We start from the raw sequence: 63902 nt of genomic DNA on the forward strand, positions 1-63902 counted from the left end.
CAAAAATTAAGTTTTTATTATTTATGGTAGGAAATTTACAAAATATATTTTTGGAACATGATCTTCTCTTAATATCGTAATGATTTTTGGCATAATAGAAAAATCTATAATTTTGACACATACAATGTATTTTTTGGCTATTGCTACAAATATAACCCAGAGACGACTGCTTTTGTGCTCCAGGGTCACATATTTTAAAAAGGTTTAAGTTGTATTACAGCCCCCCTCCCCCAAGTGTTTACCTTCTTCAGTTGAGAATTTATTTAATCTCTGAAGCAAGAGCACACAGAATGTGTATGCTGTGCATTTAAGTGCTTAATCACAAAGTACACGTAAGAATACTTTTAAAAGACTATTTTACTTTATGGGTAATTTAAAAAGATATACGCAATCTGAATGAGTTTAGTTTCAGATACTAAATAGCACTTGTTTTTGCACTTAATTGCAATTAAAATTAAAATGTATTATAGTTTGAAATACATTAAAGTGTTACTGATCATTTATCAAAAATTGCTATTGAAGGAATAGAAAATGTGCAAAAAATTAACTCACCCTTATGGCATATAAAATGTAAATGATATAAATTAATTTGCAAGTTTTGAGAATAATAATATTAAGATTAAACATTATTATAATTATTATTTTATACATGTTATTCCTATGCTTTGAGACTGTACACATGTGCGCGTAGATCGGGGACTTTTACTTTGAAACTATGACGCGAACAAAAGGAGGAGTCTAAATCCGGAAGTAAACAGTTCTTTTTAGAAGCTGATCATTTTAAAAATCGAGAGATGTTAGAAAATGTTTAATCTCACGTCTGCGTCTCTCTAACGCAACAGTCACACAGACAGAACACTCTTCTCTCCTCACAAGTGTAAACTCAAGAGAAGCCTGCAGCGCTTCTGAACCAAGATGAACAGCGAGATCCTCGGTCTGAGCGAGAGGCTGCTGTGCTCATGTATTCTTGAGTCTCTTGACGTGGCGCGAGGGGGCGGAGTCGGACACGTGATCGGCTCAGAATCATAGACAGTAAAATAAATGCATTTTTTCAATGTGCACATTGAATTTTGCTACATTCATTGCAGGACACTGAATGAAAATGCAATCGTAAGTGTCTTGACTGTGAGTGTTGATGCAATTAAGAAAAATAGCATTTGAATGATAATTTTGCCACAGTTTTTGCTTGAACATGTTAGACATATCTAATCAGAATGTACTGACAAGAATTCATGGTGAACTAAAATATGCTTTAATTTAATTTCTGTTGAAACTTGTTTGTCACAAATTTAAATATATTCATAATAACATTTTAAAAATGTATAGTTGAATACAGTTAAAATTATAATCGAGTAGTTAACATTTGCTTAAGTTTTTTAGTAGGGCTGTGCAACAAAATCAAATGTAATTTTCATGCGCATATTGTAAGTAAAGGCACTCCACTAGTATATCTCCTGCACGTGCGTTCAGATCAGGATTGCCAGGTTTTCAAAACAAAACCAGAGATGTTCCGATACCCTTTTTCTCTTCCCAATACCGATTCCGATGCCTGGTCTCAGGGTATCGGCCGATACCGAGTACTGATCCGATACCTGGTCTCAGGGTATCGGCCGAGTACTGATCCGATACCTGGGTGTGTATCTGTATATACAGCTGTTTATACTACTAGCCTTGTGTTAATTGCTAGAATAATTTTATGGTGTGCTTCAGACTTATCCCTTAATAAAACATGAACAAATACATGGTGAACTACTGTATTCATTACAGTATTTTTATTATCTGACATGAATTTGACAGTAATATTATTTATTTTTTTTTAAGCAAAAAATAACTTCAAATGCAGCCAAAAATCTAACAACGCAAACTAAAAATGGTATTTTAGTTTTACAATATAACTGTTTAAAAAAACTGCAACAAATAAGTCTAGGAATATAAAAAAATATATATTAATCAGATAATCTCTTTACAACAAAACAAGTAAAAAAAAACAAGCAAGAATTTGCAGGAGTAATATTCAAATAGTATTTTGCATTCAATTAAATAGTATAGTATATGATAGATGATATAAATCCTGATATAACTTTTAAACCATTTGACAATGGATTAAAAAGTAAATGTGTAAAAGAAACATACTTTACACAACAAGGTATTTTTCACTAATAAATAATATTTAATTTTAAAAAAAGTAAATGCTGTAACCAACAGGGTCCCGGTCAGCGGTGCCATTAATGCAGGCTTCGCTGCGAGCTTCATTACAGAGATCATTAAGATGTATCCAGGTATGCTTATTCTCTTTAAACTGCTAACATGTTACAGATGAGTGATCTATACAAAACTTATTTCTGAAATCTGTATGCAAGAAAAACTGCAGTCCTCTTAACTATAAGCTGCAACATTTGTATAAAGGAATTAAAAATATACCATTTAGCAGTAGCCAACATTATGACATTTACACAACATCTTTGCTGGGGAAAAAATGCATGCCACATCTCACTAAAGTCACAAAAATGCATCATCCATGTGATGACTTATCACTTTTGGAGTAAATGCATTTATTTACAAAGTTAGTATTTGACATACAATTATCTTATTTTATTACATTATTTTATTTCTGCTTGTCTAGTGACGGGAAAAAAGCATACATGCTTACATTAAGCTAAAATGCAATGCTGGGCATTATGAGTCAAAGTTCTCACACAAAGCCTATTCAGTAAATGATAAAAAAATATTCAAAATTTTTCAGCTGTTTTCTGTGCTGTTTCATCGTTTTTAATGTAACAATGCAATGTTATATTAAGTAGTATTATTTTCTTAAATCCTTTTCTTGCATCTTTACTGGTTGACACTAATTATTTGTGTTGAAAAACGTTCCCTTAGCATATATATAAAAAAAGTTGTGGTGAAAATTTGCAATCCTAGATGCCCTGTATTGCAATTTTGCCTATTTTTTTTTACATTTACCCTAAATTTACCCTGGTTTCCAAAAGACATGGTAAAGGGTGAAGAAATAATTGAATGCTTTGATCTCTGAAGGTAAAGCATGCTGAATATTTTCTGTTCTGAATGTGCATTTCTCAGTTCATACAGTAATACTCCATCATGTATTTCCTCTTGCATAAGCTGTCTCTAGAGACCTGGGAAGAGTTTTGGAGTCTTTTTGTTTGTGCCGCTCTCTGCTGGCTCCCACATACTGTATCCCTCCCACCTTTTTCTGCACTGCAGAGGAATCCCCAAACACTGCTACTAATATTGATTCTCTTGAGTGCGCTAGAGAGAGTAAGACTGGGGGGGTGCACTTATAATTTAGTCCATTGTTACTTAGCTCTGCTGCATCTTTTCAGAATGCCTGATGATAGTTTACTAAAATACATTCTTATTTGCTCCTCTTTTACTAGTAAATAGAAAGTAAATACTGTTTATCAAATCATTATCAAATCAAATGATATGCATAATGCTCAGGGATGCAACGGAATTAAAATTCAGGCTGACAGCAATAAGCTGATTGTTATTTTCATGTTATGGCAGATAACATTTTATGCTGTTAGTATTTTACATTAAATATTAAAAACTAAAAGCACTTACTTTAAATGTTGTGAATGTATGCATCACAGCATTATATGGTATTTCGTTGTTTGATTATTTGTGCTTTTACAGATTAAGCATTAGTTGCATATCTAAATCTAAATGCAAATATGAGCATGTATAAACATGCAACATCAGTCATTACCACTACAATCTAAAATATATATATATATATATATATTTTTTAAGGTTTTATTTAATTTTTTTGTGCTTTTAAAGATATTAACCATTAGATGCATATCTAAATTAAAATATGATCATGCATAAACATGCAACATCAGTCATTACCACAAAAATCTTTACAAAAACTGATAACTCTTATATTGTAAAGGATTTTAAATGTTTTTATTTTTATTAATTATTCGTTTTGAGGTTTTGTTATTACATCTTTAAAAGACTGATAAATCTTATATTGTACAGAATGAAAATATATATATTAGTTTTGAGGTTTTAAATTATTTGTGGTTTTAAAGATTGAGCATTAGATGCATATCTAAATGCATATTACTGTTGACATGAACTGTTATGGTACCCGCATGCATCCTTGTTATGTTTGTACTCGACTCTCTTTATGAACTGCAATAAAGTCTTACTATGATAAGCATGTCTTTAATGCATTAAAGGATTGAGATGATGTGCTCTTGTGCAGGTCGAGCTTCTGCGTCCCCGTCTCTAGACGTCCTCATTACGCTGCTCACACTGGGAGCCAATGGCTACAAGAAACTCTTGTCTGAGAGGAAGGTGAAAATATTTCTGAAACTCAAACATTTTCTTAACTTCTGTTTATGGCTGTGTGGTATCAGTGTTAATTTAGTATTATTTATAGACTTTTATAGTTTTTATTTATATTTTGCTTTCAGATTCAATTTATCTGGTATTTCTGATGTAATTATGGCAAAACTGGCTTTATATTAACACAAATATTTTTATTAAAAAAAATGGGACTGTTGTAATATAAAATTAATGAAATTCATTTTGTAACTCCAGAAGTTTCTAGAATAAAAAAAATAGTTCGAAAATGTATAGAAAAAAATGAAGTAAATTAGTTTTCAATGTACAGTTTTATATTGTGTGTGTGTGTGTGTGTGTGTGTGTGTGTGTGTGTGTGTGTGTGTGTGTGTGCGTGCACGTTTAGCATTTCAAGTAAGACTCCAGTACATGCAGGAAAACACCATTAGCCTTCATGTGATAAGACACTTACAGAGCTAATCGATTCACTACTAATGCATCCGGATTATTAATAATTTACATTATTATGTTCTCTGTGGGCAGAGTCAGTTTCTAACATGGTCTAACCAAAGGAGAATCAATTTCTGACTTTAACATTGTGAAAAAGACGTGCAATTTAGAATACTTTTAAAAAGAGTACTAGAGAAATAATGTATTTTAAAAGAATATACTTAAGTGTGAACTGAATGTAATACTTTGAGACAATTCATTTCAATTAAATGAAAATATATTATAATTTACATTTATATTAAATGCAATTAGCTGCTTTTTCGACCCATTTAAGTTGGTCATGTAAATACATCTTTATATGTGATTTTAAATGATTTCTGTTGTATTTAAAATATGGTTTAAGTACTGAATGTACTTAAAGGCATTTATGGTAAACTAAGATATATGTTAATATCTAAATATAAAAATAAATATAAGATATATTTGAAATTACACGTATGCAGTTGCAATGTTTTACGTTTAAAGTATATTAACTGTAATGTTGATTAAAACAATACAGTTAAAATTATAATCAAGGATTACTTAGTATTAAAATACTTTGTCAACATTTATTAGTATTTAAAATGTATTTACATTTTAAAGTAAAACTTTGAAAAGTGTACTTAAGTGTGTACTTAAGTGATGAAAGTGTCTCTCTTTAACTACATTTCAGTGGAATTTTATATCATTATAGCATTATAATAGTATAATATTACATCTGCACGTTTTATTTAAAAAAAAAAAAAAGTGTTGCTGTGTGGTTGTTTTTTTAACTGGCTGCTAGGATGAATTTCATTTGCATAATTTGAGCTGCTGCATAATACTAATTCTAATAATAATAATGAACCCTCAAGAACTCTGTGTTCTCATAGTGTAGATCTCAGACGTCTTACTAACAGCATCATAATAGGGGCCCATAACCTGAGGGCCTCCTACAGTTCATTTCTAATTGATCCCAACGGTGGACTCGGCTCATTCTGTGATGCAGTTATACTTAAGCGTCAGATGGGAAAGCAGGAGAAGGGTAGGGTGGCTGGAGAGGGAAGCAGGTGCTGGGTTTACTGTAGACCAGCAGACATAGAAGTGCAACATTAGCAGAAAACAGAATGTGTGACAGAAAAAGAAAAAAGCTATGAAGAGTGGAGAGCTATTTATAACTGTAGTTGTGAACGGTCTGCAGGAGCTGTATGGCCACCTGGCGCAGGAGATGAGCGCTGTAGCCGAGAGACACGGGGAGAGACTGCAGCATACGCCACACAAGCCAATAACACTGGGTGAGGAGTCATGTGAGCTAGAGTTCAATAACAGTTCATTAAACAAGGGTTTCATTAATACATTTTCTCTGTAAATAATGTTTCTAAAAATAGCTTTTGCATGTCACACGAGAGGTCAGGGTTAGGCTGGTGAGCATGAGCCTGTTATTCCCTGCTGGCAGGTCCTGTAACTACACCATCTGGCCAAGCACTCTAGTGACCACCGTATAAAAGTGGCCACGTGTTTTGACTGAATGTTTTTGTTTTCATGTGCAAGCAACATTTAAAATACATTAAATGTTTATTATTATTATTTTGAAACATTTTCAATGTGAAAAAGTGTTCCACTTAGGACTGTGAGCATTATTGTGGTGCCATCAGCCAATCATCCTTGTAAAAAAGAAGTGCACTTAATTGTATATAATGTGCGCTTGTAGTGTACTTTAAAACTTAAATATACATATATTAGAAACTACATTCAGAAAACAACATTAATGAAATAAAACGCCACTTAAGTGACTTAAAGAGAGACACTTTTAGGACTGTTACTTAACACAATTAAGTATGTTTTAAAAAAGTGCCCTTTGAAGTACATTTAAAATTATTGTTTTAATCTTTTGTTGTGTTTTAAAGAAGTACACTGATGTGTTGACTAACATACTAAATCACATGTACAAGTACTTGATTATAATTTTAACTTAAGTTTTATTACATTTAAAGTTAATTTATTTTGAATGTAATAAAATGCAACTTCATCATTACAAATGTATAATTACAAAATGCCATTAAACTTTTTTAGTTAATAATAAATGCTTGTACGCTTTGCAGTACACTTTACAGTACACTTTACAGTACAAATTATGAAATTGCATATAAAGATGTACTTAGGTCTTACTTAAGTGAGTCAAAAAAAAAAACAAAAAAAACTGAAGTTCAGCTAATTGCATTTAATATAAATGTAAACAATTTCTCGTTCCTGTTTGGGTCATTAATCTGGCAACCTGTTTGTGCTTCAAGTCTGAAGAGGATGGGCTGAGTGAAAAAAAACCCTCTCTAATATTTTGAATTTGGACTGCTATACCTAGTTCAACCACTCGGTGGCAATCATACGTAGAGCACCTTTTAAGTATTGTTTCTGTGATAAATACACTTTTTAAAACTAAAATCTGGATGGATCCAGGTGAGCTGCTCACCCCTCCACCGCCTGCTTCTGTTTCAATATTTGTTGACCTCTAATTTAACTTGAAAGCAAAAATGACAAAAAGATTAGTGGATGTGAACTCTTGTGAAGTCTCTTCAAGGTGTTCAAGTACAGAAGAAACTTTGACAACCAGAAAGTGACTACATACATAATTTTGTAATATAATACACAGCCTCACTAACTAACCTAACTTGTCGTTTACATTTTGTGATACAGAAATGTGCTTGCTATTCTTTAAGATAAACGACAGCTTACAATTTACTTCCTGTAAACTTTATACTAAATGACTGATTGAGGATGCTACATCCCAAAGCAACATTTTCTCTTCTCTTACAGGAATAGTTCAGCCAAAAATGAATATTTGCTGACAATATAGTCAATTCACCTTTATTTATATAGCGCTTTTAACAATACAGATTGTGTCAAATCAACTGAACAACATTAATTAGGAAACTGGTTTGTCAGTAATGTAAAATTTAATCTTTTTCAGTTAAAGGAGGTTCATCACTGAATTCAGTGATGTCATCATCCAGCTCAGTTCAGTTTAAATAGTATCTGTGCAATCATTTGCAGTAAAGTAAAGATGAGTTTCTTTCTTTATTAGAACAGATTTGGAGAAATGTAGCATTACATTACTTGGTTCCTCTGCAGTGAATGGGTGCCGTCAGAATGAGAGTCCAAACATCTAAAAAACATCACAACAATCACAATAATATACAGTATTATCGAAAAAGAGTCTGGATGGACTCCAGTCCATCAATTGACATCTCATGAAGCCAAAAGTAAAAAAAATTTTTTTAGTGGAGGAAGTAATATTCCAGACTTTTATAAACATCTTAATGATGGAAACTACTTAAAAGAAAACAGCTAATTTTTATTTTAGGGCGAACTATTCCTTTAATATTTTCCGCCGGACAGTAGTTGACCTGCTGTAATATTAATGAAAGCTTCTTTCTGCTGTCCGCTTTCATCATTTAAATGGGAGTCATTCTCATTCTCAAGGGTTTATCCTGTAGCATTATCCTCTTCACCTCCTTTTAGTCTGTCACAGACTGTGCACTCTGTCTGCAGTGAATAAATATGACAGAAGAATTTAAGACCGACCTAAGTGTCTGCAGTGAATTTAGAAAGAGCAAGGAAACTCTGCTGGAAAAGAACCGCTGTCTGTATCGGCAGACAATAGAGAGACTCTATTTGTCTTCAGTAATCTTTTAGAGGACCAGTTTAATTTATCATCGTTAGCTAGAAATGGATCATTGTAGTGGTAATATTAGGATGGCATAATTAATGCAGAACAGTGTTTATATTGTCCATATGACATCTAAACTCGGTTTGTATACTGGATTGGCTATGCATTCATCAAAAGTCTGCTGTATTATATTAAAGTAAAAAATATTACAAAGTGCACTTTTAAAAGTGTGCTAAAGTGCGTTAAGTCACTTAAGTGATCTTTTATTTTTATTAATATATTCTCTGCAAGCAGTCTTTCAAAAAAATCTACTTTTAAGACTGGATGTACGCTGTAAGTGCACATTCAGTACAATTAAGTGCACTTCTTTTTCACAAGACTTGTTCACTGGTGTATTATTTCCCTGCAGGGTCGTCCCGCTGGGTGTGGAGCAGACCGTGAGCAAACACACGTTTCGTGGCTTCATGTCGCATGCAGATGCCTATCCATGTCCGTACTTTAACGCAGCCTCTGCTATTAGAATAACAGAGATGATATAACTCTGTGCATCAAGAGACTCGATAAATGCCTCAAGAGCGTTAACAAGGAAACTCCTGCAGAGAAGAGTGAGTCAGGATCGCCAGCTGAAGATGACCAAACCTTGCCCTGATGCTCTGGGGGAAAGAGTTGGATACATAGGAATATTCTTTTCATAATTTGATCTTGTGGCAATAACCTCGCGTTTGAATGTTGATTTATCAGCATATGGCCACAAATGCATTCGTTTGTTTCCCCGATGCTCAATAAATGCTTTTTGACCCATGTTTGAAAGTATACCCTAACGGACAATACATACATTATTTTGTCATTTCAATTCATCTGGTTCTGCTGCGTTTTACACAGTCGTAGTTGAATAGACAATGCAGAGGGAATTCTCTGTTTTAAACAATATCAAAGGAAAATGAAAGAGTTTTTTTATTATTATTTCTGAATCAAAACAAATAAAATATTTGTATTCACTCAGATTGCAAATAAGGTACCAAATGTCTCTTTATGTACCAAACCCTGCAACGATACCTGCTATTTAATTTATACAGATTTTAATAAACACACTCTCATCTCAGGCACTTGGAGACAATCTAGTTCTAGTAATAACTGCCCTTAAGATTAATATAAAAATATTAAGCACCAAATTAATGTAGATAAACTTCAGTAAAACCTCATAAGGCTCCCATTAGATTCTTAAACTTTATTTATTATTATTTTATTTTTTAGAATGTGTTTCACTTTAAACCATATTGCACAAACATATAAATATTTAGAATTTTTATTTTTTTTAAATAGATTAAAAAAAATGATTTAGTTATTTTTCAGGACATATGTTTAACTTTACACATCAAATATTTCTTGTCCTTATTTCGGTCGAGCATATATTCTTTAATGTGTTTTTTTTTTTTTCATTTAAGCTGTGCAGTCCTCACAAAGTGATCTCTTTCAGAGGAGTGTGTAAAGTGCTAGCTCAGTAACACAATAGAGCAGCGTATGTAATAACATCTGCTGTGTGACGTAGCGGAGGAAGCTGTAGACTCTGTTTTTGTGTGAGAGGTGTTGAATCAGCTTTGCTCACACCTCACTGTAATGCATTTAGTGTGCAGTCCAGCAGTATTTCTGCTCATGATTTATGTGGAATCAGCCTCTGCTGTTCTCTGCAAACCTTCTGTCTCAGTCCTCCACCTTCACCGTCTCTCCTGCGCTCCACATCCAGCTGTTCAACAAGCTTTAGCTCTTCTCCTCTTACTGTTTCTCACTTTTGCTGACACAGCTTTTTCCAACCATTTAGGCTACACTTATAAATTTCCTCTCATCACCAATCACACTGTTCATTATTTCGCATCACCACAGATTAGCCTATGAATTAGGTAAACTAACATAAAAATAAACAAATATATTAATCACATATATTCACACCCTTCACACACACACACAAATCACATTGTTGTTGCCATTATTGACAAATCTGCATGCTGAATCTTCATTTTTGTTTCACATGCACTGTTTCAGATTGTATTATGTTCATCAGATTGGTTTGGTTATAGCCCTTTTTGAGTAAACAAATGAAAAACAGGCAACTAATAAAAATAAAAAAACAACAGCAACTGCAACTGTTTTAAAACCTCTAGAACCCATTGCAAATCTGTTTATCTCTAATCAAAAAGATAATTATAAAAGGCAGCTCCAGATGCTGTACTCTTCATGTTTTACTCAGTCATCAGTATCTGAGGATCGTGAATCATAGACTTATTACCTACTTTAACTTCAAGTGTTTTGAAAGCAATAATAGAGCAATCTGCTGATAATGGGACTTCCTTTCATGTTTGTGGTTTCTAAACAGTTACGGTAAGATAACACATTGTTTTAAATAGATGTTAGCATATTGACTTTTTAAAGAACAGCGAGACGGTCAAATTGCAGAAGAACCCAAAAGAAGAGTTTTGTGGCTTTGTCAACAAATAAACATATTTTAACGTATATTCTAAATCCCTGCATTTAGTAGAAGCTAATGAATAAAAATACAATATTTAATAGTTAAAATGTATATTTAATAATAAAAATGTAATTAATAGTTAAGAAACATTAGCTTAACAATTTAATTAAAATAACTAAGAGTGATTAATTTAGATTTTTTTTGTATATTGTAAAAATTATTTTTCAAAAATCTAAATAAACCAGATTACTGGAGAGTGTGTTTTACAAGAAAATGTTTCAAGATGTCACAGTGTTACTTTCCATTTATTTTCAATTATTTGTGAAATTTACTAGCAATTTGTAAAAATGAAATAAAGTAGCATTTTTCTAAAAATAAATCAGATATAATGTGTCACATTTCTGAAGAGTGAAAAAAAAAAGAATTTTAGAAATAAAACACAATTATTTAGCCCTGTAGTGGTTATATATATATTATAATATTAAAAGATATTGCAGTCCCAGTAAATGTAATCTTCACTGTTACATTTGTAGTTGTAACTAAATTTCTGGCTATATTTCTAGACTAAAAAAAAAAAAAAAAAAAAAAATAGAGTTAATTGTTTATGTGTGAAAGGTTATTGGCTTTTATTTTTTAATGAACCATAGCCTCAACATACTGTTTCAGCGGGAAATACACCAACACAGGAAAGAAACACTGCACTGTAAGTGATTTCATGTGGACTTTGATGACGCAAGAGTAAAAGTCTCTCCATTCTCTAAAATGGAAGATACATTTTCTTATTTCTATTAAAAAGATTGCACATATTTCAGGATCCCTGACTGAATTATCGCATTAATCATCTTCGAGGCTGTTCATCCAGCATCCACCGATGTTGGGCGCACTAATAAATAAATAAGTCGCGAGACCGAGACTGCTGATGTCAGGAGCTTCAGTGCTGCATTTACTGCTGCAGGGTGGACGGATTCACACATGCAACATGCAGACCGTCGTGATCATATCGGCGCTGGTGTTATGCCTGGCATCTTCAGGGAACGCGGGGAAAAAGGTGTTTAAATGCCCTTCCTCGTGCAGCTGCTCCAAGGAGTCTATTATCTGCGTCGGGTCTTCGTATGTCTTGCGATTCATTCCCAACGATGTCAGTTCACTGTGAGTCCACATACGCTTCTGTATTAGATCAGCTGTTAGCCTACACTGGTGTTTGAAGGTGGAAATATAGCATTACAGGACGACTGCTGCTCATAATCAGTCGTATAGCTGTCATCTTTCTATTGTAATGTATGCAACATGGTCTCGTTTTGTGTCAGGCTTGTGATGAATGTCTCATATGACTGGTGTTTTTCAGGAGTATTGTGAATGGGACCTTCTCTGAGATCAAGGAGGCGATGTTCTCACACATGCCATCTTTACAGTTACTGTAAGTTATGGCCATCTGGCTGAGCATATGTGTACGACATGATGTTGAGTCACTCTGGAAACTGATTCTGGTAAACTTAGCATTTGTTGAGAATTTGTACATTTATTTATTTATAAAAAATAAAATACAAAAAAGGACATGGCTCTGGGGTTTTCAGTCGTATTTGCTGTAAACTAAAATCTTTTGCTGAAGAAAACACTGTAAAACTGTGTAAATGTATAATTTTTATTAAAGGTTGTTTTCATAAATGTATGCAGTATTGCAAAAAACAAAAAAACAAACAAACAAAGAATAACATTATGCAGTCTACCAAATATATACAGATTCTACCAAAACTGTCCAGTTTGCACAGTTGACCCTATAAGTGTTGAATAACCTCAAAAACAGATCAATTAGTGGTCTAATGTTAGATTGGAGAATATTTTGGCCTGTACAATAATGCATTCACTTGAGTAGGAATCTTACTTGGCATATTGAACAATTAAACGTTTTGTCCTTAGTGATTTAGCTCTGGAATCCAGTGTACACCTCAGCTAAACAGTTGAAGGTGACAGATGTCAAATAGAAAGGCCTCTTTCACTCACCTCTAGCTATTTAATTAGTCAGGGAACTTTTGCTTCCAGATAGTGACGGTTTTCCTCCTCTTCACTCTTTGACACTGAGCACACAGTGACTCTGATGACTTCTCCCTGCTGTCATTGGTGTATTGCTGGATGTCAGCAATTTAATACACTGACATAAGAAATATGTGCCTGTCCTAGCACTCATCGACAGTGACAGGGCACTTTTTTATCTACTGTATGTGTATTGCACTGCAGTGTAAACACAGTCTGATTGTTATAATTACACTGACGATGATTGAATGATTGTGGATGTAAACTCTGACAGGTTGCTGAACTCCAATGCTCTCACTACAATACGGGACGATGCATTTTCTGGCCTTCCACACCTGGAGTACCTGTAAGTCTTTACTCTTTTAAAAAGGTATAATTCCATAGATAAATGGCAAATGTTGTGCTTTTGGTTAATTAAATTAAGGTCTTTTAAATAAGTCAAAAATCTCTCAGATCATCCAGGATGCAAATGTTTTAGTTTTTTCATAGGAACAGATTTGGAGAAAAAAGAGATTTGCATTGGTGATCACTGGCTCACCAGTGGATGCTCTGCAGTGAATGGGTGCCGTCAGAATGATTGTCCAAACAGCTGATAAAAACATCACAATAATCCACACCGCTCCATTCCATCATTTAACATATTTTGAAGTGAAAAGCTACGTGTTTGTAAGTAACAGAACCATCAAGACATTGCAAATGTCTTACTTCCGGCTAAAATATGAGTCCTCTATTCATAATATTACTTTCTCCTGTCTGAATCAGGAGAGAAATATAGAGATCAATAACCATTTAGAAAGCAAAAACGTCATCGTTATTATGGATTATGGATGGACTCATATTTACCAAAAGCAACGGTTTAACGTTAAAACACCTTAATAATGGATTTGTGTATTACAAAAACAGTTTTTGCTTCACAAGACGTTAACTGATGGACTGGAGTGGCATCTATTACTTGTGGCGTATTGTGATGTTTTTATCAGCTGTTTGGTCTCTCATTTTGACGGCACCCATTCACTTTAGAGGAACCATTGCTCAGCAAGTGATAAAATTATGCATTTCTCCAAATCTGATGAAGAAACAAACTAATCTACATCTTGGATGGTACATCTTTAAGTAAACTCTTTATGTAAGAGAAAAATAAAGCTTTGAATATTTACACATTGAACATTTGCACACATTTGAAGTTCTTTTGAATTTAAATGTTTTCTACATATTTAATAGAAATGACTGTATTTATTTTTCTTAATAATTCTTTCAATAGTTGCGTCCAATACTTTTCATGTCCACTGACCATCAGCATTTATTCACATTCTACTCTTCATTTTCTCTCCATTCTTCAGGTTTATAGAAAACAACAAGATTGAAACAACATCAAAATACTCTTTCAGAGGACTTAGGGATTTGACTCATCTGTACGTTTCTTTTAATCACATTAAATGAACATACGTCTGCCAATTTTTTGCACTTTTCTCTAAACTGTTGCTGTATTCCTCCCAGGTCTTTGGCAAACAACAACATTAAAGCTTTGCCCAGAGATCTATTCACTGATCTGGACTCACTGATAGAGCTGTGAGTCTGAGCTTCTGTAAATGCTTACTTAGCAATAACTGTATTATAGTATAGTGCATTGAATATGAGATGATAATGTCTTTTTAAACCTACAGAAATGTACAGTATATAATAAGATCAATGCTTATTGATGTTTTCATCTATATTTTGTTGCAGAGACCTGAGGGGCAATGTGTTTGAGTGTGACTGCCGAGCGAAGTGGCTGATGATGTGGTTAAAGAGCACAAACGCCACTGTATCAGACGTCCTCTGCGCCGGTCCCGAGGAGATGAAGGGGAAACGGCTCAATGACATGACGAGCTTACATAACGAATGCGTCTCTACAGGTATGTGAAAGAGCATGTGCATGGTTCCTAGTGTGATTGGATGATTTTTCAGACTATAAACCCAATTCAGTGGATTGTGTTTGTTATTTATAGCTATTTACCAGTACATTGAGATTCCGTGGTAAAAATAAATCTTGAAGTCGACTTGAAATTAATTCAACATATCTGTTTTCTAAATACATGTTATAGATCATATTGTGAACATTTAACGTGTGCAAATGTTTGACCTTTTTATTCTATAACTGGATGTTCTAGTGAAATGACTTCTCTCTGGTGACTCTCCAATCATTTAGTGTGCTTAAATTCTCTCCTGCAAGCTCACGCTCATCTGCCCCAATTTTGAGCGCATCATCCACATCTGAAAATCCAATTAAATACAGATGCATAGAACCAAGTCCTGCACTATATCTTTTTTCTGTATGGAACTAAAAGGAAGAAAGGATCTGTTATTAGTCCCTCTTAAAAATAAATGGCTGTTGCAGCAATGCCATAGAAGAACCATTTTTTAGCTCCTCAAAGAATCTTTCATTGAACAATTGTTTGTCTGAAGAACATTTTAATATTCTAAAGAACCCTTTTCCACTACAAAAGCACACTTTGTTGAATGAAAAAGTTATATAGATGTTAAAAGTTCTTCATTGAACCATTGATGCCAATGGAAACCTTTATTTTTTAGTGTAATTCCATTTCATTGAAGTTTTAAAGGCCATGTGGTGTGTTCAAGCACAGTTTTTGGTCCAGCCAATTCAAGGCGTCAACACTTTTAGTTTTTGTACACACTAGTACATTGAAGTCAGCTTGGTGTGTCCCAGTCTTAATAGACAATGCATTGGGATGTATTCATCCAACAGGAGCATTTACAGCTTGGGAATATTTCACTTAGTTACTAAGATGCAATTTTACCATATGTTGTCCAGATTTCATCCCTCTCCACTCTGTGTCTACCGAGTCATTGTCTGTGGACACGTTCTCCCACAAGAACGACGTGTATGTGGCCATCGCTGCTCCCAACATAGAGAGCTGCATGGTGCTCCAATGGGACCACATCGAGATGAACTTCAGGAGTTACGACAACATCACAGGTATAATCATTGTAAAGCCATCATATGAAGGAGCGTATATGGCCAAATAAATCTCATGCATTGTGTTTTTTTTTAGGTCAGTCCATAGTTGGCTGCAAGTCTGTGATCATCCAGGACCAGGTGTTTGTCATCGTTGCTCAACTCTTTGGGGGTTCCCACATCTACAAGTTTGATGAAGACCAAAGCAAGTTCACAAAGTTCCAAGACATTGAGGTATCCACGATTTCCAAGCCGAATGACATTGAGGCATTTCAGATCGGCAACGACTGGTTCTTCATCATCGCTGACAGCTCGAAGGCTGGACTGTCTACTCTCTACAAATGGAATGACAAGGGCTTCTACTCCTACCAGTCGCTTCATGAATGGTTTCGTGATACAGATGCAGAGTTTGTGAATTTGGACGGTAAGGCCCATCTTATCCTAGCGAGCCGTTCCCAAGTACCGGTCATTTACCAGTGGAGCAGGAGCACTCAGAAGTTTGCCTTGCATGGGGAAATCCCAAATATGGAAGATGTAGTCGCTGTCAAGACCTTCAGGATCAAGGAGGATCTTTATCTGGCCATGACCCGATACATCGGCGACTCCAAAGTCTTGCATTGGACTGCAAAGGAGTTCTCAGAGGTCCAGGCCCTTCCTTCGAGAGGCTCCATGATCCTGCAGCCATTTTCCTTCAAAGAAAGGTACTACCTGGCTCTGGGAAGCGACTACACCTTCTCGCAGATCTATCTGTGGGATGCAGAAGAGAAGGTTTTTGAGCGTTTCAAGGAAGTCTACATCCAGTCTCCTCGCTCCTTCACTGTGGTCTCCACTGACCGGAGGGACTTCCTATTCGCATCCAGTTTTAAGGGCAGCACACAGATCTTTGAGCATATCATCATTGATCTCAGTCTTTGAGTGGTACAGTATAGATGACACAGTTGCAGTTAAAGCACGTCAGCAACCCTTCCTTTAGCAGTTGGGACGTTTTTCTGGGAAGGCAATTAGTGGGTTTTGAGATGAGGGAGGTCTGGGAAGCATAATCAGGTTACAGTAATAAGTATTACATCATGCATCTGTGTAGTTTTACATAGATCCTGGGAGGGTTTCGACAATTTTTGTTGTACTACTTCATATTATTATTGTTATATATATAACATTTCCTTAGCCCTGCTGAATCAGATGATATTTCTGCTGAAAGTACAGTGCATGAACTCTGGAAAAGAGTTGCAGTTGTCACCTGTAACTACTTAAATCACTCTTCATAATGATATATACTGTAACTCTGAGAGCCTTTCAAAACTCTGTAAGCAACAGCTGAAATTGTGCATGATGTGGCTGCAACAACATTGAGAATAAAAAAATACAGTTTTCAGAGCAGGCATGCAGATCAAATAGTGATACAGGTGACAAATGCAGTCCTATTATCTTTAGAGACATTTTTACCTAATTTTTCTATATTTATTTAAATCATGTCTCTCTTTTGGTCAGTGGACTAGGTTGTATTGTCAAGTAATTATTCAATTAAAATGAAACGCCTCTATCATCCTCGATTTATAAGGGCCTGTTCACAGTTTAAATCATCAAAACTTACATTTAAGTTGTGTGGTTTTTCGGCAGAAATGTGTGTTTATGTGATAATTCATTAAAATATTAAGACTTTTGTGAAAGGAAAAAATATATGCTTAAAAGGGATACTCCACCCCAAAATGAAAATGTAGTTATTAATCACTTGCCTCCATGTAGTTCCAAACCCACAAAAGCAGGCAGTGTACACTCCTCTGTGTTAGCCGAACCAAAATGTTACGTTTTCTATGTATATTTAAGTTGAAAGAAAGTTTTGAAAGAAAACAGCGCATTGTTGTGGCACGGCTGACTCAGAGGAGCGTACACTGCCTGCGTTCAGCACATATTCTCCAAAATTGCACTATGGTGATGTGGAGAGACAGAGGAGAAGAATTGTTGAATAAAGTCATTATTTTTATTTACTTGTGTACAAAAAGGATTTTTGTCGCTTCATAATGTTATGGTTGAACCACTGATGGCAGATGAACTATTCTGACAATGTCTTTCATAATTTTCTGGACCTTGACAGTGTATTTTACTTGGCAGTCACAAGCCTCCTGGTTTTCATCCAAAATATCTTAAAATGTGTTCTGAAGATGAACGAAGCTTTTACGGGGTTGGAATGACATGGGGGTAAGTGATTAATGACAAATTGTCATATTGGAGTGGAGTATCCCAATACAGGGACACTGTCAAAAGCACAAACCTTTAAAATTATGATATAGGCGCTGGTCATATAAATAGAATATCATCAAAAAGTTGATTTCACTTATTCCATTCAAAAAATGAAACTTGTATATTATATTAATTCATTACACACAGATTGATATATTTCAAATGTTTATTTCTTTTATTTTTGATGATTATAACTGACAACTGAGGAAAATCCCAAATTCAATATCTCAGAAAATTTGAATATTACTTAAGATCAATACAAAGAAAGGATTTTTAGAAATCTTGGCCAACTAAAAAGTATGAAAATGAAAAGTATCAGCATGTACAGCACTCAATACTTAGTTGGGGCTCATTTTGCCTGAATTACTGCAGCAATGCAGCGTGGCATGGAGTCGATCAGTCTGTGGCACTGCTCAGGTGTTATGAGAGCCCAGGTTTCTCTGATAGTGGCCTTCAGCTCTTCTGCATTCTTGGGTCTGGCATATCACATCTTCCTCTTCACAATACCCCATTGATTTTCTATGGGGTTAAGGTCAGGCGAGTTTGCTGGCCAATTAAGAACAGGGATACCATGGTCCTTAAACCAGGTACTGGTAGCTTTGGCACTGTGTACAGGTGCCAAGTCCTGTTGGAAAATGAAATCTGCTTCTCCATAAAGTTGGTCAGCAGCAGGAAGCATGAAGTGATGTAAAACTTCCTGGTATACGGCTGTGTTGACCTTTGACCTCAGAAAACACAGTGGATCTTTTGCAGTGACCTTTTGTTTCTTGCCCTCCTTGTGCAAGGTGTCAATGGTCATCTTTTGGACATCTGTCAAGTCAGCAGTCTTCCCCATGACTGTGTAGCCTACAGAACTAGACTGAGAGACCATTTAAAGGCCTGTGCAGGTGTTTTGAGTTAATTACTGTAGCTGATTAGAGTGTGGCACCAGGTGTCTTCTATAGTGAACCTTTTCACAATATTCTAATTTTCTAGATACTGAATTTGGGATTTTCCTTAGTTGTCAGTTAAATCATCAAAATTAAAAGAAATAATCTAAATATATCAGTCTGTAGGTAATTAATGAATATAATATACACGTTTCACTTTTTGAATGGAATTTGTGAAATAAATAAACTTTTTGATGATATTCTAATTATATGACCAGCACCTGTATGTCTGTTAATAAAGAAAGTGACTTGATCTTACACTCTCTGAAAAAAGGTACAAAAGCTGTCACTGGGGCAGTACCTTTTAAAAAGGTAAAATTTTGTACCTTTTAGGTACTAAAATCATGTACCTTTTTGGTACTAATATTGTGTACACTTTAGGTACTTATATGTATCTTTAAGGTACCAATATGGACTCTTTAGGTACAAAGGTGTGCTTTTTGAAAAGGTACCACCCCAGTGACAGCATTCATACCTTTTTCTGAGAGTGTACTCATTACAACTTCAAGAATGTTATAAACCGATTTTGGAGATACATTTTGCAATGAATGTAAAATGCCTTCTATTTTAAGTATAAGTGATGAATGTTAAATGTGTGACTTTGATTACAAGTGTGTTAAAATAAGAACCTAATTTCTATACTGTTTTGCAAGCTGGGATACAGAGAGCAGAACAACACAAGCCCAAATAATGACTGCAACTTGCAAAAGCATGATATTCAGCTATTAATATTCAATACCTTAATCTTATTTAAAAAAAAAATCAAAGAACAACTCTTGATCATGTAATGTCCTTATACCAGTTTTAGCTTAATCTGATATGCAAAATAGCATTTCAATTTTGTAAATTGTTTTTATTCTCATTTGTTGAATGTTAGACTTGGTTTTGAATACTAATGTAAATAAATGCTCATGAACACTGATCATTACACCTGGTTTTTAACAGTTTTGAAAGAATGGTTATGTAGCTATTGGAAAGGAGGAAGAAAGAAAGAAAGAAAGAAAGAAAAAACTAGGAAAGGGGGTGATTTTGATATTATCAAAGTTACAGTGAATAACATTACTAGGTAAAGATAAAGACAAGAAAACATTCATTTTGAGTCTGTACAGAATAAGCCTAGAACATTTTATGTGCAGTTACAATTTCATTACCTAGTTTTAGGATGCAGTTTAAACTAGGCTTACTGTAGCATTAGTTGTGTTTATCAGCCTACAGCACGTTGCCACCATTTTGGGGGTTTCCTATACACAAACTTTTCTCCTGAAGTAGGTGTAGGGTGGATGACGTGTAGAGTCGAGTGTCTATAAGAACTAGGAACACTCTAAGAACGGCTGGGTTATTTTTTAACCCAAAATGCTGGGTTGAGTCTGTTGGGTCATTTTGTTGGTTTATTTTATTTCTTTTTAAACACTTTTGGATAGTTTCAGTTTACCAGGAGTTGGGTTAAACCTGCTGGGTTGCGTCGCTGGGTTGTTTCAGGCCAGCGCTGGGTTATTTAACGCGCCTTGAAGATGTTTAAATCGCTCCCCAACTGTCATTTTGGAAGAACAATGGGGCAAAGCCACGGCTTTCAACTGTTTTAAGGTAAGTTTATTTCATGTTTTCATTAATAATTATTTTAAATTGTCAGAATTATAACTTTTTTGCGGCAACAATACTGTTAAACGTCTAGAGGCCAACATTATTTACGTTGAAACAGTTGAAACACTGGGAATAAGTGGAGGGAAAAGGGTAAAATCCATGAAATAAGAGAAAAATTATATTGTTGTGCTTTTGGGTGTCAGAATCGGAATGGAAATCATTTTATATACTGTTGTCAAAAACATTTGAAGCTGAACGCAAACATTTAAAGCTGGATGAAACCTGCTGTGATTACCCTACTTAAAGCATTAATTTGATTAAAACAATAAATCTATATAATATTCACATAAGGGACATATTGTACTAACCCTAATTTTATATTACAATTCTGACATTTTTCTTGCAAATTTAAGTTTTTATCTAGTTCGAACTTTATAACTTGACTCAACAATTGCGAGTTTGTGTCAGGTTTTAGTGAAACATGCCACTGCACACTGACACATGCCAATGGCATCTGTGCATCAGATGTCATGTCACATAATGTTAAAACTGCTGCTGGGATTCTGAGGAAAAAAGCCAGAAGTGTGGGATATAAACTCATGATTTTGAGCCGATTGGAAAAGAGAGAATGACGAGTTGATGTTTCTTATCAGAGGTGTGAGATATAATCTCGGAATCGCAAGAAAAAAGTCTGAATTTTGAAATATAAACTCAAAATTACATTTTTAATTCTTTTATTCCATGGCTTGCAAAGCCTGCTACCTCAAAACTGTCATTTTCTGCCACCCTATAGACTCCGCCCACAAAAAACGTCACCACTGTTTGCAAACACTAAAACTGGTCTATTATAATGAAGTAATAATACTTAGTGCCTGAATTACATGTCTCTACATATTAGAGAGTATTTTTTGTGATTGTTTTGTTATTTGAAATAATAATAACATTACAGAGCTTGAATGGCAGCGTAAATATTAATATATATATGGCATTCCAGAACCCAGTCCCAGAAGGACCAAATTTGGACTCCATTGCAATGTGTTGTTGATCCAGACTTATAGAGGCTGGGGCTTCACCTATAAGGAACTATGGAGTGATCCAAGAGCTTGATATAAAGGTGGAGAAAATGATCAATCAGTTATCTTCACAGTATGAAATGCATCTAATTTTTTCTCTTTTTTTTTGTGCTGTACGAGGGAAACAACTGACAGAAGGTTACAAAGTCTATAAAGAACATTTCTTTCAAAAGCATCCTTTCATTCATATTATTTTGTTTAAGGTGTATTATGGTATCATTGGTCAAAGTGCAGAGCAGTGTCATCAGAGCGCCATCAAGTGGTTAAAAATGGTTAAAAGAAACAAACAGCACAGACAGATACATTGAGAGAGTCATTGCTCAGAAACTTTGGCCAGTTGCCAAAGTGAAAGTGTTTCTCCTCATCTTGTGTCAATTCTAACAAACAATCTTCAGCACTTTAGAAATGCACAAGGAGAATTAATCATCCATCTGATACTAAAGATACTGAGTGTCATGATGCAGAAGATGTCTGAGCAGAAACTGAGTATTTACTCTTTTTCTTTTAAGTTATGCGTAAGTATATTGCCTTTAACGTGTCCTGATTATTCCAGACTGTTTGTAATGATGACCTATGGATTGTTTTCCTATGCCTACAGTACATACATGATTTAGCTCCTTAAGTTGTTAGATGGTGTGGATTGTCTTCAGTCCCAGAGACGATACTTATTAAAGCAGAGAACTGCAACATATTCATTTAGTATATTTGTTATCAGAGACTGGTGAACAATTAGAAAGCAGAATAGATCAGAAGACTTGACAATTGACATGACACGAACAGCATCAAAACTTATGGAATAAAATGTCGACCGATGAAGATGTAATAATAACAGTCAAGCTTTGGGCTGTTGATCGACTCCATCTATGTTTTGATTATCATTCTGAATCCAATTCATAGTCGTTTTTCAGCTTTTTGTTCAAAATGTTATTTCTTTATTTTTATGAAACTTACCCACATTAAAATGTTTTTAAAAAGAATGTATGAAGTTTACAAGCAGATACCCTTTTCTTTCTTTGAATGTTTTGTTTGTTCAGATATTCATGTAACAGAATATATTCAAACCTAAATAGTAGTATACTTAAAGTATGATGTAAAGTTCACTTAAAGAAAACTTATGAGTATACTTGCAGTATAAAACTACTAAACTAGTAGTTTACTGAGACTATACTTCAAAGAGTACAAAGATTTAATTAGTAAACTATTAGTATACCTACAGTCATGGCCAAAAATATTGGCACCCTGGGAAAATGTATCTGCATTGTTAATCCTTTTGATCTTTTAATAAAAAATGGAAGAAAAATCATCCGTCACATAAGAAAAACTGAAGAATATCTTTCTCATGTGCAGCAAAAGATAAACCTTTTGTGAAAGAAAAAGATCATCTATGCTTCAATACAGGGAAATTGTTAAAAGCACAAACCTTTAAAATCTGTTTATAAAGAAAGTGACTTATTCTTAGTCATTACGACTTCAAGAATGTGTTAAACTGATTTTAGAGATATATTGTGCAATGAATGTGTCATGATCCGGTCACTGAACTTCTGTTAATTCACCACCAGAGGTCATCATCCACAACAGAGACTCTCACACTACACAGTATACTCTGGACTACATTTCCCATGCTTCATTATCCCAATCACATTCCATGCATCTGAGACCAGTCACACAAAGCACAATCATCAGACATGCTTTTTAAGCATTGGATTTCCACTCACACACTGCTGCTGAGTATTGTTCTGCATATATCCCTCTCCTAGTGATAGCTGCGATACCAAGCCAGTCCATGTTTGTTTTCATAGCCTTGTTTCAGTTCCTGGTTTTCATAATCTTGTTTCAGTTTCTAGTTTCCATAGTTTAGTCTTTTTCCTGCCTTGCCCTGTTTCTCGTGTTTTGACCCTTTGCTCTGGATTCTGGATTACCCCTCTTGATTAGCCCTCTGGATATTGTTTTTACATCGAAGATCCACGCTTGCCCTAGGAATATTCTTTGTCTTGCCCTCTATACACCTGTTTGCCAGTGTTTGACCCATGCCTGTTACAACCATGTCTCTGTGTAATAAAAGCTTGCACATGGATCCGCACGTCTCACGACTCATCAGCCCTGTTACAGAATACTTAGCCACACAAGGATCCAGCAGCTGTTCAGGTGAACAATGACCAGTACGAGCACTACAAAAATACTTTTCGCCATTCAGCCATTCAGGGTCCGTGTTCATCACTCTGTTAGTTCCTGGACTATTCTTTGTTGACTGTTGGCTCTTTGTTTACTGTGGGTGTCACGGAGGAGGAACGTGACATTGCACTCATTTGTGAAATGGCGGCTGCACAAAAGCCCACTCACAAAATAGCAGTGAAATCAGAGCCTGGTCACAAAATGGCAGACACAACAACACACCGTCAATTCACCGTTGATCTTCCAGAGTCTCGTCAAGTCACTGTAAATCTTCCAGAATCTCATCACGTCTCAGCTGAACTTCTAGAGTCTCTTCACATCTTAGCTGAACTTCCAGAGGCTCATCACTTCACAACTGATCTTCCAGAGGCTCATCACGTCTTGTCTGTTGCACCCAGAGCCTGGAGGTCAGCTCTTCAGTATCCCAGACTGGCATCCAGCATGGAGGATCCACTGCTGCTGTCAGTGAGAGCAGCTGGTAACCCAAAACCAGCGCACTCAACCTTTCCTGTGCAGGAACTGATTGCCCAGTCTGAAGTGCTTCCCATGATGGGGATTGTTTTATGTTGTTTTATGTTGCACTTGGGCTGAAACTCTACTAGTGGTGGCGTCCACTATGATTTCTCCAGAAGTTGCAGCTAATGCTGCAGAACCTTCAATAGTCCACATTCGCCGTGGCACTGCCGTCTTCGTCTTCCTTCTTCTGTGGTACTGGTTTTCCTAGTCCGTGATTGGTCAACTTATGATAGATCAACAAATCGTCTCATTCAACTGCACATTGCATCACGAATTCAAACCAATAACTCAAAAACTTTTTAGACCTGTTTTAAAATGACTCTGCTCGGCTCGTAATTCCTCCGACATAATACCATAAAATCAATGCTTTCGCGCTGTTTTATCTATGTTTTGCAAATCTTTATTTTTTTTATTTTTTTTTTTGCAAAAAGCACATTTATTTTTCTCAATACTTTAATTTTCTTTTGCAAAACATTTTTTTGCATATATATGCAACATTATTTTGACTGTGTGACGTCACACTGACAGGCATCTGAGATCAGCTCGATTTGAGAAAGTGGAAATGATTTAACGAGATAAAAAAAAAAAAAAAAACACTGGGTCGATTTTTATCATTATAGGATGGCTCTGTACACACACTGCCAACACACATTTATGTTCAAACAACTTGTAAAAGTGCATGTCGCATCCAATGACACCTTTACGTTTTCTTTCCTGAACAGAGTTATTTGTTTGCTTTTAAATTATAAATACATTTAAAAATGTAAGTAAACCATGTGTTTTTAAATAAACTGATACAATTCGCAGATGTATTTTTTTCTTATTTGGAGAAAACTGGGATATTTGGATGACGTTTGTTGTTTGCACGTTATTGCCCCTGCACCTAGCTATAGAACACACTGGATTTTATAGATAGATTATGGCAATTTTTAAATATCAAGATGACTGGGTGATCAGCACATGATGGAGTAGACACACAAAGCATGACAAAATATGACGATGAACCCCCCCCCCCACACACATTTTAGTTTTTAGCAATATTAACAAAAAATAAATGCTATGTCCACCCTGTCTTGTGTATATCCACCATATCAAGGTGGACATTTTGGTCTTCAATTAGTGACTAGCTAAATTTTTATTCTGGATGTTAAAGATATTTGGCATATTTAAACTTAAATATTTTGATTTTTTTTTTTATTCTAATCAATTCCTGCATATTTTATGCCAACAGGGTGGACTTGTTAAGCATTGGCAAACCAAGTAAGCAAATTTATGCAAAGAAAATTTGGCAGTTGAAAAGTTACCAACTTACTCTCCTCAGCCGTTTAAATTCCCACCACTGAAGAAACAAAACAAATCTGTTGTCCTTATGTCACTAAACAGGATGGCCTTTTCTGAAAGGGGCGGGTTCCCCAATAAGACAGGGTGGACATGTTATGTGGAGGGGTTGGGATGAACTCAAGTGCAGACAGGATTTACTGAACACAGGATTTATTAGGCAAAAGGGGAAAACAAAACCCACGGGGGGGTGGGGGGGAAACAAGGACTAGGGTAGACACTAAATAACTCTACAAAACACAATAAACAAGGAAAACAAAGACTCTGAACACTAACTACTAACAAACACTCACGGTAGTACAACGACTTCTTTGAGGGGTTACAAGGACACGATATCTCAGGAAGCTGACAGGTAGGAACACATAAGTAGAACAGTATGAGGAAACAATGAACCGACAAAAGACAGAGCACACTAGGAGATCTAAATAGGGGAACTAATCAAGACACGACAGGTGGCACAGATAGGACAATCACGACAAGACTAGGATAACAAGGGGGGCGGGGCAAGGGAACGAGACAACACAAGCACATGGCCCAAAGACAAGGCCATGTGCTTGTACACAAAACACGGGTCTGTCATGATCCTGCCTCTAGACTAGAGAAAAGTCAGGACATGATGGCAGGACCATGACAGGACAACCATTCAAGGGAAATGGATTTTTTTTTTTTATTAAATACAAATATTGTTATTTATTACCAAATGATTAATACACTCAAACTGAGTAATCTCTTATTTAACAAAATATTAATAGAAAAAAAACAAACAAAAAAAAAAAACAAAAAAAAAAAATATATATATATATGATTTGACTATATTCTACTCTTATTCAAATTTAATGAGCAGTTCATGGGACATAATAACACACTTCCTCTTACACAAAACTAATATATACATGTATGTATCTAATGTAGCCAAGTGATGCAGCTTAGCCTAATACAACACACCCTTTCATAGTATTTTTTTTTTGTTTTGTTTTTGTTATGTTCAAGTTATGGCAAATGAGTTATTTATGTACAGGACACCCTACAGTGATAATGACTAATAGTTACCCACCACGGCTTTCAGAAAGAGCATGATTTTCATATTATAAGTGACATTGAATTATGCCATAATAAACATTACTGGGTAAAAAAAATAAAATAATTGGATTTAATTGGCTAGACATTTATTTTAAGTCAATACATAATTGCTACATTTTAATTGAACAATCTTATACTGTCACTTCATTTCAAGATGTTATTTAATTCACATTAAAAAAGGCATACTGTAGCATTGACTGTGTTTTGCAGCAAGTTGCCAAACAACATTCTTACATAATCATGTTTTCCTAGGGTGTGGAGTGGATGACGTGCACAATGTATAAGAACAGGAAGTTTTTTTATCGGATACAGCCTTCAATATCAACGAAGAAATCAGGTCAACCTCAACTAAATGGAAGGTTTTTGGTAATGAAATAGGTATGCTAATTATAACCTCTCTAACATGCTATTTGTAAAGTCATACTTTTTTAGAATTTAACCAGACTTGTTTAGCAATAGCAATTAGCTACATATGATTACCAATAATAACTTTACTTTTAATTTAAATGTATTACAAAGTCGCACAAACCATTTATCTTACACAGTCAAATTTACATTTGTGTAAATGTGACTGTGAAAAAAGACTCTGCATAACTTTCTTTTAGTCTTTATGAATGAGAATGTTGATACGGACTGAATGCGTCTGTGTAGCAGACGTGTTTAGACGCGCAGGTGAAACTTATTATTTCTCTTCTAAACATTGTGATACGCATTTTCATGGTAAAAAAAAGATGTGAAGACCTGTCATTAAATAAGGACCAGTCACCGAAAATATTAAGACTGGTCAGCCCATCTGTAAGTTTCATTTCTATGAAAACAAAAAGCCCACTTAAAAGTATAATATTACTACTACTTTGTTTTACTTATATCCTGTTATATTCAGGAGCTCAGGTTTTAAGGTTTTTATGGTTATGAATCTTTGTAATGTTTTACTTATTAAAATGATATAGCCTGTTTTAAATGTTTTAAAACTGATTTTGTCAAAACAATATCACACATTTTATTTTTATTGACAATATTGTATGGCATTTTAGTCTGATTAGAATTTACTGAAATTAATACATATGACATGATGGAGATATTGACTAAATTCAAAGGGTTAGATTTTCAATACTGACTAAAAAACTTGATGAAGATTAACCCTGTCTATTAACAATGTAAAGAAAGCAAGAAGGAAATAAGTAATAATGGTAAGTAAAACTATTTAACATCTCTTAACAGATGTTGAGTATTTGAAGATCCATGGCATTCCAGATCCAAGTAAAATTTCCGGTTCCAGTGCCAGTTCCAGCAGTACCAAGAAAAAATGATCCTCTAATACAATGCATCATAGACAACAAGTTAAAGAAACTTCGCAAATTAATAAGAAGCAGAGATATTAATGGACTGTACCCTTCTGAGGTCTGGAATGATGATGTTACACCATTAACTGCAGCAGTTTTATGCTTTAATGAAGTAATCTGCTCTTATCTACTTGAAGAGTCAGCTGATCCAAACAAACCCTCAACAAATGGACGAACACCTTTACATAATGCTGCATTTACAGCTGGGGTTCCACTGAGTATTGTGGAAAGATTACTTGCAGCAAAAGCTAACCCAGATGGATATGAATTGCAAATCTTTACTCCATTGCAATGTGCTATTGATCAAGACCGTGAAGACATTGTGAAAGCACTTATAGAGGCTGGAGCTTCACCTGAAATTAACTATGGGGTGAATCCAGAGCTTGATAAAAAGGTGGAGAAAATGATTTGTGGACTGTCTTCACAGGGTGAAGTGTTTGAGAAAGTATATATATCTTTCTCTTTTAATTGTGCTGTACGAAAGAAAAGTCAGGTGGAAGTTTATAGTATTTATAAGAAACATTTCTTTCAAGAGGATCCTTTTGTTCATTTGATTTATTTTGAGCTCTACTACAGTGTCATTGGTAAAGGTGCAGAGCAGTATCATCAGAGCGCCATCAAATGGTTAAAAGACACAAAGAGTGCAGACAGATACATTGAGGGAGTCATCAAACGATTCTCAAGAATCCCTCAGAAACACTGGACCATTGCACTTAACTGCTTAAATGCTGCTTTGCGTGTCAGTGAAAGCATTTCTCCTCAGGTATTCAGTGATCTTGTGTCAATTCTGACAAACAGTCTGCAGCACTTTGGAAATCCACAAGGAGAAAGAGTCAATCATCTGATTCTAAAGATTCTCAATGTCATGATGCAGAAGACGTTTGAGCAGAAACTGAGACTGAATCATTCTGTCTACGAGAAATTATGCAATAGTCTTCTGCCTCTCACATGTCCTGATTATTCAAGTCTGATTGGTATGTGGACATATAGTTTCTTTGCCAACATAAATGACATAGATCCTGAACTTGTAGCATCGTGTAAATTGTCATCAGTCCCAGAGAGGATTCTTAATGCTGCAGAGATAGAGGATGAAGCTGTGAGCAAAAAGCTACAAAAACTGAACATATCACTCAAACATCCTTCAGGAACAGGAGATGGTTTATGTGAAGAAAAGAGCAAGAAAAAAAAGAAGAAGAAAAAGGAAATCCAGAAAGAGTTGGGATCACAAGAATGTAAAGAGGAGCCACATCCAGATGCTGTAGTCACATCCATTGAGGAATCAAATTCAAGTGTGCAGCCGTTCACACAACCTGCTGAGAGTCCAAATATGTCAAGAAGGTGGCTTCAGACTAGCTGTCGTTGGGGGTATAAGCTTGAGAAACTAGCTAACATTGATCCTAGCAAAACATACAGACTGGGAAACCTTACTCTTGTGCTCAGTGATGAATTTCAGATTGCTAAGGGAAGTGATGGAACACAAGTTTTCCTTGGTTTGAGGGATGACGGCACTGAGGTGGCTGTGAAACGAATGATTAAGTCTAACTACCAAGCTCTCAGGAATGAGGAGGAATTTCTCCGACTTCCACAGCTTGAAAGTTCCTCCATCGTGAGATATGTGGACTTTGCTGAGGATACACATTTCGGATACCTTGTTCTTCAGCTTTGTGAGTACACACTGGAGGAATATATCCAAGATCGTTTACCAGATGACAGCACTGAGAGATCTTTGATCCTGAAGAAACTGGTGAAGGAAGTTCTCTGCAGCTTACAGGTTTTACATGACCAGAAAACCAAAGTGGTCCATCGAGACATTAAACCCCAGAATGTCCTGATTGGTAAGAGCTAAACCAAACTTTATTAGTTTATTTAATTGATCAAAACTAAGTTTGTTTTTTAAAATGGCAATGTCCTTTCCCTGTTTCCCAGACATAAATGGAAAAGCCAGATTGGCTGATTTTGGCATAAGTCGCCGACTGAAACAGAGTGAAACCACTTTACGAACAAGCATTGCTGGAACTAGATGCTGGAAGGCAAAGGAGACCATAGATGAGGAGGCCAACACTGGATACAAGAGGAGCTCCGACATTCAGGTGATCTCTCATCTCATTTTAAGTCAGTTTTGTTATTAGAAAACTTTTTTTTTACAACTATACTTAAAACATAAATTATTATTAGAAATTAATTTATTGACCTAAATGCAAGTAATTTAAATTGTAGTTGGGGAAAAGTCTATACTAATAACAATATTACCTTTTTAAGGTTGCTGGGATGTTAGTGTACTACATTCTCTCTAGAGGACAACATCCATTTGGTAAAGGTCCATTTTGTGAAGTCAACATTCTTCAAGGAAGATACTCTCTGGATCATCTGGATGATGATGTAGCGAAGGATCTTGTCGAGTGGATGATCAATGAAGATCCAAACAACAGACCAACTGTGGAGCAAACCCTTGCACACCCCTTCTTCTGGACTAAAGAACGGTAAAATTCACCATTGATTTGGCAATGGAATTTATCACTTTAAAATTGACAAACAACTCAATGCCCTTATTAAACCCATGATCTGAAATTATGGTACAATCAAGAAATGTTCAACACTGCTTATGGTACTTGGAAATTATGGTACTTGCATTGCATCTATAATCTTTTTTCTTTAAATTAGCTGATATGTGATGAACTGCATGTAGACATGAAGGTTGAGGATCCAAATACAGTGTTTTAATGAAGGGGTAATCCACAACTGTAGTCATAAAAAAGGCAAGGTCATCATCCACCTTTTCCCTAATGAGCCTACTGCATTTGAAACTATAGGAGGCATTTCCAGTTTGGGGAAGTTCCACTCAAAAAACCTGCAACAAATCACATAATTATCATCCGTCATTTTGACTGAATGGGCTGTAAACATTACATTTGGTATATTAATGTGACCTGATAAAACAACAAAATACTATAGAATAACTATTTTCAGCCCACTGCATTATTTTCCTCTTGATTTTCCTCCCCTATTTTTATGCATCCTTTGTATTCCACTGTAATTATATGAAAAAGTCAACATATACTGTCCATTTACGATATAAACCATGAGTGAGTAATTCCCTGGAATGCACTAAGAACCTTTCATTTTCTCCCCAAATCCTCATGTCTCCTTCCAAGTTTGTTTTCACACCACATTCTGTAAAATGTAATTGTTATGAAATATAGACATATATAACTATAATGATATTCAACACATCTGTAATATTGCTGCTGATAGAAAGAGAATCTTTAGGGGTTTGGTATGGTATGTTAAAGGTAATTTGGTAATGGTTTTACAATTTTACATTTTCTTTTTAAAGATCGATGATTGAAGGGTGAATAAAAGTCACCTCATTTTTAAAAATGCTTCTTATTGTGTTCATAGAGTGAACCATTTGCTGATTGTTTACAGTGTAAACAGAAGTTACTTCCATAATTTGTACAAAGCCTCATGGGGCGTATTGGAAAAAGGTGGATAGGGTGAGCTAACAAGGCTAATGAGACACAGGTGCAAACAATGAGTTCTGATGAGACTGGGCAGAGGATTATGGGGAATGAAGTCATTGATAGAGTGGCAGAAGGACCCTCTTATGGACATCAATGGCCACTCCAGCTGGTGATTATGACATGATGAGATTGTACTGTTTTTTTTTTTTTTTTTTTTTTTTTTTTTATCTTGTCAGGAGAGTGGACTATTTGAAAAAGATCGGGAACGAGAAAGAGGTCGCGATGTATAATAATGTTGATGAGGAGCTCCTTCAAACTATTGAAAAATACACAGAGGGGAAAAGCTTTTCTGAATGGAAAACTAAAGTGAGTCTAAATTCAGTGCATACATAATCAAACATACTGTGTAAATATAGATCTATTTAAGAAATGTTGAAATAATGAATTATGAAAATAAAAACAACTTCCAAATAAAAACAATAATCTAATTTAATGTCTATTTTTTTATTTATTATAAATCAGTTGATTACAGTGCATGGCATGCAGTAATCTGGGTATCAAAAATAATTCGTATTTGTAAAAATATTTATTTTCAGTTGCCATCTGAGCTTGTCCAGAAATTGGATGGTAATAAGAAAGCCTATCCTGAGAACACATTGGGCCTGCTGCGTTTTATACGCAACCTCCACGAGCATTAGTAAGTGACATGTAATATCATACAAGGTATTTATACCAGAAAATGTTAGTATTATTGTGTGTCAGACCATGGTGTTTTTTCTACATAGTCCAGAGGATGCAGAGAGCATCAACCTGATGGCTTCATTCCCTGATCTGTTTGGGAGTGTGTTCAGGTTTGCGAAGGAGAGAGGATGGAACTCCAGACCGAGTCTGAAAAAGTTATTCAGCTCAGCTCCACAGATCTGATTGTTTTTATTTTTTGCACATTGATTCTGCATCATGAATGTGTTTCATGATCAAGTTTAAATGTAGGGATAGATTTAAGATCCTTACAACTCTTTGTATTTTATGTGCTAAGCTTCATTCTTCTAGTACAGACAAGGATCTGACAATGATAAAATATGTAAAAGATGATAAAATATGTAAAAGAAAAAGGTTATATAAAATTTAATCAGGGCAATTTGAGTTACTGCTTGATTCACCTTGTGGAAAATATGTCAATATCTGTTACATAGCTTTCTTGTTTCAGTACTATTATGTAACTATCAGACTTATTTTTTTTTTTTCAAAAAGATTAAAAAGTTCATTAAACATTTTAGATTCTGCATGTACCTCTATGTGTAAATAACGGACTGCCATTATATTATTATGATAGAAATTTCTGTATAGAAAATGCAATATTTATGTGAATATGGATAAGATAAATAGGATTAATATGATTTTCATTTTTATCAGCAATACACTTCCTCTTTTTGTTCCTTCTTCACAAAGATGCCTGTTTCAATCCTGTCCTTTAGCAAATGTGCATTTAAAAAACACAGAGTTATTGTTCCTATCCAAGCAAAACTGACAAATGAAATATTTTGACCTCATTATATTATAAAATCTTGTGAGCTGTAATTCTGGCAATGGGCAGCAATATCAAAGTCCCTCTGTATGCACTCCAATGGGGGCAGAGCAACCAGAGCAAAAGGTTGTACCATTATGATTTTTAAAGAAAATTTTTATATTCATTAAGGCTACATAAACAGAACAAAATCCTTTCTTATTACTAAGGGCTATGAAACAATAAACCTGTTATTAGCTTTTGCATCGAACTGACTATATTGCCAATATTATTTGGACACCCTGTTCTAAAAAACAGGATTGACTATTTTAGTAATGTCTATGGAAACAAATCTTAATGTTGAAGCATATAATGACATTCTAGGAAATTGTGTTCTTCTAATTTTATAGCAACAGTTTGGACAGGACTTTTTTTCTATTCTAACATGACGTGTTCAGCTGGGTTTCTGCAGACCAGTCAAGTTCTTCCATACTGACTGAATCAATCATTTCTTTTTGAACCTTGCCTTCTACACAGACACACCTTTCATGTTAGAATAGAAATTGTCCTGTCCAAACTATTACTATAAAATTAGAAGCACATAGTTCCCTAAAATATCATTATATGCTTAACAGTGTTTGGAATAACGGCGTTTAAAAGAACGGCGTTAGGTAACGACGTTATTTTTTCAGTAACGCGGTAATCTAAATAATTACTTTTCCCGTCGTTACACTGCGTTAACGTTACTGAACGTTAAATGCGGTGTGTTACTATGCATTGATTTAATAAACTATGCAATCCGAACGCACCCCCGGCTCACACAGCAGGCGTTTCTCAATGTCAAGGATACTTCCTTGGCAGGACTGATCCTTCCAAGTCACTTCCTTCAGAGGCTAGGCGAGACTCATCTTTAGCATTCGGGAGAACACGTAAATGGAACAGGCTAGCAAGTGCACGTAATTGTGTCATTACGTCAGTGAAAAGGTCCATTTGAATGGTATCGTTAAATTACTTTGGACAACTTAACTAGTTATTTATAAAAAAAATGCCGATGATGCAACCAAGTTAACAATTGTTAAATGACAGGTCCGGTTCAGTTAACCATTTGTATTTGTATAATTTACAATATCAATATGGTAGTAATTTGTACTGGCATTTAAACGTTAAACTTTACTTATATTTACTACAGTTATAACAAATGTTTGGTAACGTAAACTTTTGAACAAGATAGCAAAGCTGCTCGCATAGGATTGTGGGTGATTTGAGAGTGTGAAGAGTGCGAAGGATACACATATGCATCCTTTCCTGTGTATGGAATATTTTTCGAATGAAGGACTCAGTCTTTGGTTGAAATTCCGAGGATCCTCGACATTGGAACAATCATTCGACGGATGTCAATGACGTAGCATCCTCGAAATACCGGCTTCCGAGGATCCTTCCTTGACATTGAGAAACACCTGGGGCCCGTTCTTCGTACGTCGCTTATTACATCCGAGATCAAATGACACATCCAAGATGATATCATCGTGCTAATCATGATCCGGCTAATTGGGTTCTTCGAAAACACCTGTTGTGTATGTTTAGTATCACTAGATTGAGTTATCGGAGATAATTGTGTGTTCATGTGTTGTCTTAAAGGAGGGGTGAAATGCTATTACATGCATACTGAGTTTTTTACACTGTTAAAGAGTTGGATTCCCATGCTAAACATAGACAAAGTTTCAAAAATTAAGTTGTACGTTTGAAGGAGTATTTTTGTTCCAAAAATACTCCTTCCGGTTTGTCACAAGTTTCGGAAAGTTTTTTTTGAGTATGGCTCTGTGTGATGAAGATGGAGCGGAATTTCCTTATATGGGTCCTGAGGCACTTCTGCCGGAAGAGCGCGCGCTCCCATATAGCAGAGCACTGAGAGCACAGACATTCACTGATCAGAGCGAGAGCGTCGCAAAATGTCACAAAAGAAGTGTGTTTTTGGTTGCCAGGGCAAGACAACCCTGCACAGATTACCAAAAAAAAAAAAAACCAGCATTAAGGGACCAGTGGATGGAGTTTATTTTTAAAGAGCATCAACGGAGTTGTGCAAGTGTTTGTGTTTGTTCCCTGCATTTCGAAGATGCTTGTTTTGACGCCGGATTTGCACATCGTTTATTTCTTAAGGATAATGCAATCCCAACGAAAAAGGGTCACGATGATGTGTTGGAACCGCAGGCGGTGAGTAAAACTGCTTCAAATATCTGTGTTGTTAACTTAGCTATCAGCGCACAAACACGTCAAGTAAACAACATGCGATGTTGTCATCAAACTGCACTTTCCACATGTACAGCTTAAAAAAAAAAAAAGATGATATAAAGTGGAACTTAGTCATTTTCCAAAACCGCTAAGCAAATATATACAGTTTCAGTACATACCACATAGAGACGTCGTTGCTGATGCTGCTCTTGTTCAATTTCAGCCTCTGGATCTGATTCTGGATCATAAATATACGCTGAATCTGACTGTTAGCCATGGTTTGTTTTGGATGTTTTTTTCCTCACGGTAATGTCACAGCTTCCAAACGCTCTGAATGCAAAAGCTTACTCGCGCTCGTGATTCTTTAGCTCCGCCCACACGTCACGTATATAATAAAACTAAAGACTTTTTGGAGTTATGAAGGATGTAGTACTACTCTATAGGTACTCAAGATTAACAGGATATTGAGTGAAAATGAGCATTTCACCCCCCCCCCCCTCTTTAAAATGGGATATTTATCGATACTCGAAACCATGATCAGCAGTGCAGCGATTGGCTGGTGGCAAGACAGCAATGTAATGACGTCATATCATTTAAAATGACACCCGACGAAAAACTTGACAAATTTCTGAACTTTTATAAGGAAACAGCCAAGCAAACAAAACTACATAAATGTTATATTAGATACATAAAACAGATAATAGATACATGTTTTTATTTTATTATAATTTTTTTCATGATTCCCAATTATTTAGATTCGCAATTTATAGTAGTTGTGCAGTCTTTACATTTTTATTTCAATGTAGAAATTATCTATTCATTTCATTTTATATTTGGACAGATTTGTTACGTGACAGCATTAATGAAAGTTTCTTAAAGGTGCCATATGCAAAAATTTAGGTAAAAATATCCATAACATGACCTACACGCATCAAAAGAATGAGAAGAAATAATCACAGAATCACAAATCAAATCCGATAAGAAAAGGAGCTGAACCAGAGTAAACATCGGCACTGCTTTTAATCGCTGGAGACAACTGATTGACCTGAAAGAAATGAGGTTCGACTCCGAACTTGCAACATTTCTTTTGCATTGGTAAGTTAGATGCTGTTAGTATTTCGCTAGAAGTTTGTTTTATATGTTTGTGTATTTGTTTTCGGGAAGTTATAACATAGAAATGTATCTAAGGCTGTTCGATAAACGTGCTAATGTTAGCAATGGCTAACTGTAGCTGCGTTTGATAAATAGCTACCCATTTTATTATTTCATAACTAACCTGCTCTGTCTAGTCTGTTGGTCTCCGTGTCCTCTTTGTTTCGTGGTTTTTCTGTGCGTGAAAAAATTGATGTGTGGAGTGAAAGCGTGTGAAAAGAGTCAATTGCGTGTGTCTCGCGCTGAATGCTTGAGAGTTGGCACATTATTTCCCAAGCAGAATAAAGGACAGGTTGATTATTGCTGTTTAGCGTTTGTATTAATCTATGATGTGTCCCTGTTTGCGTACAGGGACATAAAAAATAAATTAAAAGTGATACGTGGACCAAGGTGTCAGAGATTGTTCATTTTAAGTAAAGGATCCTAATATTTCGTCAACAACAATATTTAATGAGGTTAACTTATAACTCCTTGTGGTTAGTCTGCACGAGATCAACAAGCTTGTTTGCTTTGCGGCCGCTTTAAATACAAAATAAGCATTTGATCTACGTTAAAGCGTCTGAGCGCTCAAAATCTTTCTGCATCGTCGTGAGCAGAGCGGCAAGAGTGATTTTTGACGCTCTAGACGCCGGCGGTGTGAATGCACAGTTAGGCTTCGGCTATGGCTGTAGTGTTGTTGTGAAAGTAGGGGCGGAGCATAGAGACTATGCCGTTTCTCGTTTGTTACTCTAGAGTAGACCAATTCACTTTATTGAGGCATACTGCCCCCATCTGTTATGGAATGTGGAGTATGACTTGATTTTTTTTGCCAAACATTACAGATTGCACCTTTAAGGGTCAATATCATGTTACCTGCATCTCCTGCGCTCCATCAAGCCACTCTTATAATAGCAGTCATCACTCAAAATAATGCACGACTCCATTATCTGTATAGCATGTGTGTAAGACTCTAATATAATTATGAAGTAATACTTTTATGAATATTTCAGTGAGTAAAACTGGCTGTCTAGTAGGCTGTTATGGACTACACAGCATATAATTGTTAAATGACTTATTTTAAATTATTGTCCCTGGATCAGTACGATACTCTTGTAATAAAGTAGCGGTGGTAGCAGACATATTTTGAGTAACAGTTCTGGTTGAAAAGAAGCGATCTTATCCTGTTTACATGAAATAAGCCTGCTTCCGAGCAGGTTTAAGCTTACGGACCTGTTGCTATGACAGCAGCTCCGGGATGAGCTTTGAAGAACCAAATGATCCAAGATCACGCCAAATCGTCAACAATCAAATCCAGCTAACCGAGTTAGCGACGTACGAAGAACAGGCCCCTGAGCGAGTGAGCAGGTGGGTTAATGACGAGAAAGCGGTTGTGATTGGCTAAGGCAGAGTCATGTGTTTCATGGTAGCCAATCAGAGCCAGTGTTTTTAGACGCATGCCGGCACACGCGGCTGCGCCAGCGGCGCCAAACACACACACACACACACACGCAACAGCTACACAGAGATTCGCAGCAGAGATGGAGAGTCAGGAGCAATCCGATGAAAAGTTGGCATTTTCAAGGTGGAGATATAAGCACTACTTCAAATTCATTGTGGACAAAGGCAAGAATGTGCATGTAATGTGTACATGTAATGTGTGACACGCATCTACAAAGCTAGTGGCCAAAAACACTTTTCTAACAAAGATAAAACTTGAACTGCAGGATAAAACTCTTGCTGTCTGTTGACGTGCAATAAATATTGAAAGTTATGTACCTGTCTGTTCTACTCATTTCAACTGACTTGTGAAAACTGCAAAAAAAAAAAAAAAAGTACAATTTCTCTTACATGTAGCAACTTTTTTTTTTTTTTTTTTTTTTTTTACAGTAACACAAATAGTTACTTTCCCTGGTAACGAGTTACTTTTATTATAGAGTAATTGAGTTACTAAAAGTTACTTTTTGGAACAAGTAGTAACTATAATTACTTTTTTAAAGTAACGTTCCCAACACTGATGCTTAAACATTTTTGTTCAGATTTGTATGTTACTCATAGGAATTACTAAACTAGTCAAACCTGTGTCCCATTGGACCCTTTTCACATTTCTCAGCAGCAGTGGAAGTCGTCATAGTTGGGTTAACTTGAAGAGCAGTGAATGGGAGAGTACCACAAATATATATATATATAGCAAAAGAAAAATTCAACGACAGTGTGGTACAGCTCAGTGTTCATCTTCACAGCAGTTCAGTCAGTGTACTGTTTGAGTAAATGAATTACTCCGGGATATTGGTTTGTTTGAACTCATTAGAAAAGTTAACAGCTTAAGTAATTTGTGGATTAATGCGTATTAGAGATGCGAACCGTTTAAAATGATTCAGTTCGATTTGGTGAACTGAATGATTAGTTTGCGAACCGGATATCCAGAATGCTTTGATTTGAACTCTCTCTCACACAGACACGGAAGAGAAGACAATGCTGAATAAAGTCGTCGTTTTTGCTATTTTTGGACCAAAATGTGTTTTCAATGCTTCAAAAAATTCCAACGGACCCTCTGATGTCACATGGACTACTTTGATAATGTTTTTCTTACCTTTCTGGACATGGACAGTTTACCGTACACACAGCTTCAATGGAGGGACTGAGAGCTCTCGGACTAAATCTAAAATATCTTAAACCGTGTTCCGAAGATGAACGGAGGTCTTACATGTTTGGAACAGCTTATGGGTGAGTTATTAATGACATAATTTTCATTTTTGGGCGAACTAACCCTTTAATAAAAGGAAAAAAATTGAGAGAGACAGATAATGGCAGTCAGAAGCGAGAGCGATGTAAAATTTAACATCGCTCCCATAGACACAGCATTAGAAACACCCTTGCATTAGTGTTAACTGCTTTTTTTTATTTGTATTTTGAAGCAGATGTGATAAAATACAAAGAGTAGTGTTATACATGTACACACATTTTGAAAAAAAAAAAAAAAAAAAATATTATATATATATACACATATATGAAAAACTTTCGAGGATTTGTGATGCTGATGAATGTTAAACACGTTATCACAGTCTTGTTAAAAGGGTACATAGTTTTGGCAATATATATAGTGTATATCCACTGATCTATATCTATCATGAAAGTGAAGCCACCGCGCCTCCATATTAGTAATCCCTAGTGTGCATAAACGTTCTATTGAATTATCAGGAAATTGTATGACTTTAATGAGAAAACATCAAATAAGTCAGCCTTTATAAATCTTAACTATCTCTGTACAATATTACAATGCAAACACCCTAGGCATTAAATGGTTATTTTTTTATTTTAATTTTTTTACATTTCCTCTACTTATTGAAAAGCTATGTTCATTACAGTTGTGAACATCATGAACATGATAAACATCATACGGATGTGACTTCGACATATATCACAAACAACAAAGTGCTAATTCTGAAATCTGAATTTATTCTAAGAAATAACTGACTATATACAGTACGGATAAAGACATAAAGCTTTATTTCCAAGATAGTAATTAAGTTAAGCTTTTCATTTCATTATAACACAATATTAACAACATATTTTTTTATTATTCATTGTAATATATTCAAATCCATTTCTGATACAAATACATTTAATAATAATAATTATTATTATTAAAAATAATAATTCCTGAATAATTATGTTTATAAAGAAATTGGCTATATTTTGTTTTGGATCAGTTAACTTACCTGTGTCATCAGTGTGCAGCAGACACACCCAACAGTTTAAATATATCTTGTATACTGCCCAAAAAGACAATAAACACTGCAGAGGTTAGTTCATTGAAAAATGAAAATTATGTCATTAATAACTCACCTTCATGTCGTTCCAAACCCATGAGACCTCCATTTATCTTCGGAACACAGTTTAAGATATTTTAAATTTAGTCCGAGAGCTCTCAGTCCCTCTATTGAAGCTGTGTGTACAGTCTACGGTCCATGTCCAGAAAGGTAAGAAAAACATCAAAGTAGTCCATGTGTAGTCCATTTTTAGCTGCACGTAGATCACAAACCTCTGAAATCGGTTGATAAATATGAACGCTATGGTGTTTTTATCCAGAAAAACCTTGGCTCCCCCGTTTACTTCTATTTATTTTTAAGACAGTCTTGCCCTCACAAACATGGCGGACGCGTTGAATCGTTGACGTATCGCAGCAAGAGGCGTCTAGGTAGCTATAGGGCTTGGGCGCCAAGTTGCATTCTGGGACGTGGCGGCCATGTTGCCAGCTTCGCGAATGTAAACATACAGCAAATTGAACGAGAAGAGCAGAGTTGGGAGAAAGAAAAAAAGATGTCAAAATCGCGAAAAGGTTGTGGGATTTATAGGGATACGCTAAATAAGGATGCCAGGGACAAAATCGGCACTATTAACGGTTTGGATCCATATGAAATTCCCAACAAATAGTGGACCCAACAAAGACTTGTTGCAGCACTTTTGCATTACAGATATCTTCGGCTACCTTGTTTGTTTTGTGAGCGCCTACACTTCAGAATAGTCCCGAAGCTACAAGTCATGTCTCATGTACAGTTCACAAATGGATGGGTTCAGGAGCTGCAAATCATAGAAACGGAACAGCGGCAAAACAGTATACAGTAATCCGGTAAGCTGCGCTCTAACGTTACCTAGCTGCTAGTTTAGTAACCATTAGTGCTAACAACCATTCACACATGGACTTTTAACAATGTGTTTCAAAAGTGTAGTTAGTGGTTGTCCACCCTCCCGTTTTTCCGGGGTTCTCACGTATTTGAGCTGTTTTCCTTTAGTATTTTCCTGTAAAATATCCCGTTATCCCCTCCATCAGACCTGTCAAGTCTCTGTGTTGTTGTCCTGTTGCTACTCCTTGTCCTTCCAGCGAAACAGATGTTTTCAAAGCATCGTTTTTCTTACTTGAAAGCAACCATAGCGTGATGTTGGGCTTTTTAAGATAGCGTGGTTGTTGTGAGAGCACGATTTCACGCCAATCTGTAACTAAAGTCACGTAGACCTAGCTTCACAAATCGCCTAACGTTAGTTAATGCAGCAGTTTAGTACGAATTTTTGCTGTAAGCAGAGGGATAGCAACAAAAAGATGAATGTTGACATTTCCCGTATTTTGGATGATTAACTCGAGAAATTTCCCTTATTTTCAATGTTGACTTAAGCTATATAAATTAATATTCAGATGTTATGGTCTCCGTAGTCGCGCCTCCAAGCAGGAAAGCAGTGTAAAGTAAACCACTCTCATTTTATTTTCCCCATGGCTATTATATGTTGCGCTATTGCACCCCACAATACAGCAACGGTTGAAAATGGTTAAAATAGCTTTTTAATGGATCAAATTAAGACACACGGATGAGAGGGAGTATGTCTAAACACTGCGCAGTAGTCCAAGTGGCAGTAAAGGAGGCTGTCAACGTGGCGGCCACGCCAAGTAATGACGTCACGACGCCCAAGCCCTATTTATGTCTGTTCACTGCGAAGCCATAGACCGCAAAGGGTAAGAAACAGTTGTGCGTAATTATCATTAATTTTCTATGTTTTTGTTATAGGCTACTTGCTTTTTAATAATACTTGATCCCCCCAGTTTGTATTTTTAATTTATATATGTATTATTTAATTTATAGGAGTCGAGTTAACGGTACATTCACATAACGCAAGTCTGATCACTCACTCTTGAAAAATTGACACAGTGATGGCCAGAATATTATATAAGGGGCTAGTTGATGATAATATTTGACAAATAGCTTATATCTGATGAAATGAGGTCAGATACAGGCACGTCCGAAATAACGGTGCTTCTTAAATTAGTGAGGGTGCTGTAATGAAGTGAAGATGTAATGTGCAAGCAATGTTTCATAAGCACCACCATAACAAGAATAACACAGTGTAGAGACTTAGAATAGTACAGTGAGAGATTTAAGCTGCGACCCAAATGATAAACAGTTACACTATGCACTCATGTACTCAACCATGTAGTGTATGAATTATATAAGGGTCATTCATAATCAGAGTCTGATAGCCCCTCCTCCTTCACTACGTAATTAAGGCTGCAACAGTTGAGTGCATAAAGTGTCCTACATTCCACACTTAAGGTACCGATATAAAATTGGTTCAACATTTGATGTAGACCTTATAAATTGAAAGTGCGGCACAGGGACTGTCTGCAAAATGCAAAACCAAGAGTAAAAAGCACAATTATTCCATTTAAATGTTCACTTGTAAAATGTATATAAAAAGGGGGTGTGTCTTATTACTGGTTCATGAAAGAACATTTAGACGTTGGGTTTATTCACAGAACTATAGAACTATTGAATAACTATTGAAATGGAACAATTGAGAAAAAGCTTGCAAAGCATTACAAAGATTGTGCAGTTGACCATACCCTAGAGGAACATATTGCACTTGTCTTGACCAGGTTTGACATTCAGAAGTTTAAATAAATTTAGAATGCACAAAGTTTGATATCTAAACTTCAAGGGGTGTGTCTTGTTACTGGTTCAAAGAACAATATTTACAGACATTTTTACGATCTTATGCAAATCAGGATGCACGCTATTGAATTAAAGTTGATTCTGTTAACAGCATCTTTCAAAACATACAGTATTCCATCTCAACTTCAAACAGTGTTTCTTTTTACTGGTTCATAGAACAATTTTGAACATTTAAATGTTGGTTTTATTTACAAAACTATAACACAGCAAATGATATTGAAATGAGAATGAATACATCAATCAATGTAAAATAATTTTAGTCTTCTATCTGTTACGTGCCTCCCTTGTCTAGGATCAGGGATAGCAGAAACAAGGACATTTTTGAACAAGGAAGACAACTTTTCTACCGACCACCTGGAGGCATTCTCTCCTGTCCCAGCATGTCACAGAAACCGCACAGACTTGTCAGTCTAGAATATAGCTGCAAGCAGCGATACCGGGGCCAAGCCCTGAAGGGCTGTAGCCAGAGCAATGAGCGGGACGAAGCAAAATGGCCGAAACGGAACGTACATCAGGAGAACAGATTCGCTCAGAAGAAGAGAAGTTTGAAATTGAACAGAACTTTAGATGAGAAAGACCAAAAACATTTTTGATTCAATGCGAACAAATGCAGAAAATCCAATGTCTTGAACAGATGCAACATTAACTGACCTTGATTTGAACCCATGAACACAGAAACAACATTAACCACCCTGGAATCGAACCCATGAGCTCAGAAGCTCAGAACCAGTGGCTTAATAGAGTGCACCACTGAGTCTCTACACATCCAGCAAGATGCAGAAGGTTAACGAGTGAGAATGAGGTCACTAAAGAAAGTTGCTTTTTAAGCAGCGTAATATGGAAAGTTAAGTTAATTGTAGTTCAGACTTCTGAGGTATATCCGGGACATGGTGTTGATTATACCTACCGATTATTGTAAAAATCTTTCCATGTGTTGAAAAGATATAGCTTAACAAAATTCTTAATGTCAGACAGTTAGTTTAGTCAATCCTGACACAATTTGCATCCACGGATTCGGCATGACCCGGGGAACAGAAAGACACCATGATCTTGATCATGAAGATCATGATTTTCCAACTAATTGTTCAAAAGCTAAAAGCAGAAATGTGATTTTTTTTTCTGTATATCACAACCTATAGGTGGCACGGTTCACAATTTTGGCATATTTTCTCAGTTTCTCAGTGTTAATGAAGTGTACCGTGACCATAAGTTTAGTGACAATCAATCAAAGTATGGTGGAGATACAGCATGTCAAACAACTTCCATTCAACTGTGTTAACTTCACAGCATCATACCTTTATTTGTTGACCTGTAGGACATCCAATGGCATGATTAGAAGCAACTTCATCCACCCCACATTTTAGCCAAATTAGCATGCTAAGCTAAAAAATGCTAACATAGCTTAAAGTTAATCAGATAGCTCAAGAGACCCATTTGAAGGAATAGAAACAATTTTAGCATGTTAGATAATTAGCATGCTAAGCTAACTAGCATAAATCATCTAGCACGGTCAACTTCGGAGCTGTAGATATCGGGAACGGGAGTGAATATCAAATCTGTTCAGTCATTTCTGTCCAGTTGGTCTGAAAATCATCTGATAATTTAACAATTTCAGGGAGTAGCGAAAAAATTAAATATGGCGGACAGACGCCATGTTGGAAAACAAAATGAGACCGATTCGGCATAAACCACGGAATAAAATGATATAACACTAACAAAAATGTATAAATGGTTTACTGTATAAGCAAAAAATTTTTCGGTATCTAAACACCCATAGGTGGCACTGTTCCCAACTTTGGCATGGACCCTCAGATCATGGTGTAGATTAAGTATACCAAGTTTGGTTTCGATTGATCAAAGTTTGGCAGAGATACAGCCGCTGAACCAATTTCAGGTTGTCCACTGTTAACTTCAAAGCCTCATGTTGCAGGTCAGAGCGGACCACCAGTTTAACGGGTCTCGCTCCTCCCTCTAACTTCCACCTCGAGGAGGTCCCACAACACCCCAATGAACAGACAGACTACCAAGATTAAAATTTAACAATTTTATTTAAGAGTTTGGGGAAAGGGGAGGGGAAACTTTGGAACTACTAATGACTCGAACTATTTTTGTCCACCGATACGGATTCCAGTCCTCGATAACACTCCTCTTCAGCCCTTCCTCGACAACACTCCACTTCAGCCCTTAATTTCCAGCCGACTCCACTCCAGGTAAGTTTAAAACAAGAGCTAGGCGGTTTACGTGCAGGGACTTTGCGGGGGGGGGGGGGCGTACTTCAAGACCCAAGGCTGGGCTGTTGGCTTACTGGGGTCCTTGCCCTCAAGTACGTACAAAGTTCCATACGCCGGTGGATGAGCACAAGCTGGGCTATTAGCTCACCGGGGCTCTAGTGTTCAGGTAACTACAGGGTTCAGAACACAGGTAGGTATTCACAGGGCTGGGCTGTTAACTGGCTACTCACCACTGAAGATATTCAGAGGTCGGTATTCCAAGCAGACACGGGTGGGCCTTACAGGTGAGACTGCAAACAATACTGGGCTTCCCGCCCAGCTTGGCAAGGGGGCACACAGGGGAGGATCGGCTGTTGTCCTTCGCTTCCCTCGGAGAGACAGCACAGACGACATGCACAAGGCCGGTGGTTGCTCCTCCAGAGGCGCCTCCAACACGTCCAAGCTCCAGCTTACTTAAGGTAAAGACTGTGGTTGCCACCAATACACTGCTCCTCTCCGTCAGGCCTCTTCCTACAACCAGGGACACAGCCACGGACAAACACCACACAGGCACTACAATTCTCGGGAGTACACTTCAATATAGCAGCACTCACCGCAGTCCACACACTCAGTGAAAGATCCGTAGTGTATTCCCGTTTCGGGCTCAGAGTCCTGGCATGTCAGATGGACGAAGGCAGGGGGCAGACCACAGCAGGCGTATATATTGTACACCGGAGTCTCTCCATCTTTCCCAGCGATCTCCAACACGAGGCACTACTATCAACACTGAGTAAACACACAAGCACTGAGGATTATTAGATCAACACAAGAGGGGGGGGGGGGATTACCCACTGCTACGGAGAAATATGCAGTCGGAACCCTTTCTTAAAGGCAGTTAGTCTCCCTCCACATCCATCATCCACTCTCCACAATATACAAGGAATGTTCATAAAGTCTTCACCCACCAGTGCACAGTGTTGTCCTCTCCCAATACGAATTCAATGATCTCCTTCACTCAGGGGCCTTCCAAACATAGGATCGCTCCTTCAACTCAATCCACAATAAGATGCAAACACAACATACAAAAGGTTGATCACTTAACTTCCTCCACACTTCCAATATCCACTTTCCTTGGGTTCTCCGTGGCCTTAATGTAATGTATGTATTAAAATCTCTATGAAGAGAGTAATCAGATGTACTAATTATTTTTCATAGAATTAGTGGTTCAAGAGTTATTAACATTTGAATGTTGAAATTTTAGACTGGTGGTGGCGATATGGAGTTGGTCCTAGAGACCCCAAAGTTGGTCAGATTACTAATCATGGCCATCTATATAAGTGTGCCAAATTTTATCATTTCCCATGTTCCCTTCATAGGGCTGCCATAGAAGAAAAAGAAAAAATCCTACAGAAACAATAGGGGCTACAGCCCTTCGGGCTTGGCCCCTAATAAAAGAAATGGCGTCCTCCTTCCTAAAACTCCAAAATTAATTAAACTTTCACTTTAAGGTGTAACCTTGGGAGCTTACTTGTACAAAAACAAATAAACCACAACTCTCCAAAGTTTCAAACTGTATAAGGCAAGGCAAGTCAAGGCAAGTTTATTTATGTAGCACATTTCGTACACAATGGTAATTCAAAGTGCTTTACATAAAAGAAAGTAAAATAATCATGAAGAAAAATAATAATAAAAAATAAAACAAGCAATTTTAAAACTTTTAAAATGATTAAAACATTTAAAAACATTTAGAAAATGATTTTAAATTAAAAAAATAAAATAAAATAAAACAGTGAAAATATAGTGCAATCAGTTCGGACATTGCTCAGTGCTCATTCAATAAATACACAGCCAAACAGATGCGTTTTGAGTCTAGATTTAAATGTGACTAGTGTTTTAGCACATCTGATCTCTTCTGGAAGCTGATTCCAACTGTGGGCAGCATAGTAACTAAAGGAGGACTCCCCTTGTTTTGTGTGAACCCTTGGTATTTCTAACTGACTCGATCCTAGTAATCTGAGTGCTCTGTTAGGTTTATATTCAGTGAACATATCTGCAATATATTTCGGTCCTAGGTCTTTTAGTGAGTTATATACGAGTAAAAGTACTTTAAAATCAATCCTAAATGTAACTGAAAAGCCAGTGTAAGGACCTGAGGACTGGTGTGATATGCTCAGATTTTCTGGTTCTAGTCAAAATCCTGGCAGCAGCGTTCTGGATGAGCTGCAGCTGTCTAATGGTCTTTTTGGGAAGGCCGGTGTGGAGCCCGTTACAATAGTCCACCCTGCTGGTGATAAAGGCATGAACAAGTTTCTCCAAGTCTTGACTGGAAACAAAACATCTAATTCTTACTCTGTTTTTTAAATGATAGTATGCTGATTTAGTTACTGCTTTGACATGACTACTGAAACTAAGGTCTGTCTCCAGAATTACACCAAGATTCCTGACTTGATTTTTAGTTGTTTGACCCCTAGAGTCAAGATATGCATTCACCTTGGTATACACCAACAACAATGTAAACAGACTGCTAGCGCACACATGCTATGGTCTGGGGCAGGTCAAAAGTCTCCAGAAGCAGCAAAGGCCAAGAAGTGCACACTTCAGATGGAGTCTTCAGCTTTTATCCACAAGTTTTCCCTCCAGCAGCCAATCAGAGCAACCAGGTGATTGATGACAACCAGAACCAGCTGATCTTCATTTAGCTTTTGGATGGCGTAGAGAGAATAGAGAGACAAAACACTGCCAAGACAAACTGTAATCAACATAGTGGCAATAACTAAATACTGCACAAATAACACCTTAAATTACGCCCAAGGACGTAACACCCCCACCAACAAATTTACAACCCTAAGGATGGTAAACACAGACTTTTTTTAGTGTACAGTTGCATAAGGTTATCTCAGTCACCATCACAGGCCCTTGAGAGTGCATCCGCCACCACATTTCTCAAAACCTTTCTTGTGCTTGATGTCCAAGTTATATTCCTGCAGACAAAGTGACCAGCGCATCAAACGCTGATTAAGATTGCACATGCGGGAGAGAAATACTAGAGGGTTGTGGTCAGTATAGACAACAAGAGGCATACTACTACCACCAACGTAAACTTCAAAATGTTTAAGTGCCATCACCAGGGCAAGAGCTTCCTTCTCGATGGTACTGTAGTTTCGTTGACACTTAGAGAACTTCTTAGAGAAGTAACAAACTGGATGTTCTACTCCCGTACCAGTGTTCTGCCTGAACGCGTTCATTGAAGGATAGTTCATGAACTCGTTCTTATTTTAGGCGAACGTGAACTGAACGTGCTGTATTAATGCCTGATGAACGTTACTGTCAACTCGTTCATTCTGGTGTCTGTGAACGGCACGCTCTCTCAGGTTAACTTCGTTCAATATGGTGCGAGATTTCTATAGAGCCTTCCAGGCGAAAACCCGGCTAAAACACACTGTAAACCAGGTCTTAATATGTAGCGTAAAAAAACCCAATCTGGCAACACCATTGTCGCACCCCCGTCCGCCGCATGCGTGACGCGTCATCAAAAAAGAAAAAAAAACAGCATGGAGGTGACAGCAGCATGTAGCAAGAAGGCGTATGATCATTTAAAATAATTTTATGATGTTTATGACAAGGTCTGTGAGAATGGGAGACAAAGCATTAAAGCAACAATGGGGAAATGCTGTCCCCTCAATGCTAATGTAAACCCTGGTTGGATAAGGATTCAAAATTGGATATGAAGATGAACTTAGTTCAAAATTTTGTAGTTTGAACTATGAACTGAACTAGTTCATTTTAAAATTTGTGAATTTAACTTTGAGTTAGTTCATGTAGAAAGTGAACTTTCCCAACACTGTCCCACACCATCCTGCAGCAGGACAGCACCTGCTCCAACAGCACTTGCATTCACTTGTAGCTTAAATGGAAGAGACAAATTAGGGGCAGAGAGAACGGGAGCAATACAAAGAAGATATTTGGCAGCAAGAAAAGCTTTTGCACATTGAGGACTCCAAACAAACTTATTCGCAGAGCTAAGTAGGTCAGTCAAGGGAGACACCACTGTTGCAAAGTTTTTGCAAGATCCATCGTAGTAAAAAGCCATTCCAAGAAACCGGCGTAATTGACGCTTGGTAATGGGAGCAGGAAACTCAACAACAGCAGCAACCTTTGTCGTTACAGGTCTTACACAACCTTGACCCACCTTTTTTCCAAGGTAAGTTACCATAGCCTTAGCAAACTCACATTTTGTCAGATTCACAACTCAGATTCAAAGTTAATTTGGTATTATTGGTAAATATTGTAGAAACATAATTTTCTGTAAAGTTGCTTTGTAACGATTTATATTGTAAAAAGCACTATACAAATAAACTTGAATTGAATTGAATATCCGGTTCGCGAACAAATCATTTGATGTAACTGGATTTTCTTCAACCAGTTCACCAAATTGAACTGAATCGTTTGAAACTGTTCGCTTCTCCAATACACATTAATCCACAAATGACTTAAGCTGTTAACTTTTTTAATGTGGCTGACACTCCCTCTGAGTTCAAACAAACCAATATCCCAGAGTAATTCATTTACTCAAACAGTACACTGACTGAACTGCTGTGAAGAGAGAGAACTGAAGATGAACACCGAGCCGAGCCAGATAATGAACGAACGTTTGACTCATTCAAAAAAATCCTTCACCAAATCAACCCCTTCTTTTATTTCACAGGCATTTATTTTAGGAGTTGAGGATTAATGAATCTCTGAGCCTACATTTAGTACTAGTAAAACAATTAAGTCCTATTAAAATTAATTACTCTAATACTTTTCCTCAAGTCATATAAGGTGACTCGTAACTTGTAGTAGAGTCATTATCACTGTAAGTATGTCAAGTATGGCTTTTAGGTACTCTTTAGACCTCTGCCATTACTTTAACTCTTTTCAAGTAAATGTAACCAATTTCAACTGCATTAATACAAGTTTATATGAGATTCAAACTCAATCACATCAGTGTAATATAATTTAAGTTTAAATGACTTGTACAGCCAATTTGATTATGCTTTAAAACTTAAGGCAGAAACTTTAAGACATATCTTAAAATGCAGTCAACCAGGGCCCACAACAACAACCTGCACTGGGGCCCCACATACCGTAGCTATGGACCTGTGCTGATTTGCATTGTTTTGCTCAGGTGATCCTGTAGTGAATGACGTGTTGTACCAGGTGTGAGAACACGGAAGGGCGTGTACACTAGTTTCATTTTTCACCCAAATCTGAAGACCGTGGGGAGTTGTAATGCCATAACTGCACAAATAACTTTTGCACGTAAGTATTATTATGTTTATTGATCATGGTTATAGTTAGGCTACTGGAATAAAGTTTCTTGTTTTTAATCATACTTGATTTAATTGTTTGTTCAGCTTTATGTATTTTCTGTGTTAATGCATAAGGAACAATTTGACTTGACTTTTTTTAAGAAACAAAAAGAATATGGATTTGACCACTTGCCTGCTGGAAAATGGACATAATGATGGCCAGCATAACTTACTAAAAGTGAATTAGGAAGACAGGTGGCTTATATGTATGGACTTGTCAATTTTAAACCAGACTTTAATGGCCTAACCCTTTAAATGCAATTTACTGGTTTGAATAAAATACTGATGTGCAGCACTCTGATGGGAAGCATCAGTTTAATTCACTTAAAAACCTTGGTAAACAAAACGTATATCATAGAATACCAATGTGGCAAGCTTCTTTTTAAATGAATTTGACATGATTTAATTTCAACAACCAGTTATACATTATTTTGTAACCTAAATGTCAATCTCATTGCTATTTGATTATGTACAGTAGGTGAACACAATAATAAGAATATGGTTGATTACATGGAGGTAGATAGAAATTTGACAGAAATAATATAAAACTTATATATTCTAAAACTAGTTCTGGGGAAAAAGAAATCTGAAGCTGAAGAAGCATTTATGAATAAAATGTATTAAATATCCTAAATGACAATAGTGTTTCACATCTCTCCACAGACTGTATCCCATCCCAGAGATGATTCTTAACACTGCAGAGATAGAGATGGATGAAGTCATGAAAAAAAAACTGCAAAAGCTGGATGAATCCCTGAAAAATCCAGCAGGTTCAAGTGCAGTGGATAGTTTATGTGAGGAGACTGCAGCTCTATCAACAAGCAGCAAGAAGAAAAGGAAGAAGAAAAATAATCAACAAGAGTTGGGACCACAAGAAGGTGAGCAGCAAGATAAAGAGGAACCACATCCAGACACTGTAGTGACATCCATTGAGGAAACAAATGCAGCTGTGCAGCTGTTAACAAAGCCAACTTTGAACCCAAATATCCCAAGAAGGTGGCATCAAATCAGCCGTCGTTGGAGGTCCATGCTTGAGAAGTTAGCTAACATTGATGCTAGCAGAACAAATAGACTGCCAGGTCTTACTCTTGTTATTGATCCTGAATTTCAGATTGCTAATGGAAGTGATGGAACAGAAGTTTTTCTTGGTTTGAGGGATGACGGCACTGAGGTGGCTGTGAAACAAATGAAAAAGTCTAACTACCATGTCCTCAAAAATGAGGAGCAATTTCTACGGCTTCCAGAACTTGATGATCCCTCTATTGTGAGATATGTGGACTTCGCAGAGGATGCACATTTTGGATACCTTGTTCTTCAGCTTTGTGAGTACACACTGGAGGAATATATTCGAGATCATTTACCAGATGACAGCGCTGAGAGATCTTTGATTCTGAAGAAGCTAGTGAAGGAAGTTCTCTGCAGCTTACAGGTTTTACACAATAGGAAGGCCAATATACTCCATCGAGACATCAAACCCCAGAATGTCCTGATTGGTAAGAAGGTTCCAAAACTACATTCATATAATTGATGAAAGCTAAGTTTCTGACAGGAAATGGTCTTTCCCTGTTTCCCAGACATAAATGGAAAAGCCAGATTGGCTGATTTTGGCATAAGTCGTCGACTTAAACAGGGTGAAACCACTTTACGAACAAGCATTGCTGGAACTAGATGCTGGAAGGCAAAGGAGACCATACAAGAGAATTTCAACACTAGATACAAGAGGAGCTCCGACATTCAGGTGGGGTTTTCACTCCGTTTGAGTTAACAATATTATAACAATTCATTAATTAATAATATTACAAAATATATATTATATTTACCTAAATTTGACATAAATACAGTATAATACATTTTACTAGATGAAAAAGCAAAACTAGTAACACTGTAACGTGTTTTAAGGTTGCTGGGATGTTAGTCTACTTCATTCTCTCTAGAGGACAACATCCATTTGGTGAACAACCATATTGTGAAGTCAACATTCTGGAAGGAAGATACTCTCTGGATCCTCTGGATGATGATGTAGCGAAGGATCTCGTTGAGTGGATGATCAATGAAGATCCAAAGAACAGACCAACTGTGGAGCAAACCCTTGCACACCCCTTCTTCTGGACTGATGACAGGTATAATGTAGTCTTGACACTGACAAGTTAAATACAAAACTTAATTTACTCATCAATAGGTTCATTTTAAGCCTAAAAAGAATCAATGCTTTTAATCACAATTTATTTATAGCACTTTTTTCTAGCACTTTTAATATTGGTGTTATCACAAAGACGTGACACAGTAATGTAGGTGATATAGTTGTCAAATGATTGTGTAATATTTCTGAAATTGTCTCAGGAGAGTGCGGTATCTGAGAATATTGGGAGGCGAGAAAGAGGCTGAACACTGCAATACTGCAAATAAGGAGCTGCTTAATGCCATTGCAAAAAACATCAAGGGGAAAAGCTTTTCTGAATGGAAAACTAAAGTAAATCTGCAGGTAAGTCAGACAGACAGGAGCAAATTACTGTGAAAAAGATATATAATTGACCTTGCTATTGTAGTTTAATTTTAATTTAATACATTGCCGCTTACATATTTAATTTTAGTTTTGTGGAAAATCATTTTTTTCTCAGTTCCAATCTGATCTTGTCCAGCAAATGGAAAAAGAAAGGCATCGATCCTATCCTGAGAACACACTGGGCCTGCTGCGTTTTATACGCAACCTACACGAGCATAAGTGAGTTACAGGAATAACTGACAATGTACTGACTGTCATGTTATATATCTACTCTCATATAGTTTTGTTATATTGTTTCATTTCCTGAGTTTACTTATAAATTTGTTGCTATGGTTTTTTATTATTTTCACACTTGTTTTCACTAAGTTCAATATTCCTGTCCATTTATAGCCCTCCGTTTAAGTCTGTTGTTGTCTGTCATCGTTTTAGCATGTCTTTGGATTATAAAGCTGTCTAGTGTATTCCATATCTGCCGGTCACTAAGAGTTATGTCGAACAACATATGGGGTCTCACTTGGGAGGCCAATCATCTCTGAGTTTAAGAGAAAATGCCAATGAAGATTGGCTAGTGGATTTAACATGTTGAGTCACTCCCCGTGCCTATAGGTATATAAGGTTACATCGTGAATCTACTCATTCAGGTTTTTGATTCGGAGCAGAGTGGTTGTATGAAAAGCTGTTATACTCCACAAAGCCATTCATCTGCTGTGTGTTGGGAAGCTGTACTGGTTGGCGGTACGGCACAAACAGTGGTGTCCCTTTCAGCAGATTTCCTAAAAGAACAAATCACAGACAATTTGCATCTTTTTAAAGATCCTTCTGGATGCTGTCATTTCCTGTCCTCTGACAACAAACACAAGTGTTGTCTTCCGTGTCTGGGCATTCAGCACGATGAAGGCATATTCATGGATTGTTCGTGCACTCACTGTGTGTGTGACCACGGCAACGCTGTGATCATGTCTCCCCTTTCTTAAAGGGAAAGGAGCAGACCCCTCTGACACTACCCGTTCCGGTTTCTCTGCCACGAGCAGAGGACCGCCGGCTAGTGCTCTGGGAGATTTGAAGGTGACAGTGAGAGCTTCCCTGCCGGGCCACGCCCCACGGACCTCTTACCCCTTCCGCAGTGTTTGTCCTGTGTGGCTGCTGGGTGATATTGCTGGGCTGTCTTACGGCAGTCCCAGCATGTCATTCGGTGCACCACCGGAGGATCAGATGCCGATTGCAGCATTGGGTGATGGGCTGTTGACCTCTGTGGATGAAGTTTCGGCGGTGTTGTGCCCCCCGGGTGTTGTTGCCACTGCCGAATTGGACCCAGAGTTGACAGCCATGCTTGCCCAGGCAAGTGTAGCTTTTTTTGTAGCTTTTGTGACACACAGTGGCTTGTCATCAATTGCAGCGCCACAGGGTCATGACTGTGTTCAGGTTGTGAAATTTTCCATGGACCCCATATGTCGTGCGACATAACTTGCAGTTACAGACAGATAGGGAACATCACGGTTACGTACGTAACCCTCATTCCCTGATGAAGGGGATGGAGATGTTATGTCCCCATGCCACAGCCTTGAATTATTCACGGCTGCTGGGAAACGTTTTCAGCTTAAAACCTGAATGAGTAGATTCATGCTGTCACCTTATATACCCGTTGGCACGGGGAGTGGCTCAGCATGCAAAATCCACAAGCCAATTTTCATTGGTGTTTCATCTTAAACTCAAAGATGATTGGCCTCCCATGTGAGACCCCATATGTCGTTCGACATAACGCTTTTGTTCCCTCCATAGGGGAATGAGGGTTACATATGTAACCAAAAAGTTTCTTCCCTAGATTTATCCTTGTTGGTTTGGCTTAATTAATAAAGTCCTGTGATTAGATCCTTAACTACTTCCATTTCCTGCTCCGCTGGGACACTGTTGAATAATGGAAAGATAATGCACAATCCGAGCTGGTAATGTGTTTGCAAGTACAAATAAAGTAACAATTCATCAGTTTTGATCAACAGCCAATGGGAAAGAAGTGTCATAGAAATGTAAGGGAAGATGAGATTTTAAGGAAAATACTTTCTTGCATAACATTTTTATTTATGTGTCGTTCTCTCCACAGTAAAGTTGATGCTCTGAAAATCAACCTGATGGTTGTATTCCCTGATCTCTTTTGGAGTGTGTACTTGTTTGCCAGAGAGAGAGGATGGAACTCCAGAGAAACTGTCATTGAGGAAATGAAGCAGACATCATAAATAAAAAATCTAACATAAAAATTTTAATTTGCAGTCACCAATAATGACACGCTTTTATACCATTTTTAGATTTTGATTTAATGCTTCAACAAAACAGAAAGTGATTTTGGTGAAATTTGGTGTTTCAGGGATTCTAATTAGTTGCATAAATGTTTGTTTAGGTTTAAAATTTGTTTTCCAATCTTTTAGTATTCTCTGTAACTTTTAAGCAACCTGTGTGTTGCTTCATTGAAAAAAATGCTGCTGCGGTTAGTCATATAAATATCGGACTAAATTAAAGTTTACTAAACATAATTTTAAGTCAAGCATGAACGCTTCATTTAAAAAAAAAAAATAAGGCATTTTAAGTCATGAAAACTAATTGCAGCAGTATTATTTTAGTGCTCAAGAGAGCAACCATATATTTGTGTTGTGTTGTTTTATTTTTTCCTTTATTTTATTTCAAACATTCATTCGATCATGTTCATTTATCATTTAATTAATCCATTTAATCATTTATAATAATCATTTAAACTCATTCAATTAATTGATTCATTGAACATTCATTTTACATTATTATTTGGCCATCATTACATTATCATGTTGTTAACTGTTGTCTTTTCAAGCGAAGATGATGTCTTTTCAATGTTTTTAATGTTGTGAAACAGTAAATTGCCATTGTGGTATGATAACAATTGTTGGATTTGTGCTGTTCACATGATGAATGAGCATTAAAATAGACACAACTAGGATTATTAAATAAATTTGTTAATTTCACCATCTCTTCGTCTCCTGCTTTCTGCTGTTCTCTGACTTCCTCCGTCTGCCTCTTGAGCTGACAGAAAACAGGGTAATACAGTTTTTGATACTAGACAAAACAGTAAAAAAACATGTTTTTGTACCAGACAAAACAGATATTTTCTGATAGGATGTGGAAAAAAGACTGGATCCAATATTCCTGATGTGGAGACTCGATTTAACATCAACTTCATCACACTGTTAGAAAAACAGATGAACCTTGTAAAAACTGATGAACAGATTTACTAGGGAGACAATTTACTTTGTATCAGCTATGTAAAAAATAAAATTAAAGAAAGAAGTTTTGTATTTTTGTGATTAAAAAAATACTGTTTTAATAGCATTGATTTGTATTAATAGCATTTAATAGCACAATAAACAACTAGTCACAAGTGTGACCAGTTGGTGTTTGTAAAATATGTGACAAAGGTATTTAAAGTTTAAAGTGAGGCCAGCAGGGGGTGCTCACCCTGTGGTCAGTGTGGGTCCTAATGCCCCAGTATAGTGATGGGCACACTGTACTGACAAAAAGCGTCATCTTTCGAAATGAGAAAAATCTTCCCATTGGCCTCTTACCATCATTTCCTCTTAGCCATCCCCATTCACTGATTGGCTTCATCACTGTGTCCTCTCCACCAATAAGCTGGTGTGCTGTGTGGTGGGTGTTCTGGCACACTATGGCTGCCGTTGCATTATCCATGTGGATGCTGCACACTGGTGGTGGTTTACCCCCTGTAAAGCACTTTGAGTGCCCACAAAAGCACTTTAGAAATGTAAAGCATTAATTGATTAATTATTTTCATAGTTTTAGAGAGATGCTGCTTTTCATTCATATATTCAGATGGGACATTAATATGTTAAGAATAAATGCATTCATGCCACATTTGTCAATGTCTGTAGTAAATGCCAGCTCCCTTCCAAAAATAAATGGGACGACTGACAGCGATTTGTAAAATCTCTCGTCAGCTATTCCTCAACGTCAAGAAGCAGCCAGAAACAGTCAGTCATGTGACTGTGATGCTAGCTTTCTGAACCACGAGGAGAACTGTCACGACTCCTGTTATTGCATTTAAACCCATTGTGTTGATGAGTAAATTAATAAAGGAATAGTTAACCAAAAAATAAAATGTGTTAAATATTTACCCATCCTCAGGCCATTGAAGATGTAGTAGAGTTTGTTTCTTCATCATATTTGGAGAAATGTAGCATTGAATCAGTGTCTCAGCGATGGATCATCTGCAGTGAATGGGTGCCGTCAGAATGAGAGTCCAAACCTTGCCTGAGGATGAGGATATCTTAATTAAAATATGTATTTTTGTACCATTGAACCATTCATTTTAATTCAGAATTATTACCAAAGACTTTACGTAATTTTTTTTTTTTAAATTTGGGTTTTTCAATGTACTGCCTACCAGGGAAAATCTGTAAGTCTGATCACTTAGAAAAGTAATTGCAGACTTTAATCTTCCTTTCATATCACTAACCTAAGTATGAGCATTAGTAATAGCGATGCTTAACTTGCCGAAGCACCACTAATGTACAGATTTTAGTTTAGTTTCAAAGTCCATACTTGATTGCTAATATGGGCCATTTAACAAGTACCCACATAGGCCTACTTTTCTCAAATAGTCACACAAGTTCCAGCTTCAAGAGAAGAGCTTACAGTCTTAATCCACACGAGGGTAGTAAAGCACTTCGACTGAAGCACAGATCAGATGCTCACTTCACAAGACTGTCGCTGTAAAACTGACAAGCATCCATTACTGAAACTGATTGCCCACATTACAAACACATTTGGGGAATGTGGTATTATTAGGGAACTCAGTGGATGAGGGAGAGGATCACAGCTCAGTCTATGAACGTGATCGAATGGCCTCGTAGAAATCAACAGGAGAATTGGTTAAAGGCGCACTCGCTAATTTTTCCTGATTTAAAAGTTTGAATGAATAATACTTTGGGTAAATGTGTTTAAAGTTATGTGTGTACGTGTATATGAAATGAAGACATAAAACATACAATATTTATTTCACATGGAGTGAGTGGCCTCAACTTGCTTTATGTTGATATCCACTTGGACATCTGGTCACAAAATAAGTAAATCATTGTTTAATAGTGCATTGATAATTAATGATTTTGTGCAAAGCTTCCTCCATGCCTGTAGGTGTCAGTATAAGGCATATTGGCCAACATGTTAAAAAAAGTGGTCAATTGTATTGAATGTGCACTTATTCTGTCCTTAAATTCTTGAAAGTTTATTTTTAAAAACTGTACTTGCAGATGACGCACTATTAATTAAATAAAAGGCTATAAGCGACTTAAAGAGAGACACTTTCATGATCACTATGGCTTGGTTTCACAGACAGGGCCTAGATTAGACCATAGTTTAATTAGGAGATTTAAATATTTTTTTATAAATATGTCTTGGAAAAAAGAATGTTACTAGTGTGCATCTTGAGACAAAACTGATATTTTAAGATCAGTCAGTGCAAAATTATTTCAGTTGAAACAGCTCAGACTTACATTTTAGTCTGTGAAACCAGGAGGTATGTTTCTTAACACTCTTAAGTACACTTTAAAAAGTGCACTTTGTAATAATATCTAATTAAAAGTTTTATAAAAGATGTTTTAATAATCTTTTGTTCTGCTTTATAGAAGTACTCTTATATTCACATACTACAGCACATGTAATTTTAACTGTATTTGTGCTATTTTAGTTAACATATTTTAGATGTACTAAATCAATACTTTATCATAAAAAGTGTTATTTAACATATAGTTAAATACATAACTTATACGCTTCACTAGAAATTACACTAAAGTCTATTTTAGTTTATAAATGATTGATATTTCACAAACAATAGAAGCAACTATAAAATTACATATAAACATGCACTTAAGTTCCATTTAAGTGTCAAAAGTGCATTTATTATAAGCGTAAAATATAATACATTTTCATTTAATTGTAATTAATGTCCAATTGTAGTTGTTTTACACTTTATCATCCCCGTAATAAGGACTCATTTTAAAAGCATGCTTAAGTGTACTTCTTTTTTTTTTTACAAGTGAACATGGAGACACAATAAGTGCACCTTTATTTCCAGAGAGAAAACAGAATCGTTTTGGACACCCTCGTTCTTCTTTTCTTGTTGTCTGTTTAAGTGACAAGCTTTACTTGTTTCCTGTCAGACTTAAACTTGTTTTCCGCTCACAACTCTTTTTACCTGCCATCGCGATGACAAAACAACGTGTGAGAGAGATCATTTCTTGTTTAAAGTTTGACAGAAGTCATCACAAGAGGAATTTAGCAGCGACTTCTGTGACTTCCGAGCCGTACGACCCGTGATGCAAAGCTCGGTTTGTCCATAAAGCTAGATGGTTTTGTTCCCTGGTGTGCGGCGGGACAAGCAGTGAATGAATGGATGGATGGGCAGCTGCCAGCTGGGGTTCACCTCTCATCCATCCATCCTGCTTTGCACAGCAGTCTGTGGAGCTGCCGCAGTGAAGCTCCATGCTGCTCGGCATACAGAATTAACCTGACTCTTTAATTAGCTCAGAAGCCGCTCTCCATAACACACCAATGACATTTTCAAACAAAGAAAGTTGAGGATACAGCATCATTTCACTCTCTCCAGATCTTCATCTTCAAGTCCAGGGGACCATATGAAGACCACTGAGGAGCATTTCTGTAGATTTACATGAAGTATCCCCAAAAAGTGTGTGAAGGAATAGTTCTCCCAAACTTGTGTGTGGAGCACAAAAGAAGATTGTCCAGTAAAATGTTGTTTTGGACCTCATGGACTGTTTCAGAAACTGTTGAAATACATTCAACTTATTATTTTGATACAGTTTGATTTGATATTTTATTATCTAAATGCAATTAATGTTTTAACCCTGTAAAGCCTCATAATTTAAATATTAGGCAGTTTTTTTTTTATTAATTAAAGAAACCACTTGAATATTTATCTGCATTTAATAGGTATAGGTTTCAGTAAAAGGTAAATATTTGATATATAATATAAAGGTCTGATAACTTTTCTTCCAAATTAAAAAATATATATATTGTCATTAAGAGTTGATTATTATTATTATTATTACTTATGTTTTACAATTTTATATATATTTTTATTTTTTGTAGAAAATGACAGCTGGTCAAAAAAAAAAGAAAAAAAAAAAATATATATATATATATATATATATTGTAATTAAAAGGGTTATTAACTCTTCTGAACATCGGTATTGTATTGTCTAAAATGAACATAAACATCTTTTTACAATTTGTAAAATTTATAAACATTCTTGATTATAGCCAGAATATCTAGAAATGCTTAAATCAAGAAATATTTTCTAGACAAGTAAAATATTTTTTCTTAAAACAATACAATCATTTTTATTTGTCTAGAAAATATTTCTTGATTTAAGCATTTTTAGATATATGGGCTGGAAACAGACAAAATCAAAATCAAAATAAGAAAAGCATTTTTTGATGATCATATTTGATGTTCACATTTGTTACACGATTTTTCAAAAAAATAAAAATAAAAAAAATAACTGATGCTTGGATGATCAAGTAAACCTAAGCTGCTAAAGTCTAGTTAGTGTTCATTGTGAAACATACCAACAATATAAAAGTTATTCATAAGTTTGCTTCATATAAATTAGTTTTCAAAGCAAAAACACACTTGAAGCACAAGATTAATTGTTTTTACAATTATGCTAAAAGGCCTTTTACTTGCTAAAAACGTTTATCAATCAGACGACAGAAATCATGTAGTAGATTATGTGCAACAGGTTTTATCAAAGTTTGATCATTGGGAGGCCTTAGAAATGTGAATATCATAGGAATTAAAAACTTTGTGTCCACTATATAATCTATGTTGATGTTGGTTTCTTATATGGGTGCCATAGTTCTTGATCTTCTCCTGTGTGTTATATTTCATAGCACAGTGGCTCTAGAAAGCGGTGTGTAACCAGATCAGATGGCGGTGGCCGTTCTCCAGCTGATAGTGCTCAGTCCACTGTGGGAAACATATGTTATTAACCTGTGATGCATGCAGTCAGTGCTAATGAAGACAGATGAGTGTGGCCCATCAGATCACGTACCGCTATAAAACCGTCAGCTTTTGTGTGGGAGGGAGAGCTGTGTGTATATTTGTGTTTGAGTCAGATTTTGGATTCATCACTGATCATAAATTGGTTAAATAAATAAATAAAAAATCGAATTGTGTGCATTACAAAATTATGTAACGTGTTCAACAATTACATTTTAAATTTTTATTCATTATTATTTGATTTTTAAATGTATTACAGATGGTGGTGTCCATTATAAAATTAAATTTACACTTCATTTTAAAATTACATTTTTTCTTTTATTTTACTGTACAATTGAAGTTGTTTTTTGGATTTCTCTTTAATTGTGCGATAGTACATGTGGTCATATCAGAGAGCTTCATTGTGTGTTGGTAGTTTGCATTGCTGACAGCTTTCACTGTATAAATGATGAAGTCTGGTTTTGTAACCAAACCTGCCATTAGCTAATCGTCCCGCCAAGAGTCTGCAGAGCTGTAATTAGCTCATTCTCTGAGCAGACACCCCTCCTGTCTCTTCACGCTCGCTCTCATTGGTCAGATCATCCGACTGTCCAGTCCCTCTCAAATACCGTGGCATTTGGCAAATGCTTGTGAATTCTGACATTCACCCACTTTTGGGGCATGTTTTGCAGTCGGCACTGCCCCATAAATATGGATGGCTATGCGTAAGGAAATATTTGGGGTTCTCGTTGTCCCACAAATGAGCTGCATGCAGTGTTTAACCTTTTAGCTGAATGCTCTGCACTATGGGTCAGTAATCCAGCAGAATAGACAGCAGCGAAGCAGAAAAACTGACGGGCCGTCACGCTCCTCTCCCAGCTGGATGCTTTTGTTGTGTGTGTTTCATTCGCTTGTGTGATATTTGAAACTTTTAATCTTCCAGATGCACGCTTTGTCACTGTGTGCACCTTCTGTGGAAATGTATAAGGGCTATAATTAATAATTTTTTGAAAATTAGCATTGGCTTTACCATCGAGTCTTGTAACACTTACATTACCAGTCAAAAGTTCAAAAGTTTTCTTCTCCTACCTGTTTTATAACCAATTTATTTATTAATTTATTCATTTATTTACATTGTTATTACGTTTAAGGTTAAAGTAAGGTACTTACTAGGATTAAAGATATAATAAATAAATATAAATATAAATATAAATATAAATATATATATATATATATATATATATATATATATATATATATATATATATATATATATATATATATATATATATATATGTTATGTTAATCCACTTCCACAACAAAATAAAAAAGGTAATTGTTACTTTCCTTGCAATTCTATGATATAAACTCTTTTTGTTTCCACCATGGAATAAAAAAAAAAAAAAATTCTTACAATTCTTACTTTTTTTTCCCCCTCACAATGGCAAGTTACGTAGCCCTGCACATGCAAGAAAAAAAATAAATAAATTGTGACGATTCATTCCCTCAATGTACTAAAACCTGCACATGATTACTACTGTGTTCCCTCGGTTTGCTAAATAATGCGCACAATTTATAAATCGAGAGAACAAAATAGTAAATCGAGAGAACGAAATAGTAAATCGAGAGAACGAACTAGTAAATCGAGGGAACGCAATAGTAAATCGAGGGAACGCAATAGTAATCATGTGCAGGTGGAGGTGCAGGTTTTATATTTAGCCTAATATTGTTTCCTGCATGTCATGTGCAGGGCTCCGTAGCAAGTTTATATCACGTTTTCTTCTTAGAATTCTTTGTTTATATCTTGAGATTTAAAAAAAAAAGAGAAGAAAAATCTGAATTAGGAAAAAAAAAAGTCGCTATAACCTTTTCTTTCTTCTTTTTTCATCATGTGGTGTAAACAAGCTTCCATTCATGTTCTTAGTATTACAAACATAGAATTTTCATCATGTAGAAATTTAAAAGAAATTTATGTTTGTGAAGGAAAATTGTGAACTCATATCTTATAGTAACAAGTACACTTATGGAATTACAAAATGTAATTATTATTTATTCATTAATTTTTTAGTTTTTGTTTATTGTTTTACCACACCTTTTGAGAATTTTGAGAACAAGCTGTTGATACAGCAAATGTGCCAGACATATCTTTGAATATCGCCTGAGAATATGAAAAACAGGCACCACTAAAAAGAGTTCTATGTGACTGAACTGAAGCGCTGTGATCTGCTCAGTGTGAATTCTTCAGTGAGCTTCACGGCGGTGGTCAATCACACATCAGCCGCTCCAGCAGAGCTGTGTGTCATTAGCACAGACACGGTGACCATTCATCTTCTCTGTCCCCTGATTGGCTCAGATGACAGGACAGGAAGAGGAGGGCCGTCGCAGTGGAACAGGACACAGCTGGTGATGACATGTGGCCCGCTCCAGAGGAGGAGGACACACCTGTCACCCCTGACATCGGGGAGGAGAGCGTCTTGTGTGGGACGATGACTGATGCTCAGGTCAGGGCCGAGGTGAAGGAGGCGCCTCTGGAAAAAAAACACTTTACGGTCAAGAAACGGAGGGAAGCCTGTCTGTGGAAGAGGATCCTGCAGTTACTCTTGAGCAGACCGTCAGGGAAAGAGTAAACTTTCATGCATCTGTAGGACTGAAGAGAGCTGCTTTCAACATATTCCTGAACGTTACTGCATTAAGGAGGAGGCTGTTGAGCAAAGAGACTCTGTTCTGTTATAGGAGGGGAACTGAAGGTTTTAAAACTGCCTAAATGTTGCAATTTATTGTTCAGATACAAAGCAGCTGAACAACAACAACAAA

The 63902-nt window shown here is 36.3% G+C and overlaps 4 protein-coding genes across 8 annotated transcripts; all 4 read left to right on the forward strand.

Moving 5' to 3' along the window:
- Positions 1 to 429: 429 nt before the first annotated feature.
- Positions 430 to 9529, forward strand: LOC113106416 (O-phosphoseryl-tRNA(Sec) selenium transferase-like). 2 transcript variants are annotated; one of them, XM_026268313.1, is made up of 5 exons: positions 430 to 1110; positions 2206 to 2279; positions 4232 to 4323; positions 5981 to 6074; positions 8853 to 9528. In XM_026268313.1, exons 1-5 carry the CDS (start codon positions 1097 to 1099, stop codon positions 8882 to 8884), a joined length of 306 nt encoding a protein of 101 aa, XP_026124098.1. In that variant the 5' UTR covers positions 430 to 1096; the 3' UTR covers positions 8885 to 9528. The 2 variants fall into 2 exon arrangements, with proteins under 2 accessions (XP_026124098.1, XP_026124099.1); XM_026268314.1 differs by lacking the exon at positions 5981 to 6074 and having other exon boundaries at positions 8853 to 9529.
- Positions 9530 to 11603: 2074 nt separating this feature from the next.
- LOC113106415 (leucine-rich repeat LGI family member 2-like) lies at positions 11604 to 17439 on the forward strand. Its single transcript, XM_026268312.1, has 8 exons — positions 11604 to 12056; positions 12253 to 12324; positions 13213 to 13284; positions 14279 to 14350; positions 14436 to 14507; positions 14664 to 14833; positions 15751 to 15915; positions 15992 to 17439. Exons 1-8 carry the CDS (start codon positions 11827 to 11829, stop codon positions 16807 to 16809), a joined length of 1671 nt encoding a protein of 556 aa, XP_026124097.1. The 5' UTR covers positions 11604 to 11826; the 3' UTR covers positions 16810 to 17439.
- A 9631-nt stretch (positions 17440 to 27070) lies between these two features.
- LOC113106417 (uncharacterized) lies at positions 27071 to 32933 on the forward strand. 2 transcript variants are annotated; one of them, XM_026268315.1, is made up of 7 exons: positions 27071 to 27199; positions 28043 to 29999; positions 30091 to 30254; positions 30424 to 30644; positions 31862 to 31991; positions 32222 to 32322; positions 32411 to 32933. In XM_026268315.1, exons 2-7 carry the CDS (start codon positions 28064 to 28066, stop codon positions 32547 to 32549), a joined length of 2691 nt encoding a protein of 896 aa, XP_026124100.1. In that variant the 5' UTR covers positions 27071 to 27199; positions 28043 to 28063; the 3' UTR covers positions 32550 to 32933. The 2 variants fall into 2 exon arrangements, with proteins under 2 accessions (XP_026124100.1, XP_026124101.1); XM_026268316.1 differs by having other exon boundaries at positions 27077 to 27158.
- Positions 32934 to 50408: 17475 nt separating this feature from the next.
- On the forward strand, positions 50409 to 56036 carry LOC113106418 (serine/threonine-protein kinase/endoribonuclease IRE1-like). Of its 3 annotated transcripts, XM_026268318.1 has the most exons (8): positions 50409 to 50500; positions 51214 to 51428; positions 51662 to 52043; positions 52125 to 52288; positions 52450 to 52670; positions 52891 to 53032; positions 53169 to 53272; positions 55152 to 56036. In XM_026268318.1, exons 3-8 carry the CDS (start codon positions 51737 to 51739, stop codon positions 55282 to 55284), a joined length of 1071 nt encoding a protein of 356 aa, XP_026124103.1. In that variant the 5' UTR covers positions 50409 to 50500; positions 51214 to 51428; positions 51662 to 51736; the 3' UTR covers positions 55285 to 56036. The 3 variants fall into 3 exon arrangements, with proteins under 3 accessions (XP_026124103.1, XP_026124102.1, XP_026124104.1); XM_026268317.1 differs by having other exon boundaries at positions 51214 to 52043; XM_026268319.1 differs by lacking the exons at positions 50409 to 50500; positions 51214 to 51428 and adding an exon at positions 51436 to 51573.
- The last annotated feature ends 7866 nt before the right edge of the window (positions 56037 to 63902 follow it).

The sequence above is a fragment of the Carassius auratus genome, chromosome 7, assembly GCF_003368295.1.
Source record: "Carassius auratus strain Wakin chromosome 7, ASM336829v1, whole genome shotgun sequence".
NCBI lineage: Eukaryota > Metazoa > Chordata > Actinopteri > Cypriniformes > Cyprinidae > Carassius > Carassius auratus.

What these genes read in the sequence shown, in the direction of transcription:
- LOC113106416 (XM_026268313.1), top strand. An exon ending in GATCATTAAGATGTATCCAG is followed by an intron (nt 2,280 to 4,231) that starts GTATGCTTATTC and finishes GCTCTTGTGCAG; the next exon opens with GTCGAGCTTCTGCGTCCCCG. An exon ending in AACTCTTGTCTGAGAGGAAG is followed by an intron (nt 4,324 to 5,980) that starts GTGAAAATATTT and finishes AACGGTCTGCAG; the next exon opens with GAGCTGTATGGCCACCTGGC.
- LOC113106415 (XM_026268312.1), top strand. Translation starts at nt 11,827, where the DNA reads ATGTCAGGAGCTTCAGTGCTGCATTTACTGCTGCAGGGTGGACGGATT. An exon ending in CTGGACTCACTGATAGAGCT is followed by an intron (nt 14,508 to 14,663) that starts GTGAGTCTGAGC and finishes ATTTTGTTGCAG; the next exon opens with AGACCTGAGGGGCAATGTGT. An exon ending in TAACGAATGCGTCTCTACAG is followed by an intron (nt 14,834 to 15,750) that starts GTATGTGAAAGA and finishes TATGTTGTCCAG; the next exon opens with ATTTCATCCCTCTCCACTCT.
- LOC113106417 (XM_026268315.1), top strand. Translation starts at nt 28,064, where the DNA reads ATGGCATTCCAGATCCAAGTAAAATTTCCGGTTCCAGTGCCAGTTCCA. An exon ending in TTTCTGAATGGAAAACTAAA is followed by an intron (nt 31,992 to 32,221) that starts GTGAGTCTAAAT and finishes ATTTATTTTCAG; the next exon opens with TTGCCATCTGAGCTTGTCCA. An exon ending in CGCAACCTCCACGAGCATTA is followed by an intron (nt 32,323 to 32,410) that starts GTAAGTGACATG and finishes TTTTCTACATAG; the next exon opens with TCCAGAGGATGCAGAGAGCA.
- LOC113106418 (XM_026268317.1), top strand. Translation starts at nt 51,233, where the DNA reads ATGATTCTTAACACTGCAGAGATAGAGATGGATGAAGTCATGAAAAAA. An exon ending in AGAGGAGCTCCGACATTCAG is followed by an intron (nt 52,289 to 52,449) that starts GTGGGGTTTTCA and finishes ACGTGTTTTAAG; the next exon opens with GTTGCTGGGATGTTAGTCTA. An exon ending in AAACTAAAGTAAATCTGCAG is followed by an intron (nt 53,033 to 53,168) that starts GTAAGTCAGACA and finishes TTTTTTTCTCAG; the next exon opens with TTCCAATCTGATCTTGTCCA.